The 72,089-nt window shown below is 42.7% G+C and overlaps 1 protein-coding gene across 3 annotated transcripts; it reads right to left on the bottom strand.

Moving 5' to 3' along the window:
- Positions 1–29,586: 29,586 nt before the first annotated feature.
- On the bottom strand, positions 29,587–69,535 carry LOC119145220 (desmoplakin). Of its 3 annotated transcripts, none has more exons than XM_037381490.1 (24): positions 69,052–69,535; positions 59,649–59,751; positions 57,824–57,972; positions 57,297–57,471; positions 54,439–54,567; positions 53,192–53,242; positions 52,052–52,213; positions 51,044–51,148; positions 49,664–49,759; positions 49,287–49,412; positions 48,268–48,420; positions 46,564–46,718; positions 46,033–46,159; positions 45,303–45,507; positions 44,582–44,799; positions 43,637–43,803; positions 43,178–43,316; positions 41,638–41,831; positions 40,603–40,765; positions 39,904–39,987; positions 38,882–38,989; positions 38,162–38,260; positions 35,034–37,325; positions 29,587–33,496 (listed from the first exon to the last, which is right to left on the bottom strand). In XM_037381490.1, the coding sequence occupies exons 1-24, from the start codon at positions 69,243–69,245 to the stop codon at positions 30,302–30,304; spliced, it is 8,589 nt and encodes a 2,862-aa protein (XP_037237387.1). In that variant the 5' UTR covers positions 69,246–69,535; the 3' UTR covers positions 29,587–30,301. The 3 variants fall into 3 exon arrangements, with proteins under 3 accessions (XP_037237387.1, XP_037237389.1, XP_037237388.1); XM_037381492.1 differs by having other exon boundaries at positions 36,828–37,325; XM_037381491.1 differs by having other exon boundaries at positions 36,360–37,325; positions 69,052–69,344.
- Between the last annotated feature and the right edge of the window lie 2,554 nt (positions 69,536–72,089).

Genomic DNA, 72,089 nt, shown 5'->3' with positions numbered 1-72,089 from the left:
TATATATTTAACAAGGAAGTATTTTAAGTGTTTTCCAGGGTAATTTATTGGTGCAAACATGAGGCAAGACAGGTTTTATGAAAATGAAAACATATTATGAAAATATATATATCACACACAAAAAAATACTAAAAGAACCTCTTTCAGGTGCAAAGTTGAGCATATCAGAATCAAGAAATACCAGAATTAAGGTTACTTATGGACAATTAATATGGTTCCTTTGAGTCTACAAATTCTGTTAGTCTTTAATTTCATTTTAATAAGTTGGTGGTGTTTCTTTCCATGCCAACCTTGTTTTATTCAGAATATGTAACTGATTGTCATGTTATTTTGTTACCAATATATATTTTGTCTGCCATCATTCAACGTACGATCCTTATTTGCTGCACACTGTTTAAACCCTTCTAAGAATTTGTTCATTACATTTTCTAAAGCATTCATATCTTGAATAGCTAAGTGCTTGATAAATAATTTATTTTCATAATACCTGTGTAAACAGAGAGTAAATGAGACAACAAGAGATCTTACACATGGTAAAGGAGCCAGAGAGATTAAAGCTAAAAATATTCCCTTTGGCTCCTTAGCTGGAAATTCCTGCAACATGACTTTTTACATATTTACCATTGTATGTCAGCTTACATAGGCAGGTAGGACTCTACTGGTGCTCACACATAAATGAAATAGAAGCTATTTTTTCATGAGTTCTGAGTAACTCATTAGCATCAACACTAGAAGCAGCAAACATGTTCAGTGGAGAAGCATATATGTCTTAACCATATGACATCTTTCATCTTTTTGCAACCTTCTGCTTGATTTCCTGATGTGCATTGTCCAGCGTGTGTGACAGAAGAGACAAATACAGACACAAAACCGTGTCTTCCTTACATGGCCTTAACAGTAAAATTGTCATGATTCAAAGCTGGCATTTTCTTTGTGAATCAGTCCTACAGGGAACTGCAACATAGTACTTTGCCTGAAAAATGGCACACTTCTGGAATGACCTTTTGGTGAAAAAGAAAGCGTACTCTGGCAGCCACAGATTCCTTTACCCATTCAAAAAGGACCAGTTTCATTCACCAGTCCATACCATGTCCTTGTCCTTATTGGTCTTTGCCATCTTCTTAGTTCTAGTCTCCTTGCCTCCTAAGACTGCTTTGGACTTTTTATATTGGCTCCAGTCTCCATGCCTTTTCCCCAGTAAACTTAAATCAGAGTATTCCCTCATGCTTTTCTATCGCCTTTCCTAGTTCCTTTGCCCCAACACCCAAACTCCTTGTTCCTACTTCTTCACCCAACCTGTCTCCTGCTACCCCACCAACGTCTGTAAGTCTCCAGCTCAAGGCCTGCTCAATCTTGGCAGCTCTGCCTTTTTAATGCATTTAGTTGTATCCTTCTCTGGGTTTCTCTGGGGAAATCTTCCTCTAATGTATGTGTAAAAGAGAAACATTTTACAATTAGCCAGGTAGATCCTTAATTTGGGACAGTTGGTCTATCGTAGCTTTTAAAGCATTACTTTTTGGTTAAACTATATTCTACATGCATAAATTATTTTTGTCAGAATAAGGATGCTTTGATTTAATGTTCTGAACTTACTTGAAATTCAAATTTGTCATTAATTTGTATCAATTATCCTGACTGTCCTTACGTGTAAAGGAGACCTTAGGAGAATAATCTTTGAACACAGAATGAGCTGGTGCATTTGAGTCATATTACCACTTTGCATATTTCACTAGCTTAACTCTTGACTTTTTTTTTACATCCTGGATAGTATATGACACAAATAAAATGCACAACACCTAACTGCAAAGAGAACAGAGGGTTCAGAGACATCATTATTATTTGTGTAGTGTGGGGGTCTCTCGATCAATGCATGTTTTCCTTCTGCAGCATTTTCAGGCAACGCTACTAACGGTACTGTATGTTTTCTCTATTTTAGAATGTTCTCTGTGGAAGTTATCAAACTCAGAGCAATGTCTATAAAATTATCCCATCCATTCATATGCTCCATCATGATCTTCTCATCGTTATTTTTGCTGTCAGGCCAGCTATTGTGCAATTTGACTTGTGAATAAGACCTACGATAATTAACAAGAATAGGAGATGACACAGAATAATGCAGAAAAGGCAAAAATCTAAAGAGCAAGGAATCATTTTATACAAGACATGAATTACAATATTCAATATACTTTTCCTCTCTCCTTTCATATGGCTCCTATGAGAAGAATTAAGACATTAAATAAAGATGACACAAAGAATCAATTTCTGTTTTTCTCCTCAGGAAGACTGAAAACTAGGTGTTTGCTTAGTTTTTCTAAAAAGAACTCACATGCCAGGTAAACACTACAATAAGGGCCCAAGTTCTAAAAATGCCTTCCAGACTGAATAAATGTCTCTGAAATGCTACTCGCTGCAGTATGATCAGTACTCCAGGTACTAAAAATTTCTGCTTATTCAAGCACAGAATTTGAACAAACCACTGTTTAAAAATACTATGTAAAGCTTATGACTAGCATGTCTTACAGAAAATGCTTTGGCACACAAAATTGTTTCATTGTAGATGAAAAGTTATTGTCTTAGAGCGAACAGCTGTGACTCACAGTCTGACTAATCAGGGTCTGAGTGAGAAACCAACAGCAAATTCAGTGAAACTGGTTTGCATCTGCTAAGGAACAGGGTGTTTTGGTTCAAGTTTTGTTTGTATCATCAGGTTGCTGGAGAACACAGAGCTTTGAAGCATGTGGCTTACACGTTTGAGCACATCCCCCGTGCTTTTTGTGGATATCCCTCGTTATTCATTTCACACCCGACAAAAGGAATTGCCACATCCGTATCCAAGGGACCAACCGGCCAGGAAACAACAGACAAGCAAAGGCAAGAGCTTCCCGCAGCATGCGCAGTACACCAGACTGCTATCAGTCACGAGGACACCCGCATCCCACCCCACGAAGGTGGTGGCACTCGCGTGTCCCCTGGCACCATGGTGGTGTCACCGCTGCTCCCGGCCCTCGGCGAGGTTCAGCACCGGGGACAGCGCCCGCGCCCCGCGGGTCCCCCACCCCCCCGCGGAGCCACCCCCGCGTGTCACAGCCAGCTGCCCCGGCCCCCCACGCCTCAGGGCACCGGAGGTGGCAGAGAGGCCGTAACTCGCGTTAGGCCAAGCTGAAGTAGCTGGCAAAAAAGAAACGAGGGTCTTAGTGCTGACTCAGATCCAGCTTCTGACTCCTTGCCGAGCTCACGGGAAATACGTGCGATACGTCATTTTAATGGGATGGCTTGTAACATCTGAGCTCACACCCACACTACTTCTCTCCTTACAGCTTTCCATATCTTATTAAACATACAAGATACAGCAGGTACCAAAGGAGAATGCTTAGGCAGTGTATTCCTGCTGGTACAGGCAGGATTAACCGCAGGTGGCAAGATGACTAATAACTGATCAATGTACAGCAGAACCTGTTCACCATTTTAAATCCTAAAGTTCATCAACAAATCTGGCAACTTTCTTCCAAGTAAAGTTGCTGAACTATTCTATCTGATTGCCTTTTTTTGTCAAAAACCCAACTAGTATCATTGTTCCAAATAGTTTGGGTATATGGAAAAGAAAAAAAGGAGGTTCTACATCACTGCTGCATTGGCTATATTACATATTTGAATACACTGTACACTCTGTCATCAAATTGGTCCTGATTCTGCAAATAACGATGCAGTTATCTTCGTGAGATTCAGGAAAGAAACAAGATAAACACACATACACACACACCCCCAAAAAAAAACCCAACAAAAAACCACAACCGAAAAAGAGAGAATGTGATCACAACCCACCACAGTAGCAGTGAGGTCCTGGAAAGCAGCAATAAGTACTTATTTTGAAGGAGACCAGGAGATCTTTGTGAAGACAATTCCAATTCATTATAAAAGACATAGGGAAAGGGTCCAAGAAAGAAGTGAAAGAGAAGAGGTCAAGGCAGTGAGGTGAAAGGGGCAGCTGGAGTGAAAGAAAGAGGTGGAGCCAGGACTTCTTTTAGGAGAGAACAGGAGTCTGTGAAGCAACATATACTAAGAGGTGATGTGTGTTGGAAAAGCTTTTATGCTTGTGTGTCCCTATTACATATAAAAATACACATATTTGCAAAATATATCAGAAAAGGAAAGAAAATATTTCACTTTTGAAATAAAGCTGGATTTAAATTATTCTAGGAATGTTAAATGTTCTTTACTTGTCATTTCAGCATTTCAGTGGGACACAGGCAGTATTCCTCTGATGGGGTTTTTACATTTCCTTCTTACGAGAAAGAATAATGAAAACTACAAAAATCTTATGTACTACCTAAATCCCAGATTATGCTGAGATGAGGCATGGGTAAAAATACAAGAACTGAGCAGAGAAGCTAGGAGTCAGGCACGTCTGCACTTTGGAAGCAGGTATTCTCACCTTTTTGAGAACTGCCACAGGCATCGCTGGAGCACAAAGATCAGCACACAACAGTTGCTGATGGAAAATTGCCTTGAAAAAACATTTCACTAGAGAAGGGGCAGTCAAGGAAAACAACATCTACACAGAGATGCAGCTCTGAATGACAAGTGTGAAAAGAAGAATTGTTACTGTATGTGAAATTACTGGTACATATCAGTGCCTTTGGAGACCAGTAATTGGGAAATCATGTCTGACTCAAGTACAAAAGTATAATAAAGCTTTATTTCCCTTTTTAACATTTTTTACTAATTATAAGCCTGTTTGTATCTCAGGCTCCAAATATTACTTTTAAAATTAAACGTGGCAGACAGCATGGCTTTTAAAATAATTTATCCTGGTGACAGAATCTTACAAAAAAGATTTCCTGAAGTGTACTTAGGCTATGTAATTTTGGACGGATCTTACATTCTTACAGGCATCTATTTCCATGTCATGTGGCAAGCTGGTCCTGTTTCTCTATTTATTAAGCCAATGTTTATGGCATTTTCAGAACTGCAGGACAGAAAATTAGACCCTTTATGTGACTGAAAAGAACAAAAATATAGTGTATTTTGCATATGAAGAGGTGAGCAAACGTGTTTGTTCTTCTAACTGTTGGCTAGAAAAAGAAAAATGGAGAGGAAAAAAAGATGCAAATACAGTCATCCTACTGTCCTGTAATCACCTATAGTTAAAGGTGGACTTGCCTGCACAGTCACCTGTAAGGGACAGACCTTTGTCCTTCCACTCCAGTGGCAACTAGGTACAGTCATAAGTCTTGGCTTTCTAGACACTCAGTTAACAACCTATAGAGTAACTGCTGAACAGTCAGTGTGTGAGCGGTCTCACTGAGTTTTGCACCTGAAATTATTCAGGCCATTTTTTGATCAATCCAGCTGAAAGTTAGTGGGACTGTTAAGAACTGTTGTCACTGGGAACCGTGTTTCTGGCTCCTTCCCTGTCATGGAGGGGCAGTTGGAAACGTGTGTACCCTTTCCAATATTACCTTAGTACCTCAGGGCTCTATTTGCCGTAGCATTGCTCTGAGACTGCAAATGGGCACTGAGGTGATCCATGGAACAAAACAGCTGCATCAAAGTGTTGTCTCCTCCAAGAAGTGATTCCAGTACTGCTAGCTCAGTATTTCGATTGTCTATTTAACTCTTTAATAAACTAAAATTTAATTCAGCCACACTTTCCACCAGAGCCACCGCACTGGACCCTCTTCTACTCTCCTGAGATTGGCTCCTTTAACTTTCCTTTCAGCATTTCCCACATCAATGCAAAGTGTTGAGTTTAACAGCCTGATTTGAATAATCTTCTAACAAACATCCCATTTAAAATGAAATGGAAATGAAATGGAAATATTTTCATGACCCAAGGGAGAATGCTCAGACAGATTGATAATCTGCAAGGCAAAACTGTACCTTAAAAGTTATTGCGGTGGCACACACATCTGAGACACACTGCAGATTACTCTGCGCTGCTAATTTGGGTGGCCTACTTGGGTAAGCAGTTGCTCCTCATGTATTACAAAAGCATATATATAAATGAGCATATATCTTTATATATTATATACATACACATGTATGTATCTCTTATTATGACATATATTACAATGAAAAGTAAAGTATCTTACTTTTATCAATCTTCCTAAGAGATTGTATAAATCAAGTAACTTCTACAAAGAGCTGTAAACTGTTGGCTTTTAGGACTTTCAGATGAAAGAGTAACGTGATGCCAAACAGCTACAGGGTCAAAATCACTTTCAGCCTGAAACAAAAACTGGGAGACAGAAAGTTGCTGCTTAAAATGATAGCAACCCCTCCGACTTTCTGACACACCAGGGTAATGGGAAGGTTGAATAAGTTGCTGCCGTTCCAGTGTTAAGCCACTGTGACTGAAATAATTCGTTATGGTAAATTTTGTTCCACTTTTAAAGACAATTATTGCTGAGAACCACTGAATCATTAAAGTTGCCTGTTTTTATCACGGTGTTGATCTGTATTCATTCATGCTCAAAGGCAATAAAGCACTTACTTAACCATGTATACAATTTTAAACATGTCTTTGAACTCCATGGTGTTTTAATTTAAACAGTGGTGCGCTGAATCAGTGCTTCCAATGTGACAACTCCTTTCTCCCTTCCAACCTTTTAAGAAGAAAACAAGGCCACCCTTCTTACACCTCAGAAGGTTATTAAAGTAAGTGACCATCCAATAAAAGGCAAAATAGTGCTACAGTTAAGAAACCTGCTGAGCAAAGAGAAAGTCACTTGCAGCTTAATGGAACGGCAGAAAGGAATCCCATAGTCCATAAAGGAGAACTAATTCTGCAGAAGACAGGGATTAACAGTGAAATGTCCAGATGATACGAAGTTATTAACAGCAATGAGACTTAGAGATTCATGGAAATTTCAGGGATCATTTTTAAACATCAGGAAGCACCAGAGCTGTTAAAATTCAGTGTGAGATAAGGCGTGTCAGGAGAAAAAACATGCAGGAATTGCTAGGTGCCTCTAGCCATCTAGAGAAAGGGTTGGCATTCACATAAGTCTGGTTTCCACTGAAATCATGTTAAAACAGATTTTTTTAAATGTATTATCAAATGTTTTTGCATTGAGTTTTATCTTGTAAGTCATTGCAAGTTCTGATGCCTAGTGCCTCTAGTGTCCAGTCCTGGGCTCCTCAGTACAAAAGAGACACGGAGCTGCTGGAGAGATTCAGTAAACAGCCACTTAGATGATGGAAAGACTGGAGCATCTCACCTATGAGGAAAGTCTGGGCGAGTTGAGACTGTTCAGCGTGGAGAAGAGAAGGATTGAGGGGAATCTCATAATTGTATAAAAATACCTGAAGGGAGGGTGCAAAGAAGAGAGGGCCAGGCTCTTCTCAGTAGTGCCTACAGACAGGACCAGGGGCAATGAGCACAAACAGACACACAAGAGGTTCTCTCTGAACATCAGGAAACACTTTTTCACTGTGAAGGTGACCGAGCATGGCACAGGTTGTCCAGAAAGGCTGTAGAGTCTCCATCCTTAGAGATACTCAAAAACCTTCTGAACACGGTCCTGGGCAGCCTGCTCTAGGCAGCCCTGCTTGAGTGGAGGGGTTGGACCAGACCATCTCCAGAGATCCCTTCCAAACTCAATTGTTTTGTTAATCTATGTCATTAAATGAATGTTAGTGATTGAGTTTAACCTGCACTCATTTTTAAATGCAACATTTAGAGGGATTTTCTTTGAGATTTCCAGGTGCACTGTCCAAGTGGCAAACTACTAGACAATTTTTACTAGAGTAAAAATTACTCGCAGACCAAGACATCTGAAATCACATTTTAGCTGAAACTATTTTCTGTTAAGCTTTGCATTTTTTAAACTTTGAAATTTTGTTACATTTAATCTTTGTCTGTTGTCTCTGCATATAGATAAAAGCACTCTATTCAGTAAAGTTGTTGAATCAAAAGCAAAACACTAAGATTTGCATTTGCCTGTTGATTTCAGAAACTCAAACAAAGAACCAATATATCTCAGCAATATTTAAAATTAGGAGCTCCTCCTCTGTGTTCATAAAAGGCACTTTGTAACCTTCTCCTCTAGACAGGAATGTCTAGTCTTGCTGCCAGATTCGGTAATTAATATGTTCCTAAATATTGAGGAAAATCGTGACTCAATTCCTTCTTTCTGCATACAAATTAATGATTATCTTCAATAATGTTATTTTTAGTAACCAAAAATTAGATAGGCAAGCACAAATATAAGTCATGAGGAAAATCATGCTAACATAGTCTTCCTTAATATATTTTCAAACTTACCTTAAAAAAATCCCAAACCCCAAAACTTTATTCTTGGAAACATTGTTAAAAGAATAAAGGAATGTAAGAGGTGTAACTTCCCGCCCCTCCCCCAAGCTTATTCAGTTACAGAAACCTTCTAGTCTCCGAGATATTTATTTCTTTTTAACTCACAGTGGTTTACCGAACTATTACATTTTTCATAAATTATCTTCAGGTTTTTCCATTGATTTTTAAAAGAATTTCAGTTCAGGTAAGTGCCTGAGCCTAGTACTTCCCATTAGGCATGCACCCAAGCTTTGCATATTCCAGATATAACAACTAAGATGTAAAAAGATTTCCCTCTCTGGGGGGAACATAGTCTTATACTGTGGGGAGCATTTTAAGCTCTCCCTGAGGGCTGTGACTCAAGCTGTTAAAGGTGTTTTTGTAAAAAAGCAAAAGACTAGAAGTCCTCCCTAGGAAAAAAGCTGCCTGAAAAGGCTGTGCTGTCAGCACTGCACCTCAATGCTGAGAATGAAATGTCTACAAGAAGCGTGTGGTTTCTAAGCGATTCCTAGTGAAGAGTTGACATTGTTTTCAGCTAAAAAAGCCTCTGTGCCATAACTGCCATGGTAGAGGTATGTCACACCTCTATTACAAATTCATTTTTAGTTATCACAGGCATTCCAGTTTCTCTCCTCTAAAAATACATCCCGTGTCAACTTTGCTGGTATGTCATAGGTCACTGAAAACACAGGCAAGTGCTAGTTAAATTTCTTATTAGAGCAACTATCATCCAGCATCCAGTTGCCCAGAATTTACTTTTTATAAAGAGTTCTGCATGGTTTCTCTGAGAAACAACACACTTCCAATATTTGCAGAAAGCCATTTACTCTCACCAAGAAAATAATCTACTTGGTTTATAAAATTGCTTTTTCTTTATCCTGCAGTGCAGCATTGGCATCGACACACCAAAAATGCTGCAGTATTTTACCTAGCAATCAATACCAAAAATATACATTAATGAAGGTGGTAAGGCTCCTTGAAGAGTAACTGCTCTTCTTTCTTACACTCTGCAGGTTGTTGTCTTGGCTTGATGTATCATCATAGGATCATGGGATCATTCAGGTTGGAGGGGACCTCAGGAGGTCATCTAGTCCGGCTGCCTGATCAAATGCAAGGCAACAGTATGGACTCACAACTGTAAAACTTCTGAAGAGTCCACAAAGCCACTGCAGTTTTGCCATGAGCTGGAAAAGTTTGTTTTTCTAATCACACAGGTCCCGAGTGTCTTTGGCTGTACCAGCAGGTTTCCTTTGTGATGTGGATAACAGTGGGGACCTGGACTCTAGTCTGTCTCGCTGTGCGGCCATTCCACATCAAAGAGCTGTCTGCACACAGTTCAAGTACACGATATTAAATCTTATTGAATTAACTTAGTCTGGCTAAAGGCAAAAATAAACAGGGAGCACTTCTATTTTTACGATTTCCAGTTAGTTTGCTGATATTTTCAGTAGGTTTCCCAGTGTTAAACTTAGACACTAAGTAGTCAGACAATGAACCCAGTTACTGAAACACCAGTAGGATGGAAATATGCAGTAACACCTATAGGTAGGCTATAGCAGAAATGAAGCCAACATGGAACTGAGACTTGTAGCTTGCAACGCTGGGGTACGACTTTAAGTCTCCAAAAGGCAGGTGCCTAGTCTAAGCCCATCACCTAAACTTACACCCAGTGGGGAATAAAATAAAGAGACAGACTGCTGATACACACTGTGATTCAGCAAGCTTATTTAGATACTGCCTCTCTTCCCGCTTCCCCCCACCCCCCAAATATAGAGAATGCTTATCTAGCTTAATGTACCCACTTAACATTTAGATGACTAAAGGTATATGGGATTAACCCTGCCTTTAGTGTGCCATAAATTCAGTTATACACACCTGTAGACCTTGAAGTCCAATGGGATTTCTATAGAGGCATATGCTGCAGGATGAAAGCCCCAGAAACACCGGGCTGGCAGGCTAAAAGAAGAGCTTTACTGATGTCCGAGAGATGCTCATCTTCACTGTTAGCAGTATCTCACACGCATATTAGCTTATGATGGGACCTATAGTCAAACAGCCTTAAAATCCTTCCCAGCTACTCCTGAACCTGGAAGCACATCCTTTGGTAGCTGTGAGTCAGGGAACAAGCAAAAGATGCCCACCATAAGCATGTCTTACATCGCAGACTATTCTGACATGTATTATGTGGAGGAAACCACTCGCGTCTATCGTGAATCCACATCTGCTGGGTACGACCCGCAGAAAGCAAGCTTGCCCATCCCCCTCCCACAGAGGCCCCCAGCAATGCCAGGCCAGGGGCATCACAGCCTCCACACTGCCCAACAGGGAGAAAGACGTCACAAAGGAACAAGGTGAGTGGCATGCTTATTCCCATCCTACAGTATGTTGGGAGAGCCAAATACAATATCCGTGTGGCAGAACATCCAAATGCAAGGTTATGCGGACAGAATATATATATGGCTGAATAAGGCAAAGAACTTCTGATTCAGGTAGTATTTCAGGCCCATTGTTTATCTCTCCGATGTTAGACCTCTAATATAAGCAAGACCCTTTGGAAACTTAAAGAAAAAAAAACCTGTCTGCTTTCGTATGTAATTACATTTCACACTGAAAGATTATTATACTCCTGCTCCATAAATCTGTACTGTCGGGTTCATTTATTTTCAGATGGCATTCCAGGTTTGCTTCTTGTTGGGTGTATTTTGTGTTATATGTTTTTAAAGTTCTGATCTCTCACTCTTTTATAGTTGAAATTAATTGGGCTACTCTGCTGTTTATCTCTAAGAACACTGCCTGTCTTGAAGGTGGCTTTTTATCCAAAGTTTTCAAATAACATAACTGGTCTGCTTTTTCTAAAAAATTCTCTTTATGTTTTTTATTTTTTGTATCATTATTATTTCTTGTCTATTTCAGTCATTGATCTGTTGGAACAATTCAACAGAGCCAATGGCTCTGGAGTCTACATTGTTCCAGGATCACAGGCTATCACCTGACAGCACATGAACTTAGGGCAAGTGGGCAAACCAGAACTAAAATCAGGTACACAAAGTGACATTGGTAAACACTTGGGCTTTTACAGAGACATTACACAAGCCCTTCCTCCTACTATGACCTTTGTCAGCAGTAAACCCAAGCATAACTGACTGCCAAATTATCTACTAAAAGCAAAGCATCATATCCACAGCTCCTGAAAATTGGTATATCTCCTCTGGGTTTAGTGGAAACTATAGCTCCAGTTACTTCTGATTGAGATTTTAAATATATGATGATAATATGAGAATTATAATACTTCATTTTACTCATGTGTCTGGGTAACTCTCCTTTCTTAAGAGTATTACAATACATTTCAAGCCCTTGTTTGGCACATTTGTTCCCCTTCCACTGACAAGCATAATTCCCCATGCCCGGTATCATTAACAGCAAAAATATTTCAAGTGGGCTTCATATTGTTGCAGTGACAGCAAAGAAGAAATACTTCTAAAATTGTCCTGTGGTTTGTTTCTAGATTTGTTCTTCCCAAGGAATACTCCATTGTCTCCACCTTTCAGAGCGAGAGGGGACACTTCTAAGATGACATGGGACCTCTGGGAGATAAAGGGCAGAGGTGGGGCTGACTAGGCTACATCTCCACAGAGAAAGCAACTACTGCCTACGGTGCAGCTGCAAAAGGGTCTGGCTTCGTACCATCTTGGAGAACATGGGGGAGGTTTCTGATGAAGCCTGGCACAAACTTGCCCCGAGTGCTAAGGGAAGCCATCTCACTCTGTCTGTAGACTGCCAGCCGGCAGGCACGGCCTGTTGTCAGTCACTACAGAGCAAGGGGGGCAGGTGGAGATGGTGCCCTGGCAAGGTGAGCCCAGGACAATGTTATTCCCTGAGTGATCATCAGGGCCTTACTGCGTATGTAAAGTTCCACTTGACCTCAGCTGCCAAGAGTTATTCTATGCACAGCGTTGGTTTTATATTATCATAGCAGGAATTTATTACTTCATTAACGTTTACCTTTGGGATTACTGTCTGTTAGAAGCAGATCTGTGGTTAGCAGGCTGAATTTAGGGTCTGGGAACTGCATTTGTTTTATTTCCAGTGCAAAGGACATGCTCCACAGTCACTGGAAGGGACTGGCTCAAAATTCTTTAACCCTTCTGTTTAACAAAAGAGGCTGATGAGAGTGCTCTTCCTTTTGATTTGATTCCTCCAAAAAACAGAACGAGTCTCTGTCCCATAGCCAAAATAACCCTGGGGACAGCAGTCTTGCATTTGCTTTCCCTCTGTGGCCCTGACTTGCTACTGCTGGAACAGTACAGGGCCATTCAGCCTGAGAAAACTAACACAGGATTTTCACAGACAAAAAAAATTCTAGAAAGCCTCTCCCAGCTGAGATCACTTTAGACCTTAACACTCTCCAAAGTAAATGAACGAGATACTTCCTTGAAGCTTAATACTTCCACAATTACTTCTTCAGATGCACCACACACCAGAACTCCTTTCCAGCCCATGCAGACAAATCCACAAACCTAGCAAGCTCTTTCTCCTACAACCTGGGAATTAATTATTGCACTTAGTCCTATATTGGGGAAATGCTCATATACACTAGTGAAGGTGCCTGTATGGATAACCAAACAGACTGGGGCTAGATAGCAACTGTTCAGGAATTTTAGAACCTGGCTTCCTATTGACTGATCTCATAGGTTGGTGTGCAACAGCTTGAACTTCATGTAGATCATAACGTGGCAGCAGAGGAAACCTGCTGTGAAGTTCCTGGGGTGGTGAGCTGACATTGCAAATAACATATCCTTGTGGTTTCTTTTCCCTAAGATTTTATTTAAATCCATTTCCTTAATGTTCACTGTTGTTCTTTCCTTCACCTCTTCCTTACAGGCAGATGAGCAGGTGAGTTTCTTACTTTATGTACTTGTAAATATGGAAATTAGACATATGTATTTTCTCCCACTTGGAACACACAAGGAAAGCGTATGTCAAGTATTGCTTAAACATGACCAGTTTAACCTAGCTATGCTCTACTAATTTGCTTTTCTTGTTGCATGTTTCTTTCCTTCCCCACAAGGGTGCTAGCTCGGGATATGTGGAAACTAACAGATTGCAGCAGTGTTTTTGGAGAGCCAGATCATGCCAGTCTGCCTGGCAATGAGGACAGGCATTTACTGATTAGAGCAAGACTAACAGCACATGAAGCGTTAGGGGGTTGCAAAAATATATTACTCATTTGCTTAAAAGATTGAGTTTGTTTGAAAAATATTAGAGGACTAAGGTGAAAAACTGGTCCCACTGGAATCAGTAGTCAGTTCCCTGGGTTTTTTTGTAGAGCCAGAACTTCATCCTAGATCTCCAGAAGGCAAAGCCTCTCTTCTTGTAGCTGCAAAACAAAGTACTTCTAATTCTCCTTCACTCACCTGACATTACAAACAGGTGTGGTTTGTCTGCTCAGGACCTGTATTTGAATCTGAGTATAAATTTCAGCTCTAGGGCTACTGCAATGTTAAGTTTCAGAGAAGAAATGCTTTTTCTAGTCTCTGAACATTTTCCTTTCTTAATTCTATACAGGCACATTAGCTTTTACCACGAGTGATGCACACTGGGTTGGGTGAAGGTTTCATAAATATCAAAGGCAATAAAATACTGGTAACCTGTAGCCTATTCACATAACACCTTGAGATATTCCTGGCCTGAAGTCTCAGCCCCACTCTGTGAGGGCTCTGTGATGTTTGGTGCACTATCGTGTTGCAGCGATCCATCAGAAGCACTGATGCGTAGTATCCTAATCCATTACTATTTTATATTCTTTGTCCTTAAGCATGACTCTGGAACCATTCCTTCCTGTGGGACTCATGCAGCATATGGTCTAAAGCATGAGCCATCCAAGGGAAGTCAGTAGAAGTGAAGATGGATCAAATGTTCCCACAATCACATCTTACCCTCCAGAAATGGGTTTGTGCTTTTCGTCCAAGGGATGAAAATGAAGGGCACCTAGATACTGTAGGGAAACTGGAGCAGCTCCCATATGAGGAAAGACCGAAAGACCTGGGACTGTTCAGCCCAGGGAAGAGAAGATTCAGGGGTATCTCATCAATTTGTACTAATACCCAAAGGCAGAACCACATTCTTTTCAGTGGTGCCCAGAGACGGGACCAGAGGCAGTAGGCACAAACTGAAACACAGGTTTGTCTGAACACACGGAAGCACTTCTTTACTGTGAGCGTGACCATGCCCTGGCACAAGTTCTCAGAGAGGTTATGGAGTCTCCATCCTTGGAGATGCTCAAAACCCCATCCAGACATGGTCCTGAGCAGCCACCTGTAGGTGGCCCTGCTTGAGCGGAAGGGTTGGACCAAATGACATCTGGAGGTCCCTTCCCACCTCAACCATTCTGTGATTCTATGACCATAGTGGGGACAACCATGTAGTCACACCTAGGAATAGCAAATACTTCTCTCTCAGGTGCTTAGAAATGAGATAGAGCATGAAAAAACCTAGCTTTGCTCCCACTGTAAAAGCCAGTATCTTGCATCTGAACTGCAGCTAACAAAAAATGAGAGGGTCTGGTAAGAATATGAAATGCCAAGAATAGTTATAAGAAAACAGAAATTACAAGAAATCAGTGATTGCAGCGTGAATTGCATTTTTGATGTTGCTGCCCACTTCCACACCCCACACCTCCATAAATCACTCTAACACCTGCATCGATTTTTATCTGGACAGCTTTTCATCCAAAATTCCTTCTGTATAGGTAGCAAATGCTTGCTTTAACAGATTATAATCCTTATCTTCTGGCTGGTAGTACTAAAAAGGAAAGTCTGGTAGCTTGGCTGAGCACCAAGAACATCCACAACTAATATGTCAGGTATAACAGCCTCTCAACGATATACTACAGGTTCATTATGGTTTAAGATAGATGCTTTCTTTTCCTGTTTGCATCCCTCCCCAACAATCTGCTTTTAGATTAGCCTAATACATGCATATACATAAAATCCTAATGCATATGGTATGTAGGAGTTATTGCAGAGCACATCACCATGGGGCATGATGATGCTTTTATCCTTTCTCCATCTTTCAGGACTACTCATGGTACCAGAATGTCAGCTTGAAAATTACTTCATCTTATCTGATGTCCCCGCTCCACAGCTACCAATTAGTACTTGCTTTAAAATTGACAGGTTGACTCAGACCCAGTAGGCTCTGAAAGATCCTCTGGCTACTCAGGAACTATGATAAATGATCAAAAACATTAAACAACACACATAATTACAATCCATGTAGTTTCAAAACATACACCAGGTGCTGTGCTCATTTGTTCCCTTCATTAAGCATCACCTTTTTTCATTATCAGATGCCAGGTACCAGGGATTAGGCAAATTGGTTCGCTGGGCTTTGGTTTTGTGTGGTTCCAAAAAGAGAGGTGTTTTACCACACGATACATGGGTTTGAAACTACTTACTTACATTAAAAAAAATTAAAACCCCGCATGAATAACTGTTGAGTTTTCTGAAGAAAAGGTGAAGTTGATTCTCAAGGTGGGGAAGCCAACATTTTACATTGCCTCATATCTCACCTTTAATGCTAAGCTGCACTTGTTTAATTAGTACATAACCATATTACCCTTGTTTACCTGTCTTGTTCACTTGCAAATTCCTATGCTAAATTTAGATTGTGGTATTTCCCAGTCCAAGATTACCTTTTGTTAGTTGTTTTGATGAAACCAAGCAGCGCAGGGCTCAGAGTTCATTGACCTTTCCCAAACTTAATTTTGATGAATTCATACCCAGTAAAGATTAACTTCTGTGTGTATTGTGATCCTGAGAAATGAAGAAAAATGATTGAATGTGTCTATTTTTAATTGTCTGATTTCTCCATCACAGGGAGATCCTAATTTTCCAGGTCCACAGGGTATATCTAAACCAAAAGGAGACAGAATACACGGTTAATACCTTGCATTTTTGTATTGTTTGTTGGAAGCAGCTAGGTAAGAATCATTGTAATCATACTGCTCATTCAAACCCCAAAAGTAATAGCTGACTTTGCATACCAGGATGGTATTGATGGGAGTGAGGGAGGTGGTTGCTCATGTGCTAGAAAGAGGGTATGAAATATCAGCTTAATTACAATTTGCATTGATGAGATATTTTTTTTTTACTTCTATTTCTTATGAACACAGCAGCAAGAACCAAATAGTATTCTCAGTAGCAACATTCCACTGCAAGTAGACATTTAATTATGATACCTTTTGGCAATATTATCCTTAAGAAACACTTCGGTTCAAACATCTTCTCTATGCAAATGACATTCTCTTCATGTTTACCAGCTCCCACCAATTTAGCGCACCGAGACCCATCACTGCTAATGAAGTAGCTAAAATGGCCACTGGGACCCACCATGGCTCTTAAATATTCTCTTTAGGTATGGCTTAACACTCAGCAGAAGCCAACCCTAAATCAACACCATTCCTGAGCAGCTATACCTTTTCTATGTTTGGTTGTTGGTTTTTTGGTTTTGTTTTGTGTTTTGTGGGGGGTTTTTTGTTGTTTTTTGTTTTTGTTGTTTTTTTAAATGTATTGGTTTCCAGTTGCATCTGTTCTCTGCTCAGGCTATATGAGAAAAGGCAGCAAAAGCAGGATGAATGCAGGATTCCCCTTTCAATCACAGCCCACACATACAACAGCACAATTTGCACGTGAAACCATGTTCTCAGATAATCTGTTTCCTTCAAGTGCCTGAGAGCACTGGCTAAAGTCAGAAACTTTGGCCTGGACTTACAGTAAGAGCTTCACAAGACATTTTACTAGATGTAAACAGACTAAAAAAAAAAAAAAATCAAATACTCTTCAGGGTTTGTATTTTGGACTAGGGTCCTGGAATAATGCTGAGAAAACAATGATCCCCAAGAACTGATGGAGCCAATTGCCATTGATGGCATCATGCAGAACCAGCCCACCAAATCCAGCTAGATGTAAATAGAATTCACTTCAAATAGCTTTTTAAAGGAAGAGAAAGAAGCAAAAGTCATCTCAAAGAACAGCTCAAGATGAAGCTGAGGTTTGGCAGGAGGATTTGTGTTAGCATGCGTATAAAAGGGAACAAGACCTATCAACACATCTTACACTGACTGCCCAGACCCTTGGGGCATGAAGGTCAACAGGCCAAATCTCCGACTTCATTGTTCTCCAGAAAACAGTTGCTGGTATAAGGGTTAAGGAGCAAGGGGAAAATAATCCTTTGGTGGTGGTACAAACCTAGCAACAAGGAGGAAAAAGAGCTGCACGCAAGGGCTTCTCTTGGGTCACTGGGGTTCTTGGATCGTGTGGCACGATCCATTGCTTGGGCATGTGCTTTCAAATTAGGGACTGCCTGGCAAGAACCGTAAATTATTTCTGAACATCACTGAGCATGGAAAGCAGCAGACTGAAACATCAGTTCAGTGTCCAAGGCTAGGAACGTGGGTGATGCATACTTCAGGAGGCATTGAGAGGCCTCCCAAAGCAGCAGATTTTTCTCCATACACCAGCTCTCCAGGCGTGGCACGCCTTCCACGCTGCTGAGCTCTGGCTACTCCAGCGCCTTCCCTAGGGGTGGCTATCCTGAGGTACCCTTGCAGCGAGGGGGACCCAGATCCCTAGAGGTGCCCGCAGCAACACATCCCTGTGTCCTATGTTGTACAGTTTGATGAAGTTTTGAAAGCACCAGACATGGATTTTGCTAAACTTGGTGGCACTGACTGGCACATGGCTTCAGATGAATCTAGAGCGAAATGGGGCAAGGGAAGCGGCACTCGAGCCCAATTTGAGCTGAACTTGTCCTATTCCTTTATCATGTTAAATCTGGTATCTCTTTGAGAACTCATCATGGTACAGGATTTGTAGTGAATTCACACAGGGCTGGCTGTGGAGGCAAAATGAGTATGATTTAGTGAGGAATAAACAATTACGTTGTAATAGCAGCTCTCCAGTCTTCACCCCAGGGCTTTCCTGGTGCTAATGGACCCAGCTGTCTACCCAGAGAGTCTGCAAATCTACAGCAGGAGAAACCATGAGCTGTGCCTCCATCGATGCCGAGAACGGACATCCTGAACATGCAAATAAATCCTTTGTGTGTTCATGGTCAAATAAATTCATAGAAACGTTGCAGACCGAAGTCACAGCAGCTCTAGGCTCTGAAGCCCCGCTATATACAGAACTGCTCCTTGCTTTGGAGTGTGCTCACTCAAGTAGTCATTAATAAAACCAGTAGAACCATTAGCAATGAGGCAAGGCTTATGGCAGTGCTGGTGCTCCCAGGAGGCCCATAGAGATGCTATACATTCTAGCCCCCACCACTGTAACAAAAATGCCTTAACAGGGACCAGGCCACTATTTCTGCTCACTCATGGGAATACCTTTCCCCAGAATGAGCCCTCCCGACTCCAGCAGGACCGAGCACTCAAGGACCTAGAAGACTACAAAAATCATGCTTAGGGAAGGACTCTGACTTTCAGCAGGCTTAGCTGAAAGGATAAGACTACGGAGAGCTGTCTACTCCAAGGCTGCGATTTCTACAGAAGTCATTAAGAGCACAAAGCACTTGGGCAATCTCACCTCATCAGCCAAAGGACAGGACTCAAATATACAGCTATGTCGTAGACAGACACACTGTAGCCTTAAAGAGATTTTATTTATTACTATAAAAATTAAGGGAATTATTCCTATACAAGGTGATTAGTCCTGACTGTGGTCTTTGCAAAACAGCCATTCTGAGACTGCAGACTGGTAAACACTTATAAGGTGATTTTCTGATGCTTGTTATTCAAAGGATCACAATCTTTTTGATGTCATACAAAGTTCCAGGCAACTCAATTACAGCACCATTCCTTTAATTCTGTTTTACCTAAGGTTATACAGGAGGGGTATGGGACAGACTGGAGAAGGTGAGTGTATGATACAAAACAAGGTCTATTTTGAATTTGGTCCTAGGTCACTGATATCTATGGTGCCAGAAATTTATGTAAAGGCAAATGTAATTTTTAAAGAGTGATTTTTAGGAATTCATAATGAAAATGTTTTACCCTGTTTTTTTCCCCTTTTTGGAAGTTGCCAGCATCCTTGCCATGAAACAGCACCTTATTCTTATTCCTGGAAGAACTTAACTGCAATACTTTTTGGCTTCACTGCATAATAGTGTGCAGAAAATGTCATTTCCCTGGTTTGCTGAAAGGCTCATAGGATTTTCTCTGGGTAGGGGGTGGTGAGCTGGAGAACAAACTGTTCCATACGTTGTTCAATTGGCTTAAAATCAAATTTATTCTCTTGTGCCTGAAGATGTCTAACTAAAAGCATGTAAGTGAAACATGATGTGTAATCTTCCAGCTTTGAAGCAGTTCACGTTCTGTGTTGGAAATAACTGCCTAGTGGTATCAAAGCAGATTATTGGAGAGCATTAAATTCACTCAGATATACAAAAAAAGGCAAAAACATCCTCCACAACACAGAAATATTGAGCAAGATGGGGAGCTTTATTTGGAGTACTTTGTTACTTCCAGGGTGATGAAGGGTGTGTGGGATCTCAGGAGTAGATGGCAGTCCAGGAAAGCATGTGAGTTAGGGTTCGCTTCAAAATGTTAACAAAGCCAGTTTTCAGGCACAAAGAGCATTGATTTCATCGTTTCCTCAGCATCCCTTGGGGATTTGCAGGGCTAGGGGGCAAGGCAAGATCCCTGGGACCAGAAAAACACATGGCGTGGCTAGCACATGAAATCAGTTTTAGTACTCCTAGCGATGAGGACAAGGGGGGTTGAAAAAAACAAGGAAATAAAATGATAGCAGAAAGTAGCATCTTCCAGGGCTTTACCTTCCAACAGTACATGATTGACTTTACAGCTAAAAGCCCTGCCAAAAATCTAAGAGTGGCTAAAGCACTCCAGATGACTCCTACAGCCTAACTTTTACTATGATTGCACCAAAAGGCTTGCCACGTAATCCAATAATACCCTTGGCTATTGCTACTGCCTTCTCAGCTTCTCCTTTCCTGCAAGTCAGGGCTGCTGTAAAAATGAGCTAGAAATAGAGATTTTATCATTCCTCCAGAACTAAAAAACAAATAAAAGTTCCATAAACCGTAAGTCCAGCTTAATAACTCTCTTAAGGTTCACCTTAACTGCATAGTGAGCTTGGATCAAAGTTTATTACTGTTAACCGCCCTTTCCCAGAAGTGAGTGATCCCAGATGTTTTCAACTGCCTTGGCAGGAGCTAAGGGTGAGCAAGGTCAAGGATGCTCCTCAGGAAGACCAGGCTTTATTGTGCTACACCACACAACCCACTTCTTCAATGGTGGAACATGGGTACCAGTTTTACATCCCAATGTGGTACAAATACATGTGTGGCAGCATGTACCTGACCACGTACCAACACAGTAGGATGCAGCAATATTTTATCTTTTTTTTGTACTGCTTCCAATGCCATTTTCAGGCTGCTGTAAAGCCTGAGCAAGAAAACCAGCATTCTGGAGGGAAGCTGGTGGATGGCAGAAAGATGCCACGGTGCTAAGGTCTAACTGTGCTTTCCCTGACAAACAAACATCTACAATCTTCTTGTGAATTTTGTGGATATCTGGGGTGCAGCTGGGACTGAGCGTCACCTCCCTGCTACAGGCAGGGTCCTACAGATCCCTGGGGCAGATGTGCAGCAGCAGCTCAACATGGCACAATGAGAAATGATCATCTGAAGGTGCTTCCAAGGTTGCCAGCAGGAGGGGAAAGCCTGGTTTGTAGGAGCTGCTTTTGTTTCCAGAGGGAAAAAGGGTGGGGGGAGGGGAAGGTAGTAATAGTTTTGGATATTTCTGGAGACCTGCTCAACAAAACTTTCAGAGAGCTCAAGATTCAAGTCTGAATATCTTTAAGTCTTAAAGATACATGTGTTTCAAATATTGAAACTGGAGAACTGTATAGCAGGTAAATCTGTAAGAGAGAATATCTGCCCAAAAATGCCCTCTAGAAGAAAGACAAGCCAAATCTTCCATGGGGGAAAAATAATTTAAAAAAAAAATATCCAACTTACAAACCTCTCATTAACTACATGTAAAAATAACTCAAGTAAGGTAACATATCGTTAAGTAAAATCAAACAGATGTGTAACTGAGCTTTTAAGCAGCCTCTGCACACATTAGTGGAGGACTGCAGGTACCCCCTGGCATTTGATACCCTCTAGAACAGGTCTCATTTCTGAGTAGTTTAGGATTCAGGCACACAACCCCATTCGCAGAGTTTCGCAAGTCTGAGCCACACACAAATGCTCTCAGACCACAGCAATGGCAAGGTAATTCAACTACTCTACCAGTCATGAAAGAGAGATTATTTAAATCACTTTTTATTTGTGGAAGACAAGGAACACACAACCCCTGCTCCACAGCACCATGCGTGTATGATATGTGAGCTAGCCTGCTTTTAACTTGATTTTTTTTATTATTTTTATTGTGCTGACAGGCTTTGACAGTGCAGTGACACTTCCCACAGCCTCTTCTGCCACTGTTACAGAGCAAAAAAAGGAAGAGAGGTCAATTAAAAGACTAATTAGACTTAAAAAAACCTGCCTGAATTCTCTTAATGGCTCATTTCTCTTTTCCATTCCGGGCACCACAGGTGACATGGGAGATCCTTGCCCACCTGGTAGGCTAAGCCTCACAGGAATAAAAGGCCAAAAGGTAAAGCCCTACTGTTAACGCTGATCAAAACCACGCAACTTCAACCCACCCACAAGTAATTTTGATCTGGGGGGCTTAAGGTGGGAGTGGAGATGATAGTCCAGAAGTATGGCTGGTTATCTGGTCTTGAAGTAAATCCTTGTAAAACGTGCTGTAGGTGAGCTATTGCAGAGCCACTCTGCCCTTATGGGGTGTGCGCCCAGGGCTGTGTGCTCCCAGCTGATGGAGGACGGGATTTTTCAGCAGCATCCCCACGACGGCTAATTTCTCTTGGGACTTTGGTGGTACTTACTGCAAAGGCCTGGAAGTCCCAGGCACTCTTACATTCCCCCCAGACCTGATGTGCCCGGCGGGGCACAGCATTTCTGTGGGGCAACAGAGCAACTTTGGAGACAAAAGCATGTTTGGAGAACTCTCCTGCATCCCCGACCGGCGATTGACAGACTGGAAGGACAGCTGGGCTGTGCCCCGACTGCAGGGAGGCTCACCCGATCCCCAGGCCCTGAGACTAACAGGGGAATGGAGTTACATGGTGCTAGCAGGGAACAAGTCTTTCCATCCACAGATCTCAAGCCTAACAGTACAGGCAATTCACACAGATGACTCTAAAGGCTCATATTTTCTGCATTAAGGGAACAAATAAACGATAATGAATGAGGAAATCTCTCTTTATTGAGAAGGTGCAAGGACATAGAGCTGGATTCCCTCTTTTAAAAGGGTGATGCTGTAGGAAAAAAAGAGGCAGGGATGCTAGATAAAAGGTAGAAACAATGTTCTTTGAAGTTTGTGCAATTGGCAATTTCTAACCCTTGTAAAGCCCCATCCCCCCATTTTGAATCATGATAATGCGTACTGGAATGGGTCAGAAGCCAGGGGGGGACAAGGAAGGGGATAAAAGTAATTTCCAGTCCTACTTCCTATGCCATTGCTATGGAAAGCTCTAATCCAGAGACAAATACACTTCCCATAAGGACATCTTTGGAGCTCCCATACAATTCGCACACACTTAGTCCATGGATAATAGCTATACATTAGTCTCATGCAACCAGGCAACTACAGTGCTTGATGGCTCATTCAAAACTGCTAGTTTATCAGAATCCGGTTTTCCTAGCAGGATGATAGACGTAACACGAGTCTGCCTCAGATTTGACATGAATCAGAGTCTTTGCTGACAGCCTCTGAAGAGGCCAGCAGCAAAGCTGATTTCAAAGCTCTGTTGCTCTCTCCAGGCTTTTCTTCAGCTGCTCCACAAGCCAGAGGCAGAATAGGGACTCCTGACTCCTACCTCCACCCTTGAAGTCCTCCATGAGAACCAGGGCCTGCAATCATGAGGCTACCTCCAATCATCTATAGAAGGACTCATTAACTTCTTCCTCATCAGGTGGCCTGTAGCCAACACCTACAACAGCATCACCCATGTCCTGGGTGCATTATACATCTGTTCCTGGCTGCGCCCCTTCCTTTTGCTGGTAAAATGGAAGAATGAAATAACTTGGGCACCAACATTTCACCTGCACCCCCAACAGGGCTTTATAGTCCTCCTTGACCCTGCTCAGGTTCTGGCCTGCGGTGCCATTCATGCCCACGTGGAAGAGTGGCCAAGGACAGCAGTCCGTGCTCTTGCCAAGGTGTGGCCGCCTCTCAGCAACATCTCGCTCCTGGAAGGCAGCGCACCTCAGGTGACTCCATCAGGCTGCCAGGTGGGTGCCCCAGAGCCCCTTAACAGGGTCACCCACTACAAGCACAATTTTTTTTTCTTTTTGCAGTAACCATGGTGTGCTGCTGGTACAGCTCCCCCCTGAAGACCTTGCTTCTGGGTGCCTACAGCTACTGAAACTTCATTTCTCTTCCTGATTGTAATGCAGGAGGGTGGAGACTGAAGCAGAGTCGTGTGGGTCACCACCATCCAAGGTGCCTCATTCTCTGTGGTGTCCCCTACAGGAGCATGGTTCTGACACCACTGATCTCCATCTCAGACCCTCTAACACCACGCAGCCTTTTAACTGTTCCCTGCAGCTCAGCCACCCATTGTAGCTGGCCGTGCCAGACAGCCACTGAACATGTCAGAGTCCTTCGTAGGCTGAATGTAAAGCCATGTCACTTCCCCTCTGGATTTCAAAAGGCCTCTAAAATTTCAATATTTTTCTGTGTTCCATCCCAGGATTCACTTAATAGCACCAAGCCATCCACAAAGGCCAAGGTTGTTATATTTGCCAAACAGTGGTGGAACCCACACCCTTCCTCCAACTTGCACAGCAGATGGTCCACAGATAAGCTGTATCAAATTGGATTAATTGGATCAGAAGCTTTAATAGCAACCTGAAGAAGTGGAGACTCTAAAATTCCTGGGGTGTAGACATGTGCATTCCACCTACTCCTCCTGCAAGTATTTGCCAGAAAACCAAGAAAGACCAGATCAACTACAGATATTTTAAAACTTGTGCTAGATGGAAAGGAAAAAAAAAGCCAGAGAGGTTTAAAGATTTTCCTGATATTTCCTAAATGCAAATGCTTATAGCAGCACTTTAAATTTGAACCAAATTTAATCATGAAGTTTTAAAAATAAAGCCATATGAAAATGAAACATTGGGTTACGTTCTTAAACTCCTTTGCTCAGCCAAGAAACCAAGCACTATCCCAGTTCTGTCCTTGGTTGCTTGTAAAAAAAAAAAAAAATTACTACACACACAAAACTTTCCAGTACGTTGTTCTTTATTTTTTTTTTCCTCCTATGAAAACACATACATTACTCTCAGGCTAATTTAAAAAAAAAAAAAGCAGCAACATTTTTTAAAAACTTTTAAAAGAAGAAAAACCTGGTCTGCCTGGACTTAATGGTGAGCCTGGCCCCAGAGGACCTGTGGTATTTCCTGGAGTGAAGGGAGCAGCTGGGACACCAGGTAGGAGTCCAAAAGCCCCTACAGTCAGTTCACTAAGCACGACCTGCAGTGGCCTGACATGCTTCTCCTCCTTTTGTCATATAGAAGACATAGGCTGTAAGGGTAGAAGGGCAATTCAGGCAGAAAATCTCCCTGGCTTAGATGGTTGCCAAGGTCTGGGAGGTAACTTACATGTTGAATGACAGCCACCTCCGATTGAATAGTTTTATCCTCTATTTACCATCGATTCAGCCATTAAACACATGGGGCAGAAAAGCTTTTTATATAGTAAAGGGCTTATTTGCAACCAGATAACAGTATTCAGCAGCAGCTCCTATATATTTACTATTTCAGCCGCATCGGAATCACAGTGCTTATTTGATCTCTGCAAGAAACAGAGTTTGTCCAGCAGCTGCCACCACGTAGGCAGATAATGGGATGTGTCCTCAGGACCCTGGTTAGAGAAATGGCAATAACATGCCCATGGGCACGTTAAAGGGAAAGGAGAGAGCTGCTTTGTCTCCCACAGCCCTTTCAGGGCTAGGTAACTCAGCCACCCTCATTCACGCATCAGCCACGTGCCAAGAAAGCCATGAGGACCCCCTACCCCACTTGCAGGGGGAAGGTGCCGCACGTGCTGGAGGATTTAAAAGAAGGAACACCCTTCTCTAGTGCTTTGCTGCCTCGTTCCAATTGACCTCCTAATCCTCACCATTTGCTTGTGTTACTGATTTTTCTCTGAAGCATTTGCTGGACTTAGATACTTCCTCTGGTTTTACACTAGTAAATTTTCACCACTTCTCATGGAGTCACTCCTGGTCAAAGCAATATAAGCAGATGATTTTGTGGTGCATGGTGGGGGAGTCCACTCTTTCAGCATATTTTCTTTATACAGACTCATTTTCCCTTAGCAGGGTCCCCTGAATACCCTGTGGCTGCCCAAAATAGGCAGCCAAGCAAAACACATCCCTCTGGACACAGTGACCACGCCAGGCATCCAAGTGCACCTGGACTGTGTCAAGCAAAGGATTGCATTACATACATCCCCAACCCACCAACAGAACAGGAATCGACAGAGGGATCAGCTACTTCATCACCTCATGTATTAACAGATGGATGTTCAACTCTCCCAACAGAGCCTCCCACTAGATTAACGCTACCATAAAATATTTTTGCTGATAAACTACTAAAGCTGAAACTGGCTTTGAGAGGTAATGAATGGAACCCCAAATATTGCTTTTTCTTTATTATATGATGCAGTTATGTATATACATATACACACCAACTGCGAGGGCAAAAATTAAAGTTCACTTCAAATCCCAGGTGCATAATCATTAAACACCAGGGTAGCAAATACAGATCAGAAAGAAGCAGAGAGTCGATGCACAGCCTGCCTTGAGGTGCCCAGGAATTGGTCTCACATTGTCTGGGCACATAAGAAAAATATTTTCAATTATAGCATTATTCTGAGAGTGTTACACATGACAAGCAAATTCCGCTCATCTCAGAACAGCCTAGGTTCATAGAATCTTCAAAGTAACTGACTCTTCCAGATTTCTGTTAAAAAAGTGTATAGAAAGTGGAACAAAACCTAAAAAAACCCAAACAAAAACCAAAAAAACAAAACCCCAAAACAACTCAAACCCACCCTCTGTGTAAATACTTATAAATTCAGACAATTTTACAGTAAGTCACGTAGTTGCTATTCTGTAAGTCTCCCCACCCCTCTTTCGTACTCATAAGGCCAGACTATTCGTTAACCGTGACATGTGCACGTTTCCAGATAGCATAATGCAGCAAAACTCTGGCTTGAGCAGCACTGTGTTGTGCAAACCATATGGTGCCTTACATACTTTGGGTCCTAAGCAGCAGTCGCTCCCCAGCCTCCAGCCAAAGGACAGCAAATTCACAACATCAAGACCATTAACTCAGTCAATAAAACTCTCAGAAAGGAATTCCAGTCCTGCTCAGAGCAAAGCCCAGTTCTCCAGGGAGCTGACCCTGCAGATGACCGAACCCTCCCCAGCCCCAGCAGTCAAGTCAGCACGCTGGGCACCCATTTGCCATCAAACAGGGCGAGCAGCACCCACCCCAAGGCACAGGGAGGAAGGAGGAGACAGCAAATTCGGAGGATTAACTGCAAACAACAAGGCTGCTGATGGGTACGCGGAGCCAACGCTCCTTCTGCACAGGGAAGCGCCTGCAGCCACAGGCTGGACCAACAAGTTTATTCCAGCTTTTCAATACTGAGGAATTACCATCCCAGCAGCAGAGATCACCCAAAGCTGCCAGTCATTCTTTCAAAACACACGAGCAGAGTTCTCCCCGCCTTTGGTGCAAAAGAGCTACGAAGCCTACAGACACCCTGCCTCAAAGCCGCAGCAGCAGCCCCACGGTCCCCCTGTGCTCCCATCACACCACGCCAGGCCACAGCCTGCCTGTTTTTCAAACCCCAGGCATGGCTCTCCTAGCTCAGGGATGCCAGGTATTGCCACAAACCCCATCTCCTCCGTCCCGCAGCACCCCACCCCTCTGAGTGCACTCACCTGCCTTGCCTCTCTCTGCTAGCTGATATCCCCATGAGGCTGCCACCACCAAACCTCAGCTCTGAAAAACAGATTCTTTTCAAGCTCCTGTCTCTGCACCTTTTTATAGTGGAGGAAAAGTCTCCACTTATCTCTTCAGCACCCCACGTTAGCAGCACCCTGTCCCACCTGCTGCCTGCTCTAGCTCAGCTGCTACCGAGGTGCTGGGCACCTGGGTCTGCTGCACCAAACCCCTCTGGCCGTGTAAGGCCACCACTGACCAATGTCACACTCCATCTGCTGCTGGAGGGTAGGTATGCAAGGAGGAAGCAGTGTCAGCATCGTTTCTGTGGGATGATCTTGTATTTAGGCCACTCTGATAGGTCAAAAGGTTGACTGAGCAGCAAGAAAGGTAATAGGTAAAGGTAAGAGTTTTAAATGGCCTAGCACAGACGCCAGGAATGCCTCGTGCAAAAACATAAACCCAGTCCTGCGGCAATTCTGCTGCAAAGAGTGTGCAGGATTCCTCAGCCCATGCAGGCTGCAGGGCGCGTGCACCCAAGAGCAGGCTTTCCTTCAGCAGTGACCAGTTCTACCTTTGCTGTAGAGCTCAGGAACCTCATTAGTCATTTAAAACGGTGGAAACATTCTGGGATTAAATAAAGCAGTGGTGGTTTGTTGTTTTTTTTTTTAACAGAGCTGTTTCTCCCTAGTAGTCAGAAAGCCATACAGGCACTGGCTCTTCCTCTACGGTACAGCTAATGAACTTCAGCTGGAGAGAAACCTCTGAAGGTGTGGGGCTCCATATGCTTTATGTAATTTAGCATAGCTAAATTTCATAAATTTATATTAGCTATATTATTTAGCTATGAATTTAGCATAGCTAAATTTCATAAAAGGTCAACGTGGACAAAAATAGGAGATGGGATGCACTTGCTCACCTACTGTCTATAGAGGGGTCTTCACCACTGACTTGTACCAGTCCGTTTGATTTCTTAGTCCAGTAACTGAGGAACTTTATACACAGCGGAGATTTTATACACAGCTCTCACCTTCAGCAAACACTGGAAATGCTTGTCAGGCTAGAAGGTACACCTTCACCAGAGACAGCAGTACCAAACCCCACGCTACTCCTTACTGCAAAAAAGGAACGTGCTATAAAAATTAGGCAGTGTCATTAATAGTGACTAGCATTTATGCTTATCAACTTCTTCCTTTCTGTAGCAGCTGATAAAATTCACAGACCAGTGGGCTAAATGCGGGTACGTGCTTCAGGCAACACTTTCAGTGACTTACAGGAAGAATTTATTTCAGCTACTGGTGCATTGTGCTAATAGTTTTGTTGTTAAGGCTCTGTACTAGCAGTTGTCTAAAACCATTCTAAATTCTTCTGAGCGGTCACCCTGCCAAGAACATAGTGCCTACTCGGAGGCATCTGCACTGTGTGGCAAATGGAAGAGGACAGGACAGTTTCAATGCACACAAATTGTTTTCTGCTCTGGCTAAGGAATATTCATGGCAGCTGAAGTGGCTTCAAACCACTTTTGTGTCCTCCTCTAATCCTCTGGTTTCTCACCTCAGGAGCTTCTTCAGCACAGATAGAAGTAGGGAGCAGGCTGCCAACAGCCTATGCAGAACTGCCAACAGCAAGGCATCGTGTGAACACTGATACACTCTTGCTATTTTCTCAACCTAGGCTTCCAGAAGCCAGCAGAAGAGGTGGGAAGTCATTACAGGAGGTGATTGTTCAGGTTTTGAAAGATCCTCCTGTGCCACCACACTGGCCGTCCAAGCCCCGTTACTGTATCTTTGTTCTGTTCATCATCCAAAGTTACACTGATGGGTAAGGGAGAATGTGTGTCAGTCCCTTGTAGCTGCAGACAACGGGCTGGAACGCAAGCAGAAGAAATACACTTCTGGTGACCTTCCAGTCTATAACCAACTGTGGGAACAGGCTTTCTGCTACTGGTGTTTTCTATTACTGGTGCTACCCTCATTTTCCTACTGAAAATCCAGAACCAGAAGTCCACATTCATCAAAATGGTGGATTAACATAATGAAAAATAATGTGCTGTACACTTTTTATGACAAAGCTAGTATTTGCTACTTTTTTTAATGGTTCTTTCTCTAATCTGTATCTCCAAGATTAGATATTCTCTAATCTCCAAGAATGTCCATAGCTAAATTTCAGAAGCACACAACAAATACTTTAAAACTTCAGAAGTTTATTGCCCAGAATAGTTCACATGGTGCAGTTGGATTTTTTTTTCCTTTTGTTACATGGAAATTAAGCAAAACAGTAGAAAATATATATGGGTAACAGTAAAACAAAAGCCCAGCCTAGTAATAGCCCTTTATATCCACCAAGTTATACTTAAGGAAAATGGCTAGCCAAACATAGAGAAGTAGAGCATCTGGAAGACAGAGCTTTTCATGTTTATAGTACAGATTCTAAACCAATATTAAAGGCATTTTCTGTCCATATTGTTCTTTCTTTTTTTCTTCATAACAGCAAATTGAAAAAGGTCAATGTGGAAAAAAACTACTGTAAGACTTCCAAACCTCAGTTACAAGCTTATGGGTTGACAGTTACAGATAAAAGAAGAAGGCACATGATAGAGTACTTAAAATATACAGAGATCAATTGAAATCCAAACACTAACAGAAAATGGGAACCAAACCTCAAAATTCACAATTACGGCTTTTTGCACCCCCCTAATATATATTCCATAAATTTGCATTCAAACATTTTACAGCTTTTTCAGATGAGAAGTTGAACATACCCAGGAGACTTAAGGGTTTTGCTTTGGGTTACTTTGTTGTTGTTTTGGGTTTAGTTGGTTGCTTTTTTTTTTTTAGGAAAGGGGACACAGAATAATCTAAATGATATTAAAACGCAGACATATTTTCCCACTTGTTATTAGCGCCCAATAGACCCACTGCTGAAGGTTGAGTACGAGTAAGAATATGAAGAGCTTGCTGATGCATCAAAACTTCCTCTCCTAGACCCACTGCGTGAGCCTGAACGTGAGCCAGAGCGAGAGCCAGAGCGAGAGCCAGGTGCTGAGGAGACATTGTAGGGACTGGATATGCCTTTTGATGAAACGGAGGCTGCTTCCAAGAGTTTAAGCCCAGTGATGTCTTCCACCATTGACCGATTCATTGCATCTTTGTAGGATATTTTCAGTTTGGTCTTGGGGCAGGTCAGGATTTTGGGATAGCTGTTCATGTCTTGCAATTTCTGGGCAGCACGACCATCAATCAATCCATTCCTAATGGCTTCTTCAGTACTTATTCTTCCACGCACTTCAGGGTCCACAAGACCTCCGGTGAGGTACTGGAATTCAAGGAACCGCTGCCCAGCCTCATAAGGCAACCATTTTTCCTTCACTGCTTCAGCTGCTGACATCCTCTTGCGTCCTCCCTTTATGCCTTCAAACCCTATGAAGGCCTTCTGAGCTGGTTTGAGGCGCGTGGCCATATCCTGGTCAATGATGCCCTGACTGGCAGCTTCCTGAAGCGAAAGCCGCTGGCCTGTGGTAGGGCATATTATGCCCCCTGTACAAGCCTGGGCTTCAAGTAACCGCTGCCCAGTGATGCTATCCACGATGCCTCGCTGTATAGCTTCTGAAATGGAGATTTTCTCCAAGTTTTCTGTGTCAAATATGGCTGCAATAGGACTGCACTCTTCTGGGGTCTCTGAGAAAGAACCGCTCCTGATCAGTGAAGAAGAACTCCTGACACTCAGCACTGTAGGAGACCGAGTCACCGACTCGTGCCGGAACACCTCGTCAGTGCCGTTCCGGCAGGAAATCATGTCTGCAAACTGCGTCAGGCTCAAACTGCCAGAACGGTACTGGTCAAAAAACTTCCTCTCAACCAGACCTTTATCAATAGCATCTTGGATGTCATACTGGCTACCTGTTTTTCTGTCGACCAGGACTACTCTACTGCTGCCATCTGATCCTGTAATAGTTATTTCTTCCCACTCACACTCCTGTTCGGCTAGTTCTGTATAGGTGTCATAATCTATGAGGCCTTTGCTGTACGCCTCCTGCACGGACATTTCCCTGTTTGTTTCTGGATCTACAATGACAACCCGGCGCTTCCTAAGCGTGTTCTTCTGTGAGGTGTGCACCACCTTCTTCTTCTCTCTCAGGGGCAGAAGGCAGAGCCCTGTTGCTTCGTCCTTTATGCACCTTTCTTTCAGCTGCAAGTAGGTCAAATTCTCCTCTGTGTTGGGATCAAAGAACCCTTTGGTGTCATCACTTGGATCACTAAGGATCTGGTTGAGCTCTTCATTGAAGTAGCCACGCTTGTAGGCTGTCTCTACTGGCAAGCGGTAGCTCTCTTTGGGGTCAATGATTCCTCCGGTAGCAATCTGGGCCTCCAGCAAACGAATGCCATGGCCTCTCTCTATGAGCTCTTTGTTCATGGCTTGAAACAGAGAAATGATGTTTCCAGTTTCTGGGTCTTTGTACCCGGTGACAGCTCTTTCAGCAGAGAGAAGTTTTTCTTTAAATTCAATTCCAACAAGGCCTCTTTTGTAAGCTTCCTCAACAGGCAGCCTCACGTTGCTGACAGGATCCACTATGAACCCTGTGGCTGCCTGGGCTTCTAGGAGTTCAAGGGCTGTCCCTGGTCTAACCAAACCTATTTTCATAGCCTGGTAAATGCCAAGTTTCTCTTTAGTAGCCTCATTGTAGATACCCGCAATACAGCTAGAGCCCTGAAGGAAATCAATAATTCTCTCGCTCACTTCTTCCACTGTAATGGCACCTCTTTCCAAGTCATTCCTTGTGGATTCCTTAATAATTCCAGCCTCAAGCAGTGCATCTGCTGAGACAGGCTGCCTGATCCCTTGGAATGACATACTCCTCTTCTGCACTGGGAGGAGGAGCAGACCAGTGTGTGGTTCAATCCTACATTTTTCCTTCAGCTGCATGTAAGTGACTGCCTTTTTGGTGGTGGGATCAATGAAGTTCTTTGTAGTGCCCTGGCAGTTGTTTAGGATCCTGTAGAGGTCTTTGTCAATCAACCCGCGAGATAAAGCTATATCTTTGGGTAGGAAAACACTGTTGACAGGATCAACAATGCCTCCTACAGCCAGCTGGGCTTCAAGCAGACGAATCCCAGTTTCTCTGTCAACCAGGTTTTTCTTGATGGCTTCAGATACTGGCACAGTTTTGCCTGAGAAAGGATCTTTAAATCCTGTAATAGCCTTTTCTGCTGTATAGATTTGTTCTCTGTCATCAAAGTCGATCAGATCTCTGGCGATAGCACTGTCCACAGTTAACATCTCATTTCGGTGTGGGTCTATCACACCTCCTGTTGCTGCCTGGGCTTCTAAGAGCAGGACCGCGTTTTCTGCTGTAAGGAGCTGGTTCCGTTTGGCCTCAACAAAAGAGTACTTTTGTCTGGGTGAAAGAGACACCCCTGCAATAGCACCTGCCCCTTTGAGGTAGGGCTCAATGTCAGCCGCGACTTCTTCCACTGACCTCTGCCCCTTCAGCAGCTTATCCAGTGTGAGTTTGTCTATCAGTTGACACTCATACAGCTGCATCGCTGTGATCTTCTTCCGCAGCCCACTGAACAGCAACTTGGAGGCATCAATACAAAAGTCTTCCTCGGTCTGCGTAGATCTGTGGGACCCATACGGGCGTTGCTTGAGTTTCTCAATCTCTCTTTGCAGCCTGAGACGCTCGGACTCCAACTCCGACTGGTTTTTGACAGCCGTCTCTTCCAGTCTGCACCTGTATCTCTCCTCAATCCGTTTGATCTCCATCTGCAGCCTTTCAATCTCACTCCGCAGGGTGTTCTTCTCCCTCTCACTCTTCTCTCTCTCACACTGGATCTTCCTTATGGATTCCTCTGTCCGGGAGTGCTGGCTCTTCCACTGATTGAGGTCATTCAGGATTTGTTGCTTCTCACTTTCCAGGCGTTGCTTCAAACGAGACTCTGATTCCAGGGTAACTTTCAAACGGTTCAGCTCCTCTTCTAATCTCTGCAGCCTGGCTTTGTCTTGCTCCAAAGCACTCATTTTTATCAGCAAGGTTTCTCTTTCTTGCATAATGTGACTATACTGATTTTTGGATTCTTGAATCCTATTGGATGCCTACAATTTTAAAGAAGAAATAAACCAAGAGAGGATGGTTAGAGGTTACGCTGGTTAGACTTATGCTTTCCACTTACAACGATCTTTAGCCTGCCATTTAACCTGCAGCAAACTGCCACCGGAAAACATTCTAGTCACAGCAGTGCCTTACCCAAGACCATGGATACACATAAACCAGTGAAGGTACCTTGTCCCTTCACTGACAGCACCTCTGGCATTGACAGCAACTCCATTCTGTTACCCATAGTCTTGATTTTCTGCTGATTTAGTTAGCTTTTTATAACTGTCTAATACTTTTCATAGTACACATACAAAGAGCACGCAAGACTCATTAAAAGCCTGATGCTCAGCAGATGTACCCTGGCGTAGTCCTGCTCACCTGGGTGAATTTGCACCATCTAAGCACTGGTCATACATGGATAAATAGGACCCAATTTTTGCTTTCCTGTTAGTATCACGTTACTCCGAACAATTTTACCTGTGTTGTTCTACATTTTAATTCACTTAAGGTCTTCATATATTTATACACGTACACAAACACCTACAAGCATGCACATCTGTATGCAGTCCATGTGAAACTGAATACAAGTTTATATATTTGTAATACATGCATATCATGCACAGATGTCAGAAAATCCTAAATGTTAATATTTTCTTAAAAATCAGTATTAAGATTTTTAAAATAAAGAAAAACTGAATAAAGGGAAGAACAGCTGAGAATGGGAACAAGAAAAGAAATACAAAGGGCAAGTTAGGGAAAAGCAAAGAAGTGTTTTCACAAGTGCTCACTTGCATATATTTAAAACAGTAGATCTCCGGACAAGAAACCAGGCAGAAGAATGAAACACGAAAAAATGTTTTCTTTAACTTGTTTATGCTGTCACCTCAAGTTTAAGAAATAAGGGCCAGTAGTAAAGTTTGCAAATGCCCTTAGTGACTTAGGAACATAAATGTCCCAAACAGTCAATGAAATGTAGGCTCTAAGTACCTTAAGTACAGCTGACAACATGATCTTTAATCCTCACCTGTAGTAAACGCCTTACCTAGCTAAGCAGCACTTTGACAGCTTGTTGGTTCTGGGGTTTTTAGCTGGTTTAGTTTGTGACAGCACCCAGGTCAACCTCAAAGGACTGCTTTAACCCATCCTGGCTGAAAGAGCCCGGGGAAGCAGCCAGCCAGCAGGGTACAGCTAAAGCACAGTGGTACTCCGTGTACTCTCATCTTCCCCTAGAATGGTTTGGTGGAGACTGGCACAGACCCAGGGTTTCTCCTGGGGCAAGGGTTGAGGGCAAGGCTCATCTAGACAGTAGGACAGCTTACGGCTCCCTAGCACAGCTCCCACAAAGAGGCTAAGAAAGTGGCCAAATCCTGCCATTTTTGTTTAAAAATGAACAACGGGAAGAGCCATAAAGGGGTATTAGTTACAAGTACAGTGAACTTAAACAGCGAAGTGTGAATTAAGTCGATTCAAATGGACACTGCAGTTAATTATATATCTGAGAGACAGTAAAGCTGGGATCAAAATATGTGTGAATACCTCTAGAGCTTGCTTTTGGAATTTTTCAATTTCCTGTCTCAATTTTTCCCTTTCTTTCTGTAAATCATTAATCAACCCCTGAAGTTCCAGGGTTTGCTTGCTGCTCATCTGAAGCTGATTCTTTAGTTCAGCAATGGCAGTATTTTTCTCATCAACTTCATTTCTGACCATTCTGATGTCATCGTACTCCAATCTAACATTTCGCAGCTCTTCCTCCAGTAACAAGTGTTCCTTGGTTAGGTTCTCGGTGAGAGACTGAAGCCTTTCAATTTCTATTTTGCACTCGTTCAAGTTTTTGCTTTTTTCCTCAGAGGTTTTCTGTAAGTGCTCGTATCGTAGGTGAGCCTGTTTTAATTGCTCCTGTTCTTGGACCAACTGACGGCGTAAAGTCTCAATATCAGATGTGTATTTTCTTATCTCCTCCATGTACCTCTGTTTCTCTCTCACATGACCATCTAATACTTCTCTTTGGTGTCTAAGATCATCTTCATTCCTCTTTTTTACGATAGACACTTCCTCTATCTGCTGTGTGAGATTAGTTATTTTAACTGATTGCTCTCTGAGAGATCTCCTCATGCCTTCTATTTCCTCCTCCAGTTTCTTCCTCCTGGACGTCTCCTCCATTACATTTTTATTCTGCCTGCAAAGTTCCTCCTCCAGCTTATGTTTCTGAATCTGCAAGTCTTTTACAGTGTTCTGGAACTTTGCACTTTCTTGATCCCTGCCTTTTTTCTCTTGCGAAACTCTTTCATAGTCAATTTTCAGTCTGGCCAGTTCCTGCTCTTGGATCCTCAGCTTGTTAATTGTCTCGGTAGCACTCGTGTTTGCTTTCTGCAGGTCAAACTGGACTCTTTTTAACTGACTGTTCTCATCCTCTAGTTCTTTTCTCTGACTTGTTTCTACATCCAACAACTTTCTCAGCCTTTCAATCTCTTTGTTTCTTTCCTTAATGGTCTTAGAAGCATCATCAAGCGACTGTTTGTACCGCATGCTTTCGTCCGAGTGCCTCTGAATGACTTGTTTTAGCTCAATCTCCAGCTGCTGTTTCTTCTGAGAAAGCTCTGAGCCAGCTGCCTTCTGCTGCTGAGCATTCTCTTCTATTTTCCGCAGATTATCTGTTGTCTGACTTATTGTATTCTTCAGTCTCCTAATTTCCTCACACAAATTCCTATTTTCTCTCATGGCATTATCGAGCTGTGTTCTATAATTATTTGTATCCTCTTCCTTTTGCATGGTGACCTGGTGAATTGTGGTCTTTGTGATATTAATCTCAGTTTCATATTTGTTCTTTAAACTAATAATTTCCTCATCATAACTGTTCCTTACCTTAGCCAATTCATTTTCAAGTTCCCATCGGCTTTTAGCCTCTTCCTGAAGCTGCACCTTTAGCCTTTCCAGCTCCTTAGTTTTATCCTGAATAGTCGAGGCAGCCTCCTCAAGAGCCTGCTTGTACCTTGAGTTGTCTTCACCACGAAGCTGAATGATCTGTTTCAGCTCCAGCTCTAACTGATGCTTTTGCTGTGACACCTCAGAACTGCAAGCCTTGTGCTGAAGAGCATCTTCTTCTGCTCTCCTCCGTTGATCTGTGGTTTGCAGAATGGCATCATTCAGCCTCACAATCTCATCCTTAAGGTCTCTGTTTTCTCTTGTCAGTCTGTCAACCTGGGCTCTGAGGCCTTTTGCATCATCATCTTTCTGTGCAGCTATCTGCTGGATTGTGGTCTTCTTAATATTAATTTCTGTTTCATACTTGTTCTTTAAATTACTCATCTCCTCGCTAAACTGGTTTCTTACCTTAGCCAGCTCATTTTCATATTCCCTCTTCCGTGTGCCTTCATCCTGAAGAAGAACCCTTAATCTTTCTATCTCGTACTCCTTCTCCTTGATGACCTTCTCAGACTCTAATTTTTGCCAACCAAGGCTGTCTTTCTCATTTTGTCTTGTTTTCTGCAGCTGGTCATAGTCATTCTTCTGCTGCTCATATCGATCCTCCAGCAACTTCCTTTTCCTTTTCTCATCTTCAGTCTCATAAGTCAGCCTGGTTATTCTGTCATTTAGATCCTTTATTTGGGCATAGCATTTGTCCAGGTTTTGCTTAGCAGAATTTCCATCCATTTCAGCTTGTCTTTTCATCTCCTCCAAACTCATCAGCTTTGCCTTCAGCTGAGAAATGTCCATCTGGTACTTCTGCAGATTTTGTTCCAGGAATTTATGTTTGTTGCTTGTCTCTGAATTTGAATCCCTGGCAAGCCTGAGTTCTTCTTCCAGAAGTTCAATTTTGGTGTTTTTCATCTGCAAAATCATAGCAAAAAAAAAAACAAACAAAAACCCCCGCATAAGCACTTGTGGCAAGTGTTTCAAAATCATCATGTGCAATACAATATACATTTCTAATATTGACAACTTACAAAGTATTTTTTTCTCTGCTTGAATGAGAGCTCAAAATCCTTTTGTATTTAATGCCATCAAGGCAAACTCTGGAATCCTTATTTATCCAGAGTCAAACCTTATTCAGAAATCAGCATAATGACTTTCAGAGGGGAAATGGTACTTGATGGGGGGAGGGAGATGCAATACAGATAGTGAAATCTGATGTACCAAGAGTTCACCAGCAAAGCATTGAATAGCCATCTTCAGAACCTCCACAGGTGCTTCATATTCCATATGTGTGACCTCTTAAAAGGGCCTCTCTGTTTCCACTGAGCTGTATCAAATCAGGAGTTACTCCATTCAAAACACTTTAGATATGGCCCGAGACAAGGTGAGGCCTCTTAACCATGAGGAGCAAGTTTTCAGCAGCAAGGTAACTGTACTCTCACTGAGGTCAAGGCTGTGATGGATGCAGAGAAGGATCTCTCGCATGCTGTGATAAGCACCTCCTATTTACCAAGAAGGCAAGTGTTCTCCACCTCACACATGACATTGGAGGTAACTTTGCAAAGCACTATGCTTTTTGACAAAAGATGCACGAAATTCCTTATATGCCTCCTTAACTGGACACCACTGAGCTCAGGATTTAGTTTTGTGGAGCGTTTTGCACTGTACATAAGCAGAAAGCCTTTGATCAGTGATAGCTTGCTAACCTGTGGTAGTAACAGAAGGTAAAGAAAATAAGAGAGTCAGATTACCTTCAAGTCCTCCATGCTCTTCAACATTTCGCTTAAGAATCTGTAATAGTCTCCTGATCTTGTAAGAAGCTCTATGTAGCGAGACTGAGCCTCGCTAGCCTTGAAAAGAAAGAGGATTGTCAGCAGCTTGTACTACAGAGTTAGATATGAACATACTGATGTCTCAGATCATTTAAAGAATTCCAATCCACTTTGAGAAAACACATCACTTGACAAAGCAAAAAGCAAATTCTCCTCGCAAATTCACATGACTTTCCGGGGACTCCAAATGTACAAATTCTCTCTTCTGATAAACCCACACCACCTTTTTCAAGATTATTTTCCCCCATGAGTGATGATATTAAACCCAAGGCTTCATCCCCTGGTTCATCATGGTCTTCCTGTCTAACAGTCGCAAGTAACCCAAGTTAAACTTTCAATAGTGGTTAATTCCCAGGTTGAAAGTGACTAAACCACCTGGGGCATGAATCTTACTTTCTCACAATATGTATGCAATGGACATTGAAGAGGAGTGAGGTAAATTCCTGAGGGCTAATCTATTGTCTAAACAAGCCCAAGTATGATTTTACAGCACAGCAACTATTCTGCACCAATTCCTTGTACTTATGTGCTTAGCGCACATTACCAGTGACAGTGTTAAATTATTAGAATACAGCTGGATATGACTCACATGGACAAACAAATGTATTTAAAAGATTGACGGGGAGGAAAGAAAGATACCTCTTGTAGAATCAGCACTGCAGGAGACTGAACAACACTCTTCTTGATAGGTATGTTGAGCAATGTTTCTAATCCGGAACTGTAGGAAGCAACCTGTAGCTCATAATCCTGTAAAACAACAGGGGAAGTCAAGACCCCTTTAGCAAGTGCCAAGGAACTCTCTGGGAATCTGGATTTCCCAAAATGCAAAGAAAGTTTTGGGGTTGTTTTGTTTTTTAATAAAAAAAGGTACATTTTCCCTTGTTTATATCCCTGACCATGTACAGAGGACCCTCTAGCATAAACAGAAGCACATCAGTTCAAGTACCACTGTGGAGACTCATGGAAGACAGTAACAAAGTGAAAGAGAGAAAAAAAACATTTTACAAAAAAGGGAAGACCTGTGTTTCCATTAGTTGACTGCTACCCAGCAGTGAAAAAGGTTCATGGAAGCAACTGGACTAGGTACTGTTATCAACCAAAACTTCATCAGAAATAACTGTCTCTGCCTCTCATATCACATACACCACGTCATGTATACAGCAAGACCTTTGTCACAGAAAGTAAGACGGAGCTGGAGAAAACATGGATCTCGGGGTGACATAAAAATGCAGAGACCACATAAAGCATTCCCTATATGTTCTTGGTTTTCATGGCCATTGCACATCACTCCTCCTGCTAATCTGCATTTGTCTTGCCTCCTAGACCAAATCCTTAACAGACCCAATTCCTAAACTACCAACCTGTTCTCTACTTCCTTATTTTTTTAACATGTGAACTGGAAAGTTTGGTCTGGCTAGAAGGAAGCTTTGACTCTCCTGAAGAGAAGCTCTCACTGCTATCTCCTGCGTTGTCCTGTAGTCTTCAGATGGCAAGTACACTAATTGTTTTCATTATATTCTGTACACACAAGTGCTTTACACCAGCAGTTTCCGCACACACAAATCAGAGAGCCAACGTTTCACCTGCCAGCAGAGCAGAGACAATGGGATGCACCTGACCATGAAAAACCACACCCCATAAAAATGCTGAAATCCAAGTACCTTAATTGCAGCAGAACACTGATCTGCGTGCTTGAGAAGCTCCTCGACTTTGTCTCGCTTCCCACAGATTTCACTGTGCAAGTTCTGTCAAGAAAAAAAAAAAAAAAAAAAGAAAAAAAAGCTGTGAGGCACTCCCTCAAGATTTATCAGTACTTCCTCCTGTGCCTGCTGGCTCCATCAGTAGGCACCTGCAGTACCAGACCACTGCAACCCAGAGGCTGAGACCTGAAATGACCTGTAGCTGTGCAGTTTTTACAACAGCAAGCTCTCTGTGCATGAGAAGGTTGTTCTCAGAAAGAACACCTAGTACTGGACAGCCCCCAGCGCTGAGGAGAGAGGAGTTCCTTTGCTTAGATGTATTTCCTTGCTGTTTATTTTCATGCTATAATTTGTCCCATAAGTTGCACCATCATACAGTCCCTTAAATTAATTCAAAGCTGATGTGTAAAAGTGTCAGTCATCGTGTAAGAGCCAAAAATGGTCTTGTTTATAATCTACAGCAGTGCTGACAGAAAGTAATGAGGATAATAATATTTTCTCTCTCCTGCCCTCTACACGTGGTGGGTTTTGGTAGCTTGCGTACTTTATAATTCAGAACCGGCCACTGTATTGCAGACTGCATTGTTACTGATATTTTCTGACTAGCAAAACAATTTTAAATCCAGATAATCAAAGACAGCTAATTCAGGTACTGCATACCTTCTGATCATGTAGATATCTCATGATAGTGTTGCAGTCACACAGCTTTGTGGATTCAATAGAATCCTGCCTGCGCTTGGCATCACAGATCCATTTGCACAGAGCCTGGTAGAGATCTCGGTAAGTTTTCAGCTGTTTGATCTGCCTTTCTAAATCCCATGATCTAGAAAAAAAACAGAGGAAACTGTCAAAATGGAAAGTGCATTCTCCTTCTCTCTCTTTAAAGATTTTTCAGAAATAAGACACAGTAATAAACGAGGTAAAACTACGGGAAGCTCTGAAAGAAGGTTCTGAATAAAGATTTCAAATAAAATGATAATTGTACTGGGTTTTAGTCACTCAACATTTTTTTAGTGCCTCGCTTTTGAGTAACTCTGCAATACACAGAGGTTGGCACTTTCTCGTCACCTAAGTGAAGGATGGATGAAACCCTGCAGTGGTAATAATCAAGTTGACTGACTTCAGTACTCTTGTTCTCAGTTTTCACCAAAATGACCAGCAATCAGTCAGTTACTCTTAATAGCACTGGATTTTGCAGTAAAGGCCTGAAGTAAAAACAGAACAAAACAAACCACATCCCAAAAAACAAAACAATCAGAATATGCCTTCAGTTCAATAAATATTAGAAAAAAAATGTTGGGATTTTTTTTACTTAATTCTTAGTGTTAATTTTTTAACCCTCAGGTATAGGATATTCAAGAATAAGCAGGGTTTCTTTGTTTGAGGGGGAAAATGCTGACTGGAAGTTCATAATCCAAGAACATTAGCAAGAATAAAGAAAAAAATAATTTGAAGAACTCCTTAGCACATAGGTTAAGCATTTACATAACTAACTACATTTTCCTGCTTGGTCTTGCAGGATACCTTTTAAAGTATGTTCAACCTATTCACAGTTGCTCTGTCTTACTGCCCTGAAGTCATCACTTGTCCTCAGGACATGAAGACTATTGCTCATCAGTTCTCTCAGACACACTGTTAACATGATCTTAGTAGCAACAGCAACAAGGAAGGCACTATTAGGAAATACGAGCAAACCTGTTATCTATCTGTTTATCAGCTCTCTGCCAACGGTCTATTAGCTGGGTAACTTTATCACAGAACTTTCCAATGTCCATGTCATACAGGGTATATGACTGGCAAGACTGTGAGTGAATCTGAAGTGTTTTCTGCAGCTCATTTTCCAGGGCATTCAGTAGTGACTTCTTCATGTTTAGGTCTGCTTTCATTTTCTGGAGAAAAAACAAAATACTGTCATACATTTTATTCTTGCGAGGATACTCAAATTTAACCATCCACAGCATGCACAATGTGTTTGGATCTAAAGATTTTGCTTTTAATTAATTCAGTAAGGTATGTACACTGATGTCAGCTGGACTTTAAATATATTTAAAGTGAAACACCTACTTTGGTAAACAGTTTGACTTAAGAATGTGTTTAAAATTAGATTCGCTCATAAATAATTTGTTAAACCGAAGCCCTCTGCTGTCATATTCTGTAGCTAACATTTGAGTTTCTCAGAACTACGTACAGTAGTTACCAAAAAGAAAGGGAAGAGCCTGCCTTGCTTGTTCCTAGAAACAAATGACTAGAAAATCTCACTGCAGTATAAAAGATTCCTGCATTTGCAACAGCTATGGAATCAAGCCTCAGGATTGGCATATTATTAAATTGTTAAATATTATCTAAAAATCTGCACTTTTTTTTTTCCTGTTTACATTTTTATAAGCATCTTCCATGGAGATGTTTCTTTAACCACACACGTTTGCGTGCACATACATATTGTGGGGTATCACCAAACGGCATACACAATGCAGGCCTTGCATTTGCCACTCACAGGGATGATTGCATCCTTCAATAATATGCTCAAGCATTTTTTTTTGGTGTAGCTCAAATTTACACCAGGAAAGAACAACTCCCAGCAACTGAACTGCAGCTCTCATTTAACATGACAAAAGGGTAACCTGGTTGTGCTCCTTTTGTGCCACTAAACACTTTTTCCCTACTACACCTGAGAACAGGAAAGAATGAGAGTCCCCATCCTCCCAAAGCATTCAGTGCACAAAAGGACCAGCTCAATGCCAACTTTGTGCTCAGCAAAGCAGTTACTCTTTGCCTTCTCCCGTTGTATAGGATGGACAGTTTTCACTGTAAGATTTGAAATGGACTCTATGGCAAAACTGGCACATACGACAATACTCAAATTTACTTCTTACAACTAGATGACAAAAAGGGCAATTAAAGAGCCTTTCTGCAAGAAAAAAAGAGGCATTGCCTTCCAATCTAGTTTCATAAGTGATACAAATAAACACAGATAATATTGTACCGAATTGGATTATGGAGACCTTCCATGCCACTGGCTCTGCTATAGGGGCAGCAACATCCAGGGGATGGGGAAGTAGTAACCTGTACATTCCTTCCAATAATTTGCAACAGCATCATATGTCTATGTGATTAAATACAACGGGATCAGCATTTCCATGTCCTGTGGTTTCAGAAGAGTTTCCCCCAGTTCAATAGACCAGTGCTGGCAGCTATGAATTTTGCCTCACTGTGTCCTTGGGCCTTGGCCTCTCACCTTCAGGCACGCCCGATAAGCCTCCACTTTATCAAGATCCAAAGGAACAGTCTCCTCTTCAGACAGTCTGACTTCAAAAACTCTGATCACATCCTCTGTTTGTAGAATAATCTGGAGCAGACACCTCAGTGCGTTCAAGCTAAAATAAATAATACAAGACAAATCCATTATGAACTGGCCAGGAATGGTGATTATTTCTAATTAATTGCAGATCACTAGTTAAAGAGAATAGACAACACAAAAGAACCTTCAATGATACCCATGATTGGTATGTTTTTTTAAAAAACGTCTTCCAGAAAAGAGAAGAAATTCACGTCAGTGTCTGTTTCTACCCACATGTACAGCATTTGTAGGAAAAAAAAGTGTAATTTTACACCTCTTGTAACAAAAGGCAGGTTTCCGTGCTAAGAATTATGGAAGAAAGTGAATTATTTATTGCTATAACCTCAATTTTCTTACCTGTCTAAGTAGCCAGCAGAAACACCATTAATATTTTCCAGTTTTTGAAACAGGGCATTTATCTCTGACTGCAAGTACACATACTTTTCACAGCCTCTGAAGTTAGGCAGCAAGTCCTTATGCTTATTGAGGGTTTCTGCCATTATTTGAGAGTCATTCTGCACACCCTAAGGAAAAAGAATGCCTGATTTACACATTTTTGGTGGCTGAGCGATCATTCTACAGCACATATGCAATTGGTCTCCTTATCCAAAGAGTCTGCTGTTATCTAACCAGCTTGACTAAGAACTGAAGCAGTGCCTGAGCTTGCTTTCTTCAAGGTAAGTAACATTGGGTGGTTTCTTTTTTGCACAGTCCACAACAGGTGGACTCCTTGAGCACCTCTTCCACTCTGAAACTTGGCTCTCCTCAAAGCAGAGCGCTTTACTGCCAGCTGCTTACTGCACTCAGTAGACTGCCAAGGTCCTGCTCTGGAGACCTTTGCAACCTCACTGCCTCAGGGGAATTCCTCATATGCTGAACCTGTTCTCTTTTCTCTCTCCAGTCTCCTTCAGATCTTAAGAACTGGGAGAGGGAGAGAGCCTGTAAGCCTCATATCCACTCTGCATCCTACAGACAGTACTTCAGAGGCAGGTGGTAAAGTGGGTCCATGCAAAAAGGGGTTTAATAGTGCTTTAACCTGGATGAGGCTTAATATGAGCTCATGTCCACTTAACATCAGGCTTTCTGTATTCTTTGCTTGACAGAATGTGACTTCTAAAATCCAGAAGTCAACATTTTCTACTTAGGAGCTAAACTTCAATCCAAATCATCATGGTTAGCTTCCAACAGAGTTTTCTGCGCAGGATATGTGTCCTTCCCAGCTGATCAGAAATGCAGCTGCAGTATGCTCTGCAGCACAGTCATACTGAGCTTGAGACTCAAAGAAAAAACATCCACAGTTACCTCTAAATCCTTTATTCTGACTGAAAAGTCATGCACAGCCCCTTGATCCACTCCAAGAGGAGCTCTTTGAACCATCTGAATCTCAGAAGCTTCAATCTGACGCCGAAGTTTCTGAAGCTCCATGAGCAGCCAGGCCTCCTGTTTGTCATGTTCTCGGTTTCTCTCATTAACAATAATGGTGTTTGAGGAACCCACAGGACAGCTCTCAGTTGGGATGACTGTAAAATGAATTGGGTAAATGTCAACTGCCAGAGAACTGAGCACCTATGTATAGGAAGCCAATGTACTGCCCAAGTGACCTAAACATTGAGTTGATCTGTAGAACTGAGAACAGGTAGAAGATCTGGGCCCTCAGCTGTTTCAAGGAATGAAATCTCTCCTTCACAAAAACACAAACTTGCTTCCTCAAATGCAACAGCGAGATTTTGCTTCCCAATAACTGAAAATGTATCAGACTGACTAAATTCCTCTAATTTTCCCAGGAAATTCTTGAACCTTGGAGAACTGTTCCCAGATTCACACTAAAGGAAGGAAGAACAAAACATGCTCTTCCCTGTGCTGGGCCAGTTTTGTTATGCTGGGAGACAGCAGTACAATTCTTGAACATGTTTCCATTCACATATTTATGAGAACATGGCTCACACAAAAAGAACGCACCACCACCACCCCCTACTCCACAAATGAAGAAACCCAAGCAGTCCATTCTCTACAAAAAACAGACCTGGTTGTGGCTGCCGTGGTTGATTGGGCAGTTGTATGATCAAGGTTTGGTAGTGCTTCTGAGCATCAGTGAACTGAGTTTGGATCTTTCGTTTGTCTTCATCACCAAACATCTCTGAGCCTTGGCTGTTCCTCAGGAATTCTTGATAATGGATCTCCAGGTCAGTTATTATTTTTTGGTAATCTTCCTTACGCATTGTTTTCAGCTGAAGTGAGGAAGAAGAAAATTTTGAACAAAGCAATTGGGGAAGGCTTATGACTAGTTAATCATTAAGGAATAAACTAATACACCTATATAAAAAACCCAAAGGAATCACATTTTACAACAAAATCTACCCCGGCTGCCTCTAAAGGTATGATGCTAAAAGTGCCCTTTGAGCTAATCTATTCTTGTTATAATTATTTCATCACTTAAGAATAGTTTGAAATTCTACTTCTTACTCTGTCTACCCATGCACTTGCATAATGGGACCAAGTACAGCAAGTATGTAATAAATGCCCTTAGCTAATCTTCCCAGTTATTCATACCATGTTTGAATGGGAAAGCATTTTGCTTCTCCTTTAATAAAACAACAACTTCCATATGTAACTGCTTGTGCAACCCAGCAAAAGGCAGGCCCATGGTGTTGGAGAACATACATCTGCACATCACACAGCAAGCACTCTTTGGGACAGGAAGGGTCAGTCCATGGATGTTCCCGGACTACAGGTAAGGCCAGCTGGAGTCTTACCTTGGCAATAGTCATTGCTCTGATTTTCTCAATGTCGATCATGCAATAATGCCAAGACACCAGACTCTTCATGTTGATGTACAGCTGGTTCCACAAAGCTAAAATAGCTTCATAGTACTGCTCAATTCTGAGATGAGAAAAGAAATTCCATGGTCAAAATGCATCTGCCCTTGTAGCATAGCTACAAATCAGCCCAAGAAACATCCACCAGATGTGGAACGTGTTAAGGCTTGTTCTCTACTTGAAAAAATGTTGGAAATTAATTTATTCATTACTTTCGTTATTAGAGATGAGAAAAACCTTGTAAAAGTTAAGTTTTAAATATTTTTAGATCCCAACCTAGCTCTCAGCAAGATTCACTGAAGTGAATTTCTTCAATTCAAGGGTCTAGACCTTAATCCCCCACCCCTGGCGGGGCGTGGGGGGCACTCTGATCAAGGCGCAGACCAGATTTTGTGATTGGCTTCTATTCTGAGGGAACTTTTCCATCTGCTCCCAGTGGTAGGTGTCCAAACCCAGGCAACAACTCACTTGGTAGCAAGATCCACTGCTAGTGGATTAGGGGGTGGGATGATAAGACTAACAGATGGCACCAGCATATCTACTCCTCCAGGGCCGGTCACCAGCCACTTGCTGCGCTCGTTATTATCCTTCAGAATACATTCATCTCCTTTGCGCACTGTTTTCTGTAAGGAACACAAAACAACATTTTGTTTTGATTCAGTTATGTAAGGTGGGGTTTCTAGGAGAGACAGACAAGGAGGATGCATCTAGAGCACAGAAATGGGAGGAGGGCTTCCCGGCTGCCAGGTCTGAGCATGCATCTTGGCTTCACGCTGGGGCAAGAGATCAGTTCAGATCAATCCCTTCTCCCTGAATCTGGCTTCCATGTGAAGAAACCCAAGAAAACCAACTGGGAGCCATAGAACTCTCGGAGCAGCTGCCAGTCCAGCTGATCATCAGACTTGGGGCTCGCCATGACAAACATCAAAGACTGAATGTGGACACATGGTCACAGTAAGCTATGCAACCATGTATGGCTGCAAGCCAGTGAGCTGGAGGCATGAGGATGCTGAGTACTGCATCTGTATTTGAGATGAGACTGGGAGTGAATGCAGCAGAGCTAGATCCACCCGCCCCCACTGCCAGAAATCCTGACACGGTGCGGCCATGGTTATGGACACAATGCAGGTTACAACCCACTCACATCCAAGACAGGGAGGCTCCTCCTATCATCTATCCTGACAGGACCTAACCTGCATCACACCTCTACAGCCAGCAAATACCATTTTTGAGATCACTAGTAAAAGGCCACGGGCTTTGCACTGATCTGAGCACGCAGGGGGCTCCAGACTAGAGTCTACCTTCATCTGAGCAGAATGTAGCCTGCGTAAAGTAAAAGCAATAGCCAAGCAGTCAAGCAACCATTGCCTAAATTTGTTTGGTTTTGCTTACAGTAACAAGCAGTTACTCCGTGTGGACTCAGCTTCTGTGTCTCTGGAATAAAATGTGGTATGGAAGAGTGCAGACACAGAGCAGATAGCAGAAACCCCAGATCATAAACACAAATCACAGTGGTCAATGACTGGTCCCTACAGAAGCACAACCTAGTGAATCAGCTAAAATAAGTTTTACAGATTAAAAGAACAGAAAATTTGGGTAATTGGGAACCAGTGAAGAGAAAGAGCATGTAAGCAGAACACACATCTAAGCCTACTCTTAAGAAAAAATACAGAAATAAAGCCAAGGAGCCCCAGAACTGAGGGGGAAGAAAAGCCACCACCATCAATTTCATACTCCATCCAGGAAAAAACTGGGGATACCCATGACTCACTGTACACTCCTCACCTTTTGTTAGATGAAGTGTTGACCTAAGGACCCAGAGGGACACTGGAAAGGTGAGCAATCACCAAAAAAAAGGGATAGCTGCTGGGAAGCATCAGTGTAAATTTTAACCCTATTATCAATAAGACTTTTCTGTGCTAATTTGAACTATAAGTATTAATGCTATTTAATGGACCAACAATGATAATTTTGACTAGACTTATTAACCAACCAGAACCTTGCTTCTTTATTCATAACTGCAAGAAAGTGAGAGCTTTTTTGTTGAAGAAATTTAAATGCTAACTGAAAGCGAAGGGGTTATACCTATCAGCTCAATAGTTTGTTTACTAAATCATTTGCCATGTTCTAGCTTATATGATGTTCATTCCCAGCCAAAAAGGGATACAATACCAGATCCTGTTTGTAGTCACACAGAGCCTTGAGAATAATGGGCTTGTTACTCCGGTAGTCTGGGTTACGTGGCTTCAGCTGTACAATCTTCTTGGATTTATTCACCAAACTCTGCACTTGCCTCTTGTATTCAAGAATTCTCTCTCGTTCATTCTGCAAAGATTAACTGTATGTTAAAAATTCATCCTAAAAAGAAGCCATATCTAGTTCCCAGTGTTTTATTTAGAGGGGGATACATCTGGAGCTCATGGCAGGCAAAACTTCATTTAGCTCCAGTGGGATGAGCCTGGCCTATAATGTAAAACTGCAGTTTTAAAAAATAGAGAGGAGAAACATCAAACTAAGTATCTTTGCAGCTCAGCAGAGCTGCAAAGTTTGCAAAACTTGCAAAGCAGGCTTTTCATACAGATCTGCAATGTGATTAAAGGGATGTGTGAGAAACAGGAATAAATGGAAAGAACGTATTAGAACATGAATGCTAACCAAAAAGTAGTAACTACACTCTCAAACTTGACATAATCAATTGCCCTTTTACATCACCAACCATTTCTTCTTCAGTATATTCACTTTGGAATGCTAGTGCCTAATTCATGACAAGCAAATCGTTAGCTAAAAATGTTGAGTTAATTCCTTTCAAAGAGACTACAGTGATACAGTGACATGATGAATCATTTATTAAATGCACTTACCCTTTCAGGCAAAATCTATTCTACCACCTGTGAATGAAAGTCTTTCCTTGTTTGATTTGTTAGCATGTCAGAAACTTGGGAATTCGCGGGGTTCATTTCAAATTTAAAAAGAAATCAGAGTTCCCAAACAGTATCATACAAATTAAAATAACACCAAACCATTTGTAGGCTTCCCTAAGAAATGGGCAGGAATACACCATTATGGTTTCAGGTTCATACAGTGCTGTGTATAAACACTGCAATACACCTGGGTTTACATTTGGTGTCTGAAGCAAGCAACTGATTTCCAAAGAAAGCGTAACATAACCTGTCAGGTGGGTGTGACAGTACCTCCAGCTCTTTTATCTGCTCCAGCAAAGATTGCAGTGACATGCTCTTATCACAGATGAACTTCTTTCTGATGGAGTCTTGTAAGTTTTTCAGGTAGCACTCTGTAGCTTGGGCCTCTTCAAAGAACTACAGGAGAAAAGTTGTGATTTCAGTTGTACACAGCTCTTTAAAAATGTCTGCTAAAAATCAATGGATTCCTTTCATAAGAAATCCCAACTCAATCTGGCAGAACGGTAGCATTTACAACACGGTAACAGTGTGTTCTGCCTAACTGTGTATGTATTTAGAAAAAAAAACAAACAAACCAAAAAAACAAATCTATGATGGGATTCACACTTTTAACAAAAGTGGTGTGAATTCTCCACATCACTACTTACCTGAAAGTAAGCCGCATTCTCTTTCAGATGAACATCAATGCATTTGGTGATCTGAAGAATCCAGCTCCACTGAGTTTGTAATGTATCCATGTAGGCCTAACAAAAATAGTAATATACAGAACTGAATCCACCACACTGATCTCTCTCCCATCTTGAGTGATCTTGAGTCTCCTAGACTCAAGCAAAACTATTTAGGCTCCACAAACTAAAATGCAAAATCTGCTAAAACAAATTCATACACACCAGAATAATGTAACTCATGCAAATAGTTCCCCAACTTCTAAGCATCTACTTAACTCAGATAAGTTAAATACTTGTTTGTGGGATGCACAAAGAAATTTGTTCATGACTTGAATTTTGTTTGATCAGCATAAAGCCTGAAGTACATGAACAAAAAGGGGTGAAATGCACAAACGGTAGTATAAATAAAATATTTCAATTGCAAATTGTCATGTTCTCCTTCCAAGGAACACTGTTAAACATGATTTTTCTTTTATGATGGCTGTTTTTAAATTCAAACTTCTTAAGTAGTCCTCATGTACATTCTTTAGAAATTTACACACAACTTTTACTTCACTGCTGGAGCTTACAAGGATCTTTCCTTTAAGGCAGAAACTGACCACAGATTAAATAAGAATGGTGATTTTACACAACATGATAACAGTTAACAAAGCAAAGACACTGAGGAGCAGAAAGAACTCTTTTTTTTTTTTTTTCTCTCCTTCTATTAGCTTCTTTCAGTTTCAGGGTTCTTATGCACTCTTAAAACTAAAAGAACTACAGCGTTTCGTAATAAAATCAGATTTTCCCAGTTGTTGAAGCCTTTGTAATTGAAAGGTAAATGTACACCAAGGTGTGAAAGCAAAAATGTCTTGGCTAAGCTGCAGAAATGCACTATGAATTTCAGCTGTAGAAAGTATTTGCACCTGGATTAAATATAAACCCTCAACAAAGGGTGTGGCTTTCTTCAAAACATGTCTACTAAGTTAGCAGGAGAATGACAAGATGCCTTCCTACTGCAAATTCTGCTGCACTGTAGTCAACTCAAAAGAGATACAGCAATTTCAATACGCTCAGACAAGTCCCTAAACCTCATACTAATTTTTACATGCATCTATCATCAAATCTGAGAGCAATGAGAGCTCTCCTCATAGCTCTTAAGATACTTGCTGTTGTTTGGCCAGGTTTGTAGTGGAAGGTAGTAATGTTTAGTAGAGCTGCTCATACAGCTGGATAAAAATGGACATGCTTTTTGGCAAGCAAATGCTTCTCAGGTCAAAATGCAGTATTTCATTTGCAGACTTTCACCGAGAACTTTCCCCATGTAGCAAGGGAAGAAAGAAGCTAAACAAGCAAGTGAAATCACACAGTCTGACTCACCTCGATTTTGTCTGAAGCAGGGTGCTGATTGAGCACTAGCTGGTCACTTTCTTGCTTTAGCTTGTTGAGTTCTTTTTCTTTAAGCTCCAGTTCACTCATGCGTTTCTAAACCACCAAAACACAGCGTCAAACAAATGCCCAAACATACGCTGTACAGGATGATTTATTTAAAATTGTCCAGATAGTTGTGATAATATAAAATTATCCCTGCTAACACTACATTGAATTCTATTCAGTGTACTGAAGTTAATTATGAAGAAAGTAGAATCAAAGTACAGTCATCTCAGTTCTAGCCTCTGGGCTTGATGCTTCACAGAGCAAAGCATCCAAAGTTCTCCCTTCCTAGGAATGACTAAAGCAAAAGTGGCTGCAACATCCAGAACTGTACTAAAAAGAAAAAGTACCTCCTTAATAATGTGAACTTTCATTCCTTTCTCAATTAGGTGATCAGCACCAATATTGGTTAAACAAATGCACATGCTCAATTTCCCTGCATAACCCACAGAAGACGAGGAGCAACACAAAGTACATCTGATGGTGGGCTCAATGTGCTGCTGGCAAAACCATTAGTGGAAGAGAGCATCTCCCTCTGGTATAGCTCTGCTTGCTGGTGATAGACAATCAGAGCCAAATTCCGGGACCCTCTAAGCCCTGCATAGTCCTAACAGGGAGAATTAAACTGTTTATGTCCATTAGTTTATCATGCCAACACAATGACTGTGTGATTACTAGTTCACAGAGGACTGTACTGCTAATGCCAGCTTCCAAGGTCAAAAGAACCCAGGACAACTGGTTGAAAGGGAGCAAAATATTCCAACAGATGTCCAATACTGACTCATACAAAAGGCTGTCATGCTATTTAATTCACGTGTTGATAAAAATCCCCAGGAACTTCGAAAGAGTGAAGAAACACCTGTCCTGTGACCAGTCCCCCTGAGCCAGGCTGTTCCTCCCTCACCATCCCAAAAGAGGACCCATGGGAAGCATGGGGAGGTTGAGCTGTCTTACAGAGAAGGCCTCCTGCTTCCTGGCGATGTCAGTGTTCCTGTCACTCCAGTCATAGAGAAGCTCCTCTTCTTCACAGTCATTGATCCACATGATCTCTCTGCTGGTGGCTTGGATGAGGTTCTGGAACTGACGGAGTTGATCCATTCTCTCAAAGGAGTATTTCTGTAAGGAATTCCAGAAATGAGAAGCCATAAACACAGAAATGCCTGTGCTGGGTGGAGAAAGGGAAGCCAAGTGCACAGCATGTCCTATTTTTTTTTTTAAAAAAAAAAACCAAACCCAACTAAAATAACAGTAAAAACCACACAAATAGAAAACCCATTGGCAATGGACCACAGATAATGTGCCTGGGTTTACTGAGATATGAAACCTGCTGGCAACAGAGAGCAGACAACATGTCTGGATTTACAGAACAACAGGAACCTGAAGTCAGCAGCTTACGAGTGTAGCAGACATGCACACAGGCAAGCAAAAAGGCATGGGGGAAAAGCTAAGAAATGTCTGAACATTTAGCACCACTTTTATTTGCATCTGCTGCTCATAGTACATCCTTGAAGTTGTATCAGCACCTTTTGCATGCATGACACTTCATGAAAAGATTCCTTCTCTGTCCTGGCATCATAATACACATCCTGTTGCTTGAAATGTGTATACAGGAATCAGCTTCCAATCCCAATCTACCATTTGCACAAGATTCTCACTGTGTTTTACATGAAGATCCAAAGCAGGGAAGATGCACAGCCCTACGCAGAATTTGGTTCTAATCCCACCTTTAAGTAACTTTGTAAGCTTCATATATAGACTAACTACATCACTACATTTACATCCACTAAGGAGGTAGAGTTCTACTCTTCATGTGTTTAGTGACCAAATCCCTTCACCAGCTGCAAACTAGAAACTTCCTTGTGAAGGTAAGTCAATTATACACAAGGTAATAAATTAATCTCAGGTTCATGATGCAAACTGAACGTTATAGAAACTACAAAGCACTGCCAGTTTACCACTGAACAGAACTATTTAAATATTCATCTGCCAGTCTGTTGAGACCTAAAGTGTCCTTTGACTATCACACTGGTGTTAGTAAGACAAGAAGAGCATTCATCATAAAGGGTATCGGAAACAAACACATCTCATGCTCACCAGAAGTCCTTCATATTCTTCCTCCAGCTGATGAACTGCAGCCTTCTCACGCTGGAAGAGAGACAGCACATATTTAGTGAACCTTTTACAAGTTGCCCATTTGCTGCTATTCCCTTTAAAGTGTCAGTATCATTACAACTACAGGTGGTTACCTCCAAATGCCTGCAAAAGGCAGAGATGAGCAGGATACCTGCACCACTGGGGAACCACAGCAAGTATAAGACCAAGGCTTGGACAAATTTACTTCCCCCAGGGATGCTTATTACGTGAGGTTGCACATAAACCCCTGTAATACCACAACAGCTCCCAAAACTGGATCTCCTTCTGTGCCAAACTCCTAGGCAGCTGTGAGGAGCCAGCTAGCCCTAGAGCCAGCTTTGGAGACCATGAAGTAGTGTAAACTACAATGTGAGCAGCAGGCTCCAATTTTTATTCCCATTTCTATGACTGGGAACCATTACAACCTGGGAACTGGTATTCCATAGGGCCAGACAATCACCTTTCCTATTAGAAGCAGAAGGGGAAAAGGAGTTAACACCCATTTACTCTTCAGCTTGGTTGAGAGATCACAGCTCCAGAATGGAGTACCTTTTCTTTAGGCCCAACTCTTTCTCCTCCTGTCTGTGTGACCAATTAACAGAAAAAAATAATGGGAATGAAATAATCTTCCTCTCTCCTACACCTAGGTACTGGGCTGATAGGAGAGGAAGTTAACCATTGCATTTTCAGTGACTTCTTTATTCCAATCACAAAATCCAAAGGGGGACAGAAGCCGCAGAGGGGGGAAAAAAAAAAAAAAAAAAAAAAAAAAGACACCTAAGAAAAGCTCGAAGTTTAGCCCAGAATTTGGGTATTTTTCATGAACCCCCCTCATTACTCAAGGCTGTATCTAAGCACCCACATGATTCTTTCACTTTCTTGTTTTAACGTATCTAGACAGAAAGTGAGAATAATCACTTAACCATTCTTCTCACAAAAAATGTTGCAATGTTTATTTGCCAGCCTTGGTACACAACAACAGAACTTTAAATAGCTACTAGATTTTCACTTTAAAATTCTGGGGAAAGAACTGGAACAAAAAACAATCATGAAATGATAAATATTAGGGTTGAAAGTGGTTACTAGCATGACACCAGTACTTTCTGAACAGAAGCTGAGCTATTCAGCATTCCTTTTTATAAAGGAACACTGGCAAGCCAATGATGCAAGTCTAGACTAAGCAATGTGTAAGGGAAGACAGTAATTACCAGATCTGTTTTGACTTTGTCCAGATGCCAGCGATAGTCTCCAATGGCATTGTGAGTTCTCCTATGGTCACCAATTTGTTGCTCAATGGATGCTGCATCAAACCCCCATTTCACCAGCTCCATTTCAGCCTAGGAGAAACAGACAGCGTTTGTACCTTCATTTCTGACATTGTTACCTAACTCAGAGCATAAAGGAACTGAACTGCAGGAAGCATGACGATGCAGTAGAGTAAAACTGAACAAACGAAACTTCAGAATAGGGGGTTACAATTTTTTAAAATTGTCATCACTTAAAGTGTGTGACAGGCTCCCAAAGTAGAAGAAACGAAGTGGGGAAAATATTTAAGTTGCTTAAAATTAGACTAGATGACACAAAATACACTCATTAGTGTATTTTCAACTGTGTTCTTTGGACCAAACTGTTCTTTTATGTTCTACAGTCTAGTTACATTCTTATCAGTCTGAAAAGAAATTACGACTTTATCAAACAATGCTATTCATGCAATTCATGTGAAAGTACCCAGAGTCAAGTTCTGTAGCCCAGTACACTACACTTCCATTTAAATCACACTCAGGTAAACTCCAACAACTTCGGTTAAACACAGTCAAATTAAATGAAAAAACAAAAGATAAACTGAAATGATTATGGAACGTGTTGTTTCTCTTGCATTTTGGCAACATTTATTGTAGGCTGCAGAGTGAAAATCTCTAGGAACAGCCTTTGAAAAACAGTAATACACCTGGATAATTACTAAATCAAAAACTGACTACAATTGTTTCATTATTTTCAAATATTAAAAGTCACTGAATTCACAATTCAGCTCCTCAAACACCAAAACATCTCTTATGCTGTAAAGACACACTCCATCTCTGCCTGAATGCCTGTCTGCGCATGTGTACAGTAAGGAAACAGGTATCTTAATCGTGGGTTGGGACCAAATTTGGTAATTACCAGCCTGGAGCCAAACCTCTGTGAGTCAGCAGATGACAATAAAGCCTAAACCACACTCAAGCATAAGGGTTCAAAGGCAATGTTGAAAATGATCCAAGAAACAAAACCATTTTGCATTCAGCCATCTAAAAGTTACAGGACTTTGACCCTTCTCCTTATATTTAAGGAGTCTAAAGGAGTCTGAAGCAACAGCGGCAGTCCTGGCTGCCTGCCAGCACAGGAACAAAGGCTGTCTGGATTTCACTGCACTTTCCCTAATTCTGCACTGGAAATTTGGCCAATCTTCCTACCACCTGATTCTCCTGTCAGCAAACCACCGAGACAGAAAACAGAAAAACACCAGCAGAAAACTACAGCTGCTCAGACCTTTTCCCCCACTTCTTAACCATGTTACTAGAGGGAACATTATCCTAGTCCCAGTGTGAGTGGGTGATGGGACACAGCGAGGCACAATGGAAAGAAAAGGCATGGTGGAAAGTTCAAAATAAATTTTCAAAAAAAAAACCCCCTCAAAAGCCCAACAGAGAGCCACATGTTTACTGGCTCCACCTTAGCTTTGCCTTAGGGACTGAAAAAGGGAGGGAGAGAGAGCCTTTTACCTTCACAGGAGCTTTTGTGTGGGAATGCAGCTATAAAGCACTCGCTTATGCTCCCTGTGCTTGGCAAGGGGTGTCATGTGGTGTCTTTGGGAGGTGCAGCATGTTCACTGCCTTTCATCACTGGAAGCATGCCCAGTGCCTGTCCAACATCACTCCTCAAACCGTGGCAGGTCTGACAGTTAGCCTACTCTCCCACAGTACGTGTAGAGCAATCATATCTGCTGTTGCTGTCCGGGCACGATGCTTATACACACTACCGCTCAAGGAGTGCATCTCCACTTCCCCTTCTTCCTCTAAAACATGCCATGCTATGGGAGGGTATTGAAAGACTAGACTGTGACTAGCACTCACATAAAAGTATGGGAACTGTACAGAGCTCTCACCCCTGCTCATCTGGTTTGCGTAGCAGCCACCTGGCAAACACCACACGCAGATAACAATGACAGGATCACTAAGCAACAACCCGATAAAAAAAAAAGATAAAAATAATGCAATTTCAATTTACAAGGAGTCTGCAAAGTATAATTTCAGCCACCTTGTTCCATGCTCCCTATCTGTCTCTCAGAAAGGCCTTTCCAACCACAAACACACAACTTTCACTTCAGCAGCACAAAAACAGACTACGGGCTCTCAACATGTGTTTTCTACTCCAGGTTACACCATCAACAGCTGTGCATAGGCAAATTTATTCTGGGTATGCAACAGATAGCAACTTCAGCTTTTTGTTCAGCATTTCGGCAGTGACTTCTGAAAGCCTAGTCCTGTGGCAATCAGCTCTACCTTCTCGCTCCCACAGCGAGAAGGATAGATTAGAGGGGGAGAACAACTGTAAAATACTGGACAATGGTTAAATCTGTGAAGCTGGTCCTATCTGTGTAAAGGGTTAAAACAAATATGAATCATAAAAGGAAATCTGTGGAAGGAAGGAAGGAAATATCCAGCATAATAATCCCTAATGCAAACATGCCAATGCCTTTTGTTATGTTAACAGCTGTGTCTCCCTTAACTTTCAAATCTAACTTCCACACCTTTTCCTCCGCAAAGGACAACCCTAAATCCATGTTCATATTTCAGTGGAAAATCACTATATATATTAATAAGTATATTACTCATATTGAGTAAATACAGTATATACAATACGGGGGAGGGGAAAGAAAAAAAATAAAAAAAGAGGAACTTGGAATAATATAGAAGCATTCATGTGTACTTTTAATTTTCTACTGGCACCCAAAACATTACTACATGTGAGGTGACATTCATAAACATCAGCAGGTCAGCGTCGACTCGGGGGTTTTGCACAGATTTACCTTCTGATGCCTCATCCAGTTCAAACATTCACTTGTGACACGTTTCGTGTACTCATCCCAGCCTGAGCCACTCTGAGAGGAGTAGCAACCACCGCCTTTGGAGCTGGCCCTCCTGGCACGGGGAACACTGATGGCTTTGTACAGGGCACGCATTTGCTCTTGAAGCTGAAGCAGTCTGAAAGGAAAGGAACCACTTAGTGTCTATGAGGAAAACACCCAGAAAACATGAAAACAATACAATTCATCTTTCCAACTGGACCACCAAGTATTCAACAAAGCAAAGTGTTGAAAGCACAGGCTGTGGAAAAAAATACACTGACTAAAATTTCATGGGGACAACCAAGGTGTGAAATTCTGTGAGAAAAATATTACTGCAAGGCCCCTCCCCACGTTAGCATGCCCCAAACAGATTTAGTTCCACGTTATTAATTTCTGTCACATCCTACAATACCAGGAAAGATGGACACTTGGGATACCACAGACTTCTATCAGTCATATTGCTTCTCCAAACCCTTTGCTGGCAATACCTTTTCTGATACATATCACAGGGCTGGCCCATCTGCCTCATCTCTCTGATCAGCCCATCCAGGACATCCATTTGGTCATTTGCCTGTGCAAAACACTCTTCCAGATCTCTGTTCCCTCTAATCTGGACGCCATCCCCATATTTCAATTCCTAAAACAAACAAACAAAGAGATGGGAGATTAAATTAGATATTCATCACCTAAGCTTCAGCTTGGTTGTTTTAAGAGATGTTATGAGAACTGATTATTTTTAAGAAGCGTGGCAGGTTTCAACTGCTAAGTCTCCGATTGCCGGTTTTAACTGGCAGGCGGCCAACTGAGGACCCACAGTCATTGGAAAGCCCTTATTACAAATTAAATACAAAAGAAAATTATTAAAACATAATAGCAACCAAACCTTTCCATAAAGAACAGCACATCCTGACTGATGTTTACTTCAGCAGAGCCAAGGCTTCATACAGTGTGCTAAGTTTTTAAGACTTTACGGTTTTGTGTTCAGAGGGCAAGAAGCAAGCACTGTCCTAGCAGGAGTCGGTGGACATTGCTCCAGAATTTTCAGAAGTTCCCCTGAGGTTCTAAGATACTCCTCCCCTGCAAAAACACACACTGCAACCTGCCTGCCTGGGACCAGCTCCATGCCCCATCACATTTGCATCCCACCTTATCACCCAAAGTCTAGGCAAATTCTCCATGAACCCTCTCAGTGCAGTGGACCAGCATGGTCATGGTGCTTCAAGCAGGAAGACATGGCTCTTTGATCTCATCCCACACTGACACAGCCATGCTGAACAAAACATAACCCAGCTGTGATTTGATTTTGTAAATAAAATATCAATGGACCTCATTACTTTGTCCTTCAGAACAAAAAGAGGAAAAAAAAAAAGCAAGCAGTGCATGTTGTGGCACCAAGCTGGAACTAAATATCACTTTCTTTTAACTTCACTGGAATAATATTAATCCTTAACAAGAGGCAGTGTTTACTCTGGCATTGATTTTTATATAAACACGCTCACACGTGCTGTATCTCTGAAAAGGAAATGAACTGCTAACCACAGAGTTCATTCCTAAAAGAATTGTCTGTCCACAGAGGGTCCAAAAGTGTGCATTAAATCACATCTACTGCCAGAACTGTGAACGAGTTTTGCATCTCAGTGGCCTCAACAGCAGGATGCACTAACCACCCTGCACTTCCTCTGACTTCAGCAGAAACAGGGGACATTCTTCACCAGGACTGAACCTAGCATCAGTGAGTAACCCAACCCCAGACACTATGGGATTATATCAATGTAGCATACAGCAAAGATTATCTCTGTGCAGCTGGGATTAAACAGCCAAGAATTTCTTAATCTAGTTTCATACACTTCTTTAGGAATCATCTGGAAAAATAAAATAAAGGTAATGAAGGTCTTTCTTATGGTGGTTCGGGTTCATTGTGGCCCAGAAAATGATGACGATAATCCTCAGCACACACTAAGAGTATAAATGATTGTAACTTTATTAACGGCCAGGGGTCTTGATCTGAAACTGAAAAATAAGATACAGTAAAATCTGTTTGAAGGATGGGCTTTTTTTTTTTTTTTTTAATCCAGAGGTCCCTCTTTTCTTAATCAGATGCATTTAAATCAGTTTTACTGAACACTGAGTGCAGATGGAAGAGGAAGACCTAGGAAGGAGGTATGCCATTCCACTCCCAGCTGCCTCAAACAAACAGCTGGAAGGGGAGAAAGCAGATGAAAAAGCAGAGTCTGTGAGTCCAGATAACAACGCAGCATTCATTCCCTGTAATATGCATAATCACTTCTGATAAGAAGAACAAGAATCACTCACGGGTTGTACTATGAGCTCAGCTCGCATCAGGCAATCCGAACAGTTTTGCAAAAGCTCCTGGATGGTGTTCTGGCGTCTGGACACTGTACAGGTCCCATTCTGACTGTTGTGGGAGAGAAGAAGATGATGAAGTACGGAGTAATCACACATTTTGAAGAGACATGAGAAATACAAATCTGGAACAGCTAAGAGAAGTTACATGGAATGATCCACCTCATTTAGCTTCACAGAGACGCACGTGCTTTATCTGGCCCTCCTGCACAACTGCACCGTGAAGTTTTAATGCTGATTCCACCATGGCAGAGCCACTTTCTAATTCTGTAACAGCAGGTGCGGACTGACTTTGCCACAGGATAGAGCAGAAGGTGGAAACTGGCATGCCATAAAGGAAAATGTTTTTCTTCCAGCACAGGTATTTGTAGCTTTGATCGACAACTGGCAGTATTACAGTGAGAATGAATTATTCACAATCTTTGTTAAAGTCGATACATTAGAGCATAGCCTTTGCCTGATGTTATTGTACGTGTTATCACACCAGTCATCAAATGTCAGAACATAAAAGGAAAGTAGGATCCTCTGCTACACAAGCGCACGAGCTCACAAGACCGTACAAGCATACGAAGGGCCCTTTTATCAGCAGAAATGCATGAAGCTAGTGCTGTGTCTTGAGAAGGAACTGCGAAGTTGCCCAAGCTATTACAAAACCAGATGTAGGGCCTGGAGTTAGAGGACATGCTTTCTTACAAATAAGATGGTAGTTTGGGGGTTTCAAGTAAAACTCCAGGACCTAAAACACTAGTGGGGGGAAAAACCCAGGACAGATTAACAGGGTTGTTATTGTTGTCCTGCACATAGTCTACTGTATCCATACTGCCAGAAGGTTGCTTTTCCAGCATTTGGGATTCAGCCACCAAAGCGAGCCACTGCTAGCTGAACATGGGTGAGGTGCTTCAAGTGAGGTGCCATTCCTTGCTGATGGAATCAGAGCTCTCAAGCAAGCCCAGGCAGCTCCCAAACCCAAGCACTTGCCAGTGAAACTAAAATAAACCACTACTACGAGACGGTAAGAAACTAAGATGCTTCCAAGCCTTGTCTAGTTTTCTAATTCCTGTGCTCACAGTAGATAATCTTTTCCATTACAAATCTCTGAAGGTTCAAACCTTCCACACAACACTAACATCAAAAAGACTAACGGTGCAAACCTGTCCAGCTCAGAGCCAGCAACTCATAGAATGGTTTGGGTCAGAAGGGACCTTACAGATCATCTAGTAAAGTCATCTGGATTCACAGAAGTCTTTCCACTGACTTCAACAGAATGTGACCATACTTCACAAAAGGAATTGTGACAACGTCAAAAACTCGGCAGAGCTGTCTTTGGGAAATTGCTGCAGTGGTGAGAAACGTTCAGTGGTGTATTTTTAAGAGCTCTTCTGCAGCGTGCACAGTTGGTGCTCCAGCAGCCTGCCATTCTCCTATCAGCTCTTCTGGAACCAGTGGAAAAAGTTTGAGTAACTTTTCACCAACTTCCCCCAATACCACGGAACAGACTGTCAAAGACACAGAGACAGGGCTAGAGAATCACTGGGTGACTTAAAACAAGCTGTACACATGCAACTCCTGGCTTTTTGGCTGCACAAACACTGCACCCTACTGTGCTATGCACCCCTGTAGAACTTGGAAACAGCTTAAAGAAAACAATTGTGAAAAATAGCATATGAGTCTGATTTTGTGCCAGGCTTCCCATCAGCTTCCTTTTCTAAATCATTCCTTCTCCTTAGGCATCACTGTTGTGTTTGGCTCTAGAAGTATCTGACTGCATTTAAAATTTACATTTAATTATACCCACAATTATTCTCATGAATGAAACATAAAAAAGAAGAGAGAGGAACCTTCCAAGCAATTTTCTCCTTTTAGAACATCAGAAGAGGATTTTTTTCTTCAATCGCTTTCTCAATCATCTCCTGACAGCTATAAATGCCGGATAGCCATTAAAGGCAGAAGAACTATAGATGGTGGCCTGACTTCTGCTGTAATAAATCAGTGTATCTCCACCGACTCCAGTGTAACTTCACTCACCTCAAAGGCATTACTTTACTTGACAGGAAGAGGAGGTCTAAACAGCAGCTGCCATAGTTAATGCACTAAGAAATTATGAACAAAAGCTATTTTAAAATAAATCATACTAAAACAATTAAAAAGATAGAAAAAGCAGAATTGCAAGTATTTTGTGCTCATCCCAATGATGTTTGAATACCATATCCAGAATTATTTTCCAAATAATTAGAGTTGGAAAACTGAAGATGGTTTAATATAGTTGCACAAAACCGTTTCAAAAGCAGGAGCAGTTGCCTTGAAGTGAGAGGTTTACGTGCACCCTATTCAGACCTCCAAATAAAGATCCACAACTTACTTGTTTACAGTTCACAGGGACCTTCACAGCAGGAAAGCAGCAAGTGTTTACGGTTCTCCAATCGAGTGGATAAAGACTTCAGAAAAATCATGGCAAAAGTTGAAGCAATACGAACCGAAATCAGAAAACAGCACAGTATTTCATCAGTGCTGCTTTTAACACCTTGGATATCAGTTCTGTTGTTAACAGAAAAAAAATTGTTAACTTTTTGCTCGTCAAAATACTGAGATCAATACTAGGACAACAGGTGAAAAGGTAGTGGCCTGTTAAAGTCAGTTGATGACACTGGCCGAGCTAATGGCTTTCAAATCAGTCAGCTGACCAAACAGAGCTACACAGGGTTATGGGGCATACCCAAAGAGTGCCGGTGCCAGTACAGAAGCCGATGTTGATAGCATAGCTCCACCAAGTCGACAGGACTCAAAAGACTTCAAATCCAAAGAGGATTTAGCTGTAGAAATGTACTCAAGAAGGGCCTAAGTCCATCTCTGAACTTAAAAAATAAAAATACTTAGCAAGACTATACCTCAACATACATCAGTTGATACATCAGATGGCAGCAACACAACATCACATGGACATATCTTCAATGCTTTTCACCCATGTGACAGGAGAGTATTTCATAAGCAGTTTTCAAAGGCCCTCAGTAGAATATTCCTCCTATTGAAGTCAACAGGCCTTTAATGGGAATGAGTAGATCAAAGCAGAAACCCCAATGCAGAGTAAGCAGACGTCCAACCTTGAGGCAGAAGGAAACAGCCAGCAAAAGGAAAACCATCTCCAACACAAAAAATACTGGACCAAAGAAACTGAGGCAAACCCTAACCCTGAACATGCTAGATGGCACCGCAACGTGGAGACAAGAAGAAGCTGGATTTTTAAAGTACAACCGTGTAACCTAGATCCTATATAAAAATGTCCCTTAGAAAGACATAGGACCCCAACAATCCTCAGAGGACACAGATTAAGTGGACTACTATAGCTGATATTTTGTCCATGTCTCTCTCGCTTCACCTGATTTTGTTTACATGAAACTGAGTTTCAAGTAATGTTTGGTCATTGTAACAACTACTACTGCTACACCGTATCAATGTGATTTGATTTGATTGAACTCTGGCAGCATCTAAAGCTCAAACCTGTGAATAGGAATCCTGCTGCACCAAGCACTGTAGGCAAACCACCCAGTGAACATCTGGACAGGTTTTTCACTTCTTTTACTGCACCTGTGTAAATACAGCATACATTTTCAACCATTCCAGCAGGAAGAGAAAGAACTGCAGCCTGGTCTCCTAGCAGTACTTATAACACAAGAGTACAGGGACTCCTACTAATAAAAAAAGACATTTGCAATAATTATTTACTGTACTGCTTTGGTTTTGTAAACCCTGGAGAACAGCGCTGAGTGAAACAGCCTGGACTGCCTCAGACCTTAACCACCTATATGTCCCTTCAACTCAAAATTTTAGACTGTGACACTTACTCTGAAGGCAACTCATTAATTTCAAAAAGATACTATTAAGCTGAGTGCTTTATTAAAATGACTTAGTTTTAATAGTCATTAACTATTAAAGGAACAAAGGAAAACAAAGGGGGGTAGTGTCTGTGTTTTTAAGTTATGAGAATACTTCAAAACACAGAAGACTCACTTCTATTTGGGATCTTAAAATGTAGCCCTGTACCTCTCTATTGGAAGAGGAGCCCTAGGAAAGGCACAGCATCTTCATGCTGCCGTCAGTCTGTACAGGAGCCGGCCTGCTTGCTGCATGCCACGGCGGAATACATTGCTCCCTTGCTATACTGCACTCTTGCTCTCCCAGAGAAATGAAAGGACAGCCCAGCCCCTGTTGGCACTGGGATCTGGGCAGGATGGTAGTTCAGACAACACCTCCCCACTGAAATATAGCCCACCCGAACTAGCTGCTGCCTTACTGGTGAATCCTCAGTTTCTGAATTAGGATTGTACTTAACTGTTAAGCAGCACCGGTGATCCTCATGAGACCCCCAGCTCTACAGAAACAAGAAATAACTATTCCTGCTTTTTGTAAACGGGACTGAGAAATGTGCTGAAGGCCACATGATGAGTTATGACAGTTGAGACACACGGCAAACGCAGCAGTGCCCATGTCCCTGGAACACAGCAGGGCTGACTACTGCTGCCACTGACTTCTTCAAGCAATCGAAAGATTTCCTAAGTGATATGTTTTGAATAAATGATACATTCTCCGTAAACACTTAGCTTGCACCCTTACAGGGCCAACCAAGTTGTCATTACTGCAGAACCAGAGAGGCAAGGAAGAAAGCCAGCCACCTTCTGCTTTCTCATTTGCCTCCTGCTGCTGAAGACCTGCACACACCCCAGCCTAAGCGCCTGCAATGAGGCTGCTTTGGTTTCTGCCTTTGTCAGTACACATCAGGAGGCTGCTGTGTTATCCGGGGGGCGATTATCCTCTAGAGAAAAGGGGCCAAGGAGACATACAGAAGCACATCCAGCAGCTTCTGCAGAGCCTTCCAGCCGCTTCACAGCTCCTTAAAGCTTTGGAAGCACAAAGGGGACACTCTTGTTCCAAAGATCTGTTTTAAACCAAATTAAAATACTCCTTGTTAGATTTTCTGATTCCTCCACAAAATATTTACCTGTTAAAAATTCAAAGCATTTTTTTTTCATTCAAAAAGGAAGCTTTAAAAAAATGTCTTTTTGCAGATCCAAAGTACTAGAGTGACTCCATAACTCAACAATGAGAGCAACACAATAGTACTTCTTTTCCTCCACGAACATACACACACACACCCCCAACTTGTTTGAACAAGCAACAGATTCATCAAGGGATTACCTGGTATGCCCAGGGTAGGCAAGTCAGAAGAAAAACCTGACCTGGAATTTCCATTCCCAGCACAAAGACTGCGCATACCACAGGGTTAAACCACCACCCAGCTGCTATTGCCTGCCAGCTGGCTGTGTGTGCCCCTGACAATGCACAGGCATATGCTGGCAAAAGGTGGTGAATCACACCATCCATAAAGAATATAACCAGAAATTAAAACAGTATAAACAGACTTTTTTGCCCCCCTCAAAGAACACGAATGCAAGTGTCAGAATTTGTAAAGTTTCGTAACTGGGTTCTCCCCATACATCTCTGCTATTACTAATCGGGTTTTGCACAACACTGCCTTGCCAAACTAGTCCCATCTGCTGAGTATGCACAGACAAAGGCACAAAACCAGCAAACTTCACAAGATGCCTGCATCTTGCAGGATCAGGCTCTAAAACACATTAGAAATGTGCAAAAATTTAGTAGTCACTGGTGAAATCTTAAGACTCTTGAGGCTAAGTGCCTTCAGAGGAAGCACGGTTTCACAAGGGATCCCGCCGCCCCGATCTGCAGAAAATCCTTGCACTTTTTCCCACCGGTATTAGTCACCAGGAGGAAAAGCACCATTTCAAAAGGCTGTACCTGCCCAGTGCAGCTGGCTGCAGATACACTGTCTCCCACCTCCAGCTCTGGGAGAGGGAGGTGCCAAATGCAGGGTCCAGCCTGGACCGTGGAAATACACCTCTGCCGGAGGGCAGTCACTTGAAACACAGCAAAACCCCTTTGCCTGACAGAGCTTTTCACACCTGCAGAGGTACCTAGCTTGAAATCTCATGCACGTACCTACAAAACAGTGAGCTGGGAAAGGTACAACCTGGTTTTCTCCTCATGGCGTGGCAGCATCACCAGCTGTTGCTGAAACCCGTTTCTTGGCCAGCTAGAGCACAGCGCAGGCCATCGTGACAGGTACTCGGCAGCAACTCAGACACATTCCTCCCTCCCTGTCTGCCTGCGGTTTTGTTTGTCACCAGGGCAGTTTTTCCCCCCATGCAACACCGAGGCAGAGGAGCGCAAAGGGGATGTTACCTCGCCAGCACTACCACCACTTGGCTTAGCCAGGACCCTGCAGATCCCTGTGAGACTGACAGGACGGGCAAAACACAGCTTTGAATCTGTTTTCTCCAGCTTCCATTTGTCAGTCGCTGAAAGTAATGTCAGGGCACGGGATGTGAATGTCTAACTCTGTTTTTAACTTAAAGCACAGAAGTTAATTAACTCTTCAGCAGAATTGTGTAAATTACCTTATTTTCATATCACACAATGACTGTAAATCCTAGGCTATTTTTTCTCCCAATCTCAGCAATGACAAAACTGCATAACTTTCCACTTCTCATTCTCTCACAGCTTATCAGATTTCATCTCTCCATAGCAAAGACATTGATAAATACTGGATTGATGAATTGGCAGTTTAGGAGAGTGACTCACCATCAAGCTGAGTATCTGTACTCAGGGCCAAGCTCATCTCAAGTTCCCAAGCCAGAAGAAACTGGGAATGTTGTAAAAGCACCTTGCTGAGCCCTAAGGGTAGGGAGCGTCTTCTATTGCTCTGTGAGTAATGTAATACTCAGCACAGACTTGTTTGGCAGAATACGCCCCAAAACTTACTAGACTAGGCCCTAAGTTGAATCCTACTGCATTTAAAATTAAGGTACATTAATCTTCACCACTGGAAAAAGCAGCCTCGGTTTTGTGAGTTCAGTAGCTGCCACTAAACTTAGGCACTGAAGATGTCAGGTGGAATGCAATTATTAAAACCAATTCCATAAATGATGGCCCTGATCCTGCAAGAACAACATGCTCAGGATTTAGTGGATTTTCTGCACACAGCGCATGTGCAAGATCAGGCACAACTTCTGTTTTCATTAACTGGCAACAAAATCCTCATTTTGTATTTTGGGACACATTTTAATTCAAATCAGCACTGGTTAAAAATAAACCTTTGCAACTCAGTAAGGTGCAAACACGCATATTGTTTTGCAAAACCATATTTTAAGTATTTTGTATGGTCAGATCTTTTCATATAAAAAATTTATACATAAAAACATGCACATATACATACATAATTTAATTTTATTTATTTATAACCTCATTAACAGGCTTCTTTAATTCCATGCTGAAGCCTTGCAATAAAATGAACAGGAACCTTCATTGCAACCTCCTTGCCATGTATGCCTTCCCAAAAAGGAGATATGAATATTATGTTACAGAGTAAATGAAAGGATGTTGATACAAGGTCCTTAACGTCTCGTCTGTCCCTTCCACTCTTGCTACACCACCCCTGAATACTAAAGAAAAAAGAGCCTAACAAACTAAGGGCTGGTTTAAAATATGTAACAAAAGCTGAAGAATACAAAATTAAAAGAAGGTATTTCTCCTCTAGTGAAAGTCAGGAATAGTAGGGAAGTCACTCTAGTGAATGTAATGCAGCTGCACCAGAGTACAGTCTGGGAAAAGAGAACGGCCCGGAAGTAGCATATTCTGCCATTAATTCTTCATGCCTGTCTCTTAGAAACAGTAAAGGTATTTCCAGTGAAGCACCACCAGCAAAACAAATCCTCACAAATGCAAACCACAGAAACAGCATTCTGGAGTCCTAGTATGTACATTTTCCCAAGGTAAAGTATTGAATTGTTCTAATTATATAGTAATAAATAGGTATTCCCATACTACTGTAATAGTATGTAGACATGTTATAGCTGCAGTTCATCGTAACTAACTTACCTGTGCACACATCAAACCGAAAGTCAAATGAAGAACTAAAACTAAGAACTGGGTAAAGTAATAAACAAAAAAAGAGGCAAAATACAAGTTTTGCCTTTCATTCAGTGGTCCTCTAGCAACAGGTCTGACATACGTAAACAGAGCTCCCTGTAACCTCTAGGGTAATCCTAATTCTCTACAGCCATTTATAGATCTGCTTCATATAATAAAGCCCGCCTCTTCTCATCTGCTGTTTATTTACTAGATATGCTTAATTTTCATCCTTCTGCAACCTAATCATGACGTACTGTCCATAAAATTAGGGCTTAAGTTCTAACACAAATTGCAGGACAGCATTCTGAATCAACTCCTATGTCAGTAGCATCAATAATCAGACCAACAGGTTTAATAGAGCCATTCCGTGTGTTTAAAAAAAAACCACAATAAAACAAACAAAAAAAACAACCAACCAAAAGGAATCACCAGCAGCATTGTATCTAGGTGCCTTACATACACCAGTGCTGTTTCCTTCAGCGACTGTAACCGCTGCCTGCTTTTCAGTCCCATAAACTCCCAGCCAAGAGGATTAACGGAGAAGTCTTCATGACCACTGCACTTATTTTTCATACATTCAGAGCACCACTTTGCTCCAAAAAGTCTTTGCCAGAGTTGATCTGCGCAGATTGCGGGTACAGCTGCATTCATGAAAGCAGGTATTCTCCAAACCAGGATTCACAGCCAGCACCCTGCCTACAGGACCACGACTGTGTCTCCAAACGAGGATTCACAGCCAGCACCCTGCCTACAGGACCACGACCGTGCTTGCAGCAACAGTACAAGCAGAAAATGAAGAGGCAGAGGGGAGGAAAGCAAACTGATGTTGCTTGTCACACATCTTTGCTCCCCAGCCACCAAATGTCAGGGATCACTACAGAAAAGACCATGCTCCCAGGCCTTCCACAAGCTAGCAACAAACTCAAAAACGAGTAAGAGAGCGGGTTTCACTAGTCATTTTATAGCCCTAGTTATGTGGCTGCTGGGGAGGCCAGTGAGAGCTGAGCCCGGGTGTGCGAGGCACGGCCTGTCCGGCGGCACCGAGCCCGGCGGGGACCTGTGGGCCCTGCACCAGCACCACGACCCGCGCAGCGCCGAGGGGGGATGCTGAGGTACTGTTCTGCTCTTCACCCCGTTACTCTCCTCACGGAGAGTCCCCCACCAACGGCTGTTGTAAAAGTTTTTGAAAATCAAAGTTCTTTGCTCGCCTTTAAAAGTCTTGTAGAAGTTAGTCTCCTCATGGAGGGGGGAAATAAGACTTGCAAGCTCGCACACCTCAGGAAGGGAGCGGCGAGGCGGCCCAGGGCAGCTCCCCGATGGCGGCCTGAGGGAGCGGGACCCCCGCGGCCCCGGCCCGGCCCGCACCTACCCGTATCCGTCGGAGGCGTAGTCCCCCCCGTAGGTCTTCTGGTAGTAGTAGGTCTTGTGGGTGTGGGTGCCGCCGCCGCCGCCGCCGCCCACCACATGGGAGCTCATCTCGTAGCGCAGGTCGGTGCCCGACTCGGCCCGCGCCATCCGGCCCAGCGTGTTGATCCGCGGGTGCGAGCCGCCGTTGATGCTCATGGCGGCGAGGGAGCGCGGGGGGCCGCCGCCCGGGGGGAGAGGGGACCGCGGGGGGAGCGACGGGGAGCCTGAGCCAGACCCGACGGGGCGAACCGCATGCACCCCCGGCAGGGCCCGCCGCGGGCCGGGGAAGGGCCGAGCGCCGGGGATCGGCGCGGCCGGCAGGTGAGGGAGGGGAGGGCAGGGGCGCCGCGGAGCGCTGCGCGGTGGCGGGCGGCGGAGGCTGCTGGCGGCGGCGAGAGCGAAGGTCCCGTCCCCTCCCCGCCGGCAGAGGAAAGGCGAAGCCACACCTTTCGGCGGCCGTTTTAAGCGGCGCTCCTGGGCGTGGAGCCGCCGCCACCGCCTCGCCTGCGCCCTCCGCGCCTCCCCGGCAGCCGCCTCAGGTTTCTCCCGGGCCGCGGCCCCCGCCCCGCCGCGCCCGGCCCGGCCCGGCCCGGCCTCCCCGCGGCGGCGGTGTCGCTCCCCGGTGGCCGCCCGCGCCCCGCAGGGTCTCCCCCAGCCTCGCACGGTGCTTCCACCTGCCCGGCTGCGTGCTCTGCGCTCGTACGCGGCCGGCGGCGCCCGGAGCCCGTTGGGAACGGCCTGCTGGCCCGGGTCGTACCGGGCCCTGGCGAGGCCCGAGGGGTGAGGGCGGCCGGGCAGGGGTGCCGCCACCCCCAGCACCCCCCTGCCGCTCCGGAAAGCAACGAGGCAGCGCCGGTTCAACTGGCACCGCTATGGCAAGGATGGGGCCAACCTGCTGGCAGCGGCCCTCTGCCTCCGTGTCAGGGCCGACCGGCTCCTCGGGAAAATGGTGTACATGTTCGTGTCGCCAGCTGTGAGACACATCTGGGTGTACATGTTTGTGTCACCAGCTGTGAGATACGTCGGGTCCCGCGTTCGGGAAGGCTGGGGATGCTCCAAGCCCAGCGTGTTTCTGAGACAGCCCTGAAACTTGTGCATCGGCACATGAAATGTTCGAACTGGGTCATGCGCTGGCCACATTTGTGCATGAGAAATGGATGTGCAGGAACGGGTGTTTGAACAGCCTCTTTCCCTTCATTTTTCTTTATTCCCGCCTTCTGGTGCTCTGGAATTTAAGCTTTACTCTTAAAACGAGATCTTAGAAACAAAATAATTTTAATACATTTGTGTGTGCGCAAGGTGTCGGCAGCTTGCTGTTGGATGCCCAGCAGTGTGCTCGTTACCAGCCATTCACCACTGGGTCAGTCTCAGGGGTCAGTTGGGAACAATTTCTTAGCTACACTCAGTGTAGCCCTGCCTCAGCTGGGCTGGCTGCTTGTCCATGGTGTTAGAAAACAGAAGATGGCCACATTTTAATAAGCAGCAGTCACTTGCGAATAACCCTGCCAAGCTTTTTTGAAATAATGCCGAGGCTTTCAACCCAAAGTACAGTACAGGAGCCAGCCATATCAGTCATCTGATGCTCTGTGACAACAAATGTGCCGTAAGCTTTTTAAACTTGTGGGAGATCACCACCATCCCACACCATGCGTAAATTCTTGGGCCCATTTCTGTCTTCCCTGCACTGATCATTTCCCTGATATTTTAAATCCAACTGATAGGCCACAGGGCAGTAAATAACAGCTACACAAACTATCCAAAGGTCCAGACTTTCTGAACCATTCAAGAGAAAACTGAATGAGAGCTATTGTCCTCAATGCCACTGAAACTGCTGCGGCTGTGTGGGAGCATCACGGTACAGGTTATGTGAGGACCTGCCCTGCTGTTGGAGGTGGTGGTGGGCACAGTGTAGCAGAGGCACAAGAGCTCCTCCAAGCAAACGTGGGATTGCTTGGTCCCAAAAGGCATCCTGATGGCACTGCCCAGAGCTGTGTGGAGTTCTACAAAGAAGCAGAATGCAAGTTGGCTATTATCTGTGAAGTCATACAGTACCTTCTATATTGTAATATATATTCTGTATTATATAATGTGAATCATTATGTATCAGTGCGCATATATATCTCTATACACACACACATATACATATATATATGTGGATTTGGGGTGCTTTTTTTAATACAGATTACATCTGCACAATTTGATGATTTGACATTACATTGCGAAGTCATTAGGGAGCAGAATACAAAAACAGCCAGGATGAGTAAGAAAAACAAATGCATAGGCTTAGTGCCATAAAGAAGGAAGTACAAAGATAGAAAACATGTAGAATAGAAGGGAAATGCAGAATGATGGAAACTTGAACTTTGTGCCATGATACTCCGGTCCAGACTTTTTGAAACATAGAGACCACTCCACTAGTACCACCAGTGCACCTAAAAGTCAGATTTTTTGAGTTCTGATGCATCAAGCCAGGCACTTGTACTTAGACATATGAACACAAAGCATTTTTTTCAGCAAGTCCCTTTGAGAGCTATCCATTTATATGTATGCATATTTAGAAATCCAAAAGTATTACACAGATTTGAGGTTCTTGCTGAGTTTTAGCACCACCTCCAATCAGCCCCACCTTTCAGCTTGGACTGGTGTGCCAGCTCAGTGAGACACTCCATTATCTGTGATGGAGACAGCATGTGTGTGATACACCCAGAGGCCTGGATGAGTCACTGTTACCTGGACATGTAGAAAAATGTACTTAAATAGTAAGTGGATTCTGCTGATCTTGCTTGCACAGTTAGCCACACTGAAATGAAGGGGAGAGGATAAGACTGAACTGATACTGAAAAGAGCACAGGTCTCCTATCTTCACTGTTTTCATACATAGGCAAATGAAAGAAGTAAATAAAAATATTTTTATTTCCTGAAACAGTTTTATTTGGGTGCTTATCCTATGTGGACTCTGTTACCTTCAAGTAAGACCAAGTCACATGGGTATTGCTTAAA

The sequence above is a fragment of the Falco rusticolus genome, chromosome 3, assembly GCF_015220075.1.
Source record: "Falco rusticolus isolate bFalRus1 chromosome 3, bFalRus1.pri, whole genome shotgun sequence".
Lineage (NCBI taxonomy): Eukaryota > Metazoa > Chordata > Aves > Falconiformes > Falconidae > Falco > Falco rusticolus.
Note: the sequence above shows the minus strand (reverse complement) of the source record. Positions and strands in the feature narration are given on the sequence as shown.

Excerpts from the sequence above, each read along its gene's own strand:
- LOC119145220 (XM_037381490.1), bottom strand. The coding sequence starts at position 69,245 with ATGAGCATCAACGGCGGCTCGCACCCGCGGATCAACACGCTGGGCCGG. Across the intron at positions 57,472-57,823 it reads TGTGATATGTATCAGAAAAG|ACTGCTTCAGCTTCAAGAGC; the intron begins GTATTGCCAGCA and ends CTTTCCTTTCAG. Across the intron at positions 46,719-48,267 it reads GTGACTACAAACAGGATCTG|AAAACAGTGCGCAAAGGAGA; the intron begins GTATTGTATCCC and ends TGTTCCTTACAG.